The following is a 72,089-nucleotide window of genomic DNA, read 5'->3' on the forward strand; positions in this document are numbered from 1 at the left end:
GGTGGAGTTCATTACAGACTTGGTGCCCGTAATATCCCTCTTATCTTGACGTCCCTTACCATGGAGCTTAAGGCTATTCCTCCACTTTTAATGCAAAAAGCAAGCCCACAAAATGAAAAATTTAGTAGTGTTTTTTTTTAGGGATCAAGCCTTCATCAATTCTTGATTACACCCTAATTAATCATTCTGCATGCATTGATGATAAAAGATAATATTGGAAGAGTTATTCCTTTTATACAATAATACATACAAAAGGATTGTACCCTTTAAGAGCCTATTTGACAATGATTCTAAAATGCACATTTAGCCTAAAAAATGTCTTCAAAAAAATATCAAGTGTTTGAAAAATTTTAGGAAACGTTTTTAAAAATATGAAAAATCACTTGCAGTATTGAAAAATCACTTGCAGTATTGAAAAATCACTTAAGCTATTTTTGGTTCCTAGAAAATACTAAGAAAAGAAAAAAATGCTAAAGAAAATTATTTTCTCGTGTTTGGTTTCAACATGGAAAATAGGAAAGAAAATCAAATACAATTAAAATTAGATAGAAATTTATACATTTTTAAATTATTTAATCTTTACATATAAGAGGAAAAATAAGTGAAATGAATATGAAATGGGATATAAAATAATTTATTGATCTTAAATCTTTTTTTTTTCCCTTCGCTTTTTCTTTTCTACTACTTTTCCTCTATTTTTTTTTTTTCCCTCGCATATTCCCTTATATTTTCCGGGAACCAAACATAGCCTTATCATGTTTTCTAGATAAATACTTGATAGGTAATTCTCCTAAAAACACTTTCAAATAAAACATTTTCACTAAAAATACTTTTCAAATAGAAATACTACGCACTCTAAATATAAAAAGTTATGATAAATGTATTAATTCATAGCTCATTTTGAACAACTAGAAAATCCTTTCCCACTTATGTAATGGGACATTTAGATCTTTTGTCTTTGAACATGCATTTAATAGTATATATAATTATATAAAATGATCAATATTTTAGAAGTTATATCTTGTCTCTTTGATCTAGGAATTGATATTAGTGTATGCATATGAGTTTCATCTTGAACATTCAATTGTCTTTATTGAGCTTTTCCACAAGAGCGGTAACCGTATCTGTTGTCAATGGCTTCACATAGCAATCATCAAGGCCTGATGCCATGAACATCTGCTTCTCTACCTCAAGATCTCGCGCTGTAACTCCTACGATCATGCTTTGGACTCCCATAGCTCGTAGCTCTTTTGTTGCCTATCACAATGTAGTAATTCAAGAACCATTAAGGATTTGAAATGGAATGATGCAAGTAATAAAACCAGTCTGTCTTTTTGGTAAAAATGCAAAATTGGATTTACCTTTTAAATATATCACATATTTTTATGAAATAAACCTCTTAAATTTATAAAAATGCATAAAATTTTTCAAGCTATATACTTCAAATCCAAACTAAGGACCAAATATGAAACCATTAATGGGCAATTACAACAATAGAAAATTCTTTTGAAGTATTATTTTGTAGAGACGTGGAGTTTGTTTGGTTCCATTATTTGAGAATGTTTTCTATTTTTAGAGGAAAGGAAAAAAAAAAATTGTTTGCTGGATAGTTCTAGGAGAATAACTTACAAACAAGCATATTATAAAAAAAAGCAAAAAAGAAACAAAAACAATTCCATGAAAACATGGTTTAAAAAATAGTTATGTTTCGTTCCCAGAAAGTTTGAAGGAAAATGCAAGGGAAAGAAAATAGAGATAAAAAATAGAAAGAAAAAAAATATATTTAAATTCAATAAGTTATTTTTATACTATTTCAAACTTTTTTTCACTTATTTAATTCGCCTATATAAAAATTAAATAATTTACAAATGTATAAGTTTCTTAATAATTTTAATTATATTTAACTTTTTTGCATTTTTCATAGTAAACCTAAATATGAAAAAATCATTTTCTTTAATATGTTTTTTCTTTCCCTAATACTCTCTGGGAACCAAACAATGCCTAACTTATCTTAACAAGAAAGTTGAAGTGTATTGAAGGAGGTACCTTAGGTCCATCCATGATTGGCATTTCTAAATCCATGAGAATAAGATCAAAAGACGCCCCTGAGCGGTAAAGATCAACAGCCTCTTTACCATTTTCGACAGCCTGAGTTTCTAGTCCAACTTTAGTTAGAAGCACTTTGTGGATTCTTCGAGTTAGAGGGTCATCATCAACAATGAGAGTAGAAATTTTTGAGCTAGAGGAACCTTTTCCTCTCATTTTCTTTCCTAGTATTTCTTTCCTGCATGGACATAGAAAATCTCATTTTAGCTAATTAGTTCTAATAAAACTCATAATACGTTTTGCAAAAGATGAGAGAAACGTTAGCTCCAAAACATATGGATTAAGGTTGTATTAAGCCTTTCTTTCTCAATGATTAGAGGATGGATTTCGGGTACACATTATTTAATGCTTCATTTTAAGCTATGGTTTGGACAATGTAACTCCATGGATAAACAAACAAAAAATGACTTTGTTTTAGAAATCATGAATATGTTCCGAACTTGTTTTGTACAAAATATGGAAACAACCTAGGTGATAATATGCCCACTAATATATTTGTATTGAATCCTTTAATAATGTTTAAAAAAAAATAATAATAATAATAATAATATTAAATTAATCAATAACAGCCTCACAATTCATCTATTATGAAATAAAGAAATAAAATTTGAATTGGAGGGAGGGGTGGGGCGGGGGCATGTGCCCCTCCTGGACCTTATCTCGCTCCACCAATGATATAACAAAAAGTAAAAACACTAATAGTTACCTTGAAGTTATTAACTAAGGTAATACTAACAATCTTAAATAAATTACCCAATCTTAAATAAAGAGTGTGGATGGAAAGAGCTCCTTGACATGCAATCAAGAAAGCACCTCAATCATAAGATGCATGGTTTCCTACCTAGTCTTGAGATCGTGCACTTATAAGACAATGACAAGGAAAAGTAACAAAGGCCTATGAAATAAAATCCAATGATAGATGTTTTTCTCTTTTTAGTAAATACACTTAGATGTGAGGAAATCCCTAATATCTTGCTTTTGCAAAGATCTATAGTGATATTATCTCAAGATTTGGATATGAGATTACGATCTCAAGATATATATAATCCAATTATGTGGATTCAATCATATATCTTTAGAAAGGTCTTACCATTTACCCATACAAAGAGTGAAAACCAAGTGAAACTCAAGGTTTAATGTGGCTTAAGCAAGCTAGGTTCAAGTCAGGAAGGCATATCCTTTTCAATCATTTTAGGCTAAACTTAAGCTAACCTTGTTAGCCTAGCTTGATTTTAGACCATTAATAGCCATTTTTTCAACTATGTGCTTTGGTTAGGATATTATAAATAAATATAAACATAAATAAATAAATAAATAATAAAAAAATAAAAAAGAGAAAATAGTGAAGATAGAATGAATGCATGTACTAAAAGAGATATAAAAGAGATGGAAACCAAGTAAAGCCCAAGCCTAAGTGACTTAGGTAGCGTTGGCCACATCCTTAAAAGGGGTATGCTCACTAAGGCTTTAAATCTAGTTTGGTTAGCTAGGTATGTAAACAACCTAGGTTGGTTGAGCCAACCTAGGAGACATGAGCTATTTTATCTTGGGTTTAGGCTAGGCCCAGCCCAACTCATCCCCAAATTCGAGCCTTGAAAGATAGCACATGTTTGTTACTTCACAAGTGTTTAATCTCTTCTTCAAATAAATACTTACCTCATATAGTCTCTATCTCATCTCTATCTTATAGAATTCTCTTCTAAAAGCTTTCCTAAGATATTTCCTTAGTAAGGAAACCTATTTTTACAAAGAAATATTAATATGCAAATGCCACCATATTATTCTTTCATTTCTTTATGATAATTGCTCTTACCATGCTTATGTCTATTTTACATACGTCTCCACCGCTTAACACAACTTCTTTAATATGTCATTATTAAGTTAATCAATCAATAAACTCCACCTAAACACTTTTCTAAACTACATCAAACTTTAAGTCTTAATAAAGGAAATATAAAGTTCACCAAATGTTTCCAATCATAAATTTGTGGTACTCAACTATCCTAAGCTTTCACAGTTAATTTTACCTTTTAAGCTCTAGTAAATTTGATTTGCAATTAATTATGAACTCATCAAGTACATGCTCTATATATTACATGTTGAATAGAGAACAACTAACTCCACTTTTATTTTGACATTCCTTTTACAATCCTCTTATATATTATCTTTTGTACAATCTTTAAGTTCTAGTTACATAATCCAAATCTCATTATGGCTTTAGGATTGGATAAATTGATTAATCTCCCTCTATGTGAATAGGTTCATGGGTTCATTTTATAATTGGAACTATGTTTTTATTTATTTTTATTTCAAATTGGTCAAGGGCATATACAATAGTACTTGAATTCTCTATGTAGATGCCACATGGTTCTCATTCATCAACTTTCCGAAAAAGTCCTTTGTGTGCACCTTCCTTCAGGTTTGGTTCTCTCTCTCTCTCTCTCTCTTTCTCAAGAGATGTGTATGTATATACCAAAATTGGCCTTGCATTCATACTATGTCAACAAATTCTAGAGTATTTCAATGGGATTACCACCCATAATGAACATGTTAGAGCTAACCCAATACAACCAATCTTTTTAAAATTTTCTCAAATTTTCATTTTATTTGACAAGGCTTTCTCTCATTCGTAGATCCATCCCCTCCTCCCCCGACCCACCCACACACACACACACACTTGCACACTTTAAAGGTGTGCACAAATGTCCAACTCCATTTGATCAATTCCAAGTTTGAGTCCTGTTAGGAGGATAGGGATATCATTTGTCCCAAATAAATTTCTTTAAATTTCATATTTATTAAGAAGCAATCCTACCAATTTTCAAGATATATAGATGTCATTTTCTTAGTACAAAAAAAAAGGTCGAAGAAGATTCACAAAAAATGGGAAAATTGTTATAAGAGGTATTTAATACAAATCAACCGAGAATTTCCACCCACTTCCAAAGTAGATTTCCAACTACACCCTGAGAAGATTTGATGAGAGGATTTTTCTAAAGAAAAGAAGCTTCTTAATGCTACTCTACCCAATTCTATTCACTTAACTCCTAAGCAGATTTTTCTGAGGGCAACTTCACTCACCTAACCACCTTGGGCAGATTTCACCTTCTATTGAAACAAAAAATAAGTTAGAACAATCTTTCTCGATCAAATTGAAATCAGTGTCCAACAACACGATTCCAGATTTCTCCAAAGAGGTTATCATCCCAATATTGTCATGTTTAACTAACAAAGTTAGGGCAATATTTAGAGGGTGTAATGCCTCATTTTACAGCTAATTATGGGGCTTCTCTTGCCCTTTTAGAAGCTCTTTGTTCATTTCTTTTCTAGGGTTTAGATTATTTCATCTTTTCTCATATTTTAGTTTGGATAAGTGTAGATCTACATTTTCTTTTGATATAATTTTGTTTTGGATGTTTTTCCTTACCTTTGCTCTCCATTTGTCAGTATTCTTTTCTACATCTACCTTACACATTTTGATTGTTGACCTCCATTTATGAAGGCATTTATATGTTCAACGGAGTGAACTCTTTAAAAGGGTAAACTTCCATGGTAGCTTTGTACCAAACTCTTTAGGTTTAATGTATGAAAATTACGCTTTGGGTTTGCATATTTGTGGTTATATCTTCTTAGATATAAAATGCTTGTGAAACACTTCCAGTTCTTAGATTTTTTATGTTCTCACTTGTATTTGCCTCCAATTGATTCTTTTTAATCTAGGATTTAATATGGTATTTTATCTTCCTTATTGCCTAATTTTAGATTATGAAATGCTTGTAGACATTTAATGTCATGACTTGATTTCATATATTTAGAATTTGAGTTGGAGATTTAGAGTTTGTATATCCATTTGTTATCAAAAACAAGACATTATGTGTGTGTATGTGTATATATATATATATATATATATATATATATCATGTTTGTGAAAATGACTAATTAGTTTTAAATCTATATCTTGAACCCTTACTCTTACTATAGTGTTTGGGTTATGTAAATTATTTAGCATGAAAGATTATGGGATAAAATTTAAAGAAGATGCCTACTCCCTAGCATATTTTACATTGTTCTTATAAAAATTTTCAATCATCTCACTTTTCCCTTATTTTTAGCAAATCTTTCATACCTTCTACCTCACAAAAACCCACTTTGCCCCTTAATTCATCTCTTAATTAATGCTCTACATCCATCTTCACATTTTTCCATATCACCTCTCAACTAGCCCTAAGCTCCTTCATTTCTCTTTGGTATTCAATACTTGATACTTATTGGGATACTACAAATTTAAATTCTTTGCATTTGGTGCTCAACAAAGCACTATTAATAGAAAAAATGCAAGCATTGTGTTTGCCCCTTGCATTGAATTTGCTTCCTTGGTTCTTCGAGAATCTTGGTCATGACTTTAAATGCATTTCATAGTTTCTCAAAATTCTCTATCTTAGCTTTTGATACCAATTTCTTGAGGTAGCAAAAGTTTGGACATCAATTTGTTGTGCCATTAAAAAGTCTAAACTCATATGTTGTGCAAACTAATATGTAGTTCAAGATTAAAACAATCCATACGCCTAAAGATACATAAGTTTGTGTTATTTGGAAGTCATGCCTAAACCCATAAATAAAAAAGAACCAATCCACAATTTTAGATGATTAATAATATAGATACAAGACCTAAGTCCTAAAATATTTTCAAGTCTCCTATGCTCCTAGTATCCTTCAACTTAAACCTAAGCCTTAAAGCATTTTATGTTTCCTTACTCTTAGTATCTATATCTTTAACCTAAGTTTCCAAATAGCTCATGCTTCCCTTTCCGTTGGGGTCTCCTATCTCTTCCTTTTATCTTTAAGTATCTAATCAAACTTATCTCCATCTCATAAAACCTCCCTTTCAAAAACTAGCTATAATATTTATAAAAAAAATTCATATTCAATAACTTTATTTCCACAAAGAAATTCACATAAAATTTGTAGTCAAAATAAATTAGGAATTTGAGGTGCTTTCTCATTCTCTACAAGGTCATATTCATTTCATAAAGTTATCTCTCTCATAACCTAAAATATTTATAAGATATTCCTAAAAGTTTTCCTATTCAATAGATAAACTTTATTTCCATAAAGAAATATCAATCAATAAAATATTTCATATGTTATCCTCTATAAAAGTTCTCATGAAATTTGCAATCAAACCTAATTAGGAATTTAAGTCATTTCCAAATGAAGAATTAATTTGTCTTCAATAATTCTACCTTCTAGACACTTCATTTCTTGTTTAGGTAAATTTCACTCACCTCGTCTAAGGTTTGGGCTAAACACAATTAATCACCATGAATTTGAAATTTCCATGAGATATTTGACAAATTTTCAAATTAATGGTGGCCAAGCTAAACCTTAGAGGAGATGAATGAAATTAACCCTTTTTTATTGTCTAATATTAAGTTATAAGCATCCTTCCTTTCTATGGGTTTACATGTGTTTTTTTTTTTAAAAAAAAAGGTAATATAAAGTATTGTGAATACATTTACAAATATTTTAGGACATGATGGGGAAAAAGTTATGGTCGGGATGGAGATGAAATTGCGATGCCTATACCTAGCAGGTAGAGATGTGAAGGAAAAAATTGAAACACCTAAAATAATGAGGACTCGTTGTTCATGGTGTATATGCTAAGAGTAGGAAAACAAATGATTGTTTTAGGGCTTGAAATTGCCTCTATTTTATCATTCCTCTATTTTATATGTAGTGAATTAATTATTTCTTATATGGGAATGTAGCCATAGTTGGTTACACCATGCTAAAAACTCATGTACCTTTAAGTGTGTATTTATTTTGACTTGTTATTGCATTAATATGTAGATTGAAGCTTCCATTAGCACAAAAAAATAGTCTTAGAATTGTCACTTGCACAACAAAAGATATTAGAGAGACAATGAAAAAATCTTAAGAATCAAGGTGAAGATACTTTAGAGAAGTAAGGAAAATATTCAAGGTTGATCGAACATAAAAATGATATAGAAGATTTGGATTACACAAGTGGATTACAAAAGGAATTTTGGTTAAAAGTAGAGTCAATTGTCCTCTCATTGGAATGTGATACATAGAGCATGCATATATATATTTTTTTATCCAAGCTAAGTATAGTCTCTCCTTGACACTCATGAGATCTTGAAAGGTGGAAACAATGAAGTGGCTTAACAAATTTGAATCTATGGAGATATACTAGAAGGAAAATACGGAGGAACCAAGGTGCATGAGAAACCTAGGTGCATGAGTGGATGGAAATATATTAGGAAAAACCACGGTGCACAAGGGACCTATGATATGGAGTAAGTATTCAAAAGATCGAGTATTTTGAAACTAGGATTGGAAATCGTGGAGACTTATTTGGTATTTCTTTTCTTTCAATTTAAATTTCTAAAGAATATAGTTCATACAAGTTTCCAGGTGGAGTACATTAGGTAATTGCTTTGATAATAATATATTAGAGCTTTTTATGAAATTTAAGCTAGAAAATTATTAGAAAGTGTACCAATTTCCCTTTGGTATATACTTCTTTTGAAAAGCAACATTGTATAAAGGATTTTATACATTGCTACGCAAAGAGATTTGGATATGATGGGGAATAAGTTATAAGATGGAAATAGGAATGTAAAGTGAATACTAAGTAGATAGAGATGTAAGAAGGGTATAAGCACCTGGTGGTGTGACTAATCATGGTCTAAGGTGTAGACACTAAAAGCGAGGAAATATAATATTGTTTCAAAGCTTGAGAATTGTATCTATTTTATCATTCCTTTGTAATTTCTCTATGATATAATGGATTGATTATATCTCATCCATGGATATAAGTATGATTAGTTAGTCTACATTAGAACCTCATGTATGTAGATTATTTTTTATTTCATATTATTATACCAATATGTGACATTTAAGCTCCCACCAGCATTATAAGTGCTATTAGAGCTTCTACTTGTACAACACAAAGCTATAGATCTATCAAAGTAACAAGTTTTCCAAACCCTATTAAGGTGGTTCCTTTATTATATCAAAGTTATCACTCATCTAAAACAATAGAATTGCTTCACAAAGGCTAAAACGTTGTTAATTATAGATGTTAAATTATATAGGAGATACAATTTTTTTGCCCATTTATTGCAATTATTTCTTTAGAAAATGGTGATTCCTTCAAATCAACCTAAGTGGCTTTTAAAGCAATGAAGTCAGCAATGTGACTTTAAATGCCTTCAATTATGGCAATGACCAGCCTTATTTTGTGGTGTACTACAACTTCAACATCATCTCTAGAAATTTTGTTCAATTGACATGTCCACATATCTTTGGAAATAAGAAATGGGATCATTTTGCAAAAATAATAGCTCAATTCATATGCATTAATACTTGATTTATTAATGCAACAAAGTAATAATAGACCAACTATCTTTGATTCTTAAATAGATATCACCTTCTAAATTCTTGACTTTCCTCTTATGCAATCTCTAAAGTTGAAGAGTTTTGTTCAAATTAATGATATTCAATTTTATTATAACGTGAATAAAATTCCAATTTGATTTACTTAAGTTGGTTGTTCTAATTTGTTCTAGGACTCAAAATATATGTTAGAAATATTTGGAGTTACTACTTACATTCTTTAGACTCTAAGATGATTGTTAATCTTCTTCAATCTTTCTCAATTCTATAACATTATTTACGAAGAGAACAAGAAGGCAATTTTTCATATGTGATTGTTCTATAAAGATGCATTTGTTAGTAATGGTTTGAGAAAGAAAACAACTTTTTATATGTGATTGTTGTGTAAAGATGCATTTGTTAGTAATAGTTGAGTTCTCATGTGAGAGTGACATAGAGCAACATAATTCTCTAGCTAGAAAAGGTTCTTATTTCTCTCTATCCTAGCATGTCCATTTGCATTAAAATTTTATTATCTTTTTAATGGGAATGGTAGTTTTTTTTTTTTTTTCTTGTTTTAAACTACTATGAATGTCAAAGCGAATGCATACTTCTACATATAGTTTTAACCAACTTTGCTTATTATCATATCTAAATGACAATAGGAGTTAATCATGCAAGAAATAGGGTTAAAGAAATCATGAAACTTCACTAAAAAAAAAAAGACAAATCAAGTATCAATCATGTTCTAAATGAAAAAATTAGGGGTAATCAATGTTTAATAAAATTGATAATACAATCATCAATATATATCATGATATTTCCCAAATGTAACCTCGATCTATAGTAAATAATCAATAATAAGTCACCAATAATTTGGTGATTCTTTCCCAATTTTTGAAATTATTGGCAAGCTTCCTCTATTGCAAATCCTACCTCCATATTCCAACATTTTTTATCCAACTATTTTTAAACCTCAATGAATCCAATAGGTGGAACTAAGTCACAATGCATGGCAAATTGCCTCCAATGGCTATTGTCAAAAAAAAAAATTATGTAATTTTGTAAGTATCAATTAGAAATTATGTAATTTAGTTTGTGAAAAAATGATATATTTATGCTATATAATGTGTTAACTTATATTTATTCTATATTAATGTAAAGTTAAAAACTTGTGAAATTTTTATCTCATAATGTGTTTTAACTTATATTTATGTTATATGTAATTTAAAAAATGGCTAATAGAAGTCGAAGTCCTTTTACATAATCCGATATGGAAGTATTATTATCTACTTATGAAGGAAAACAAGGAAAAAGTGAGTTTTCACACACTCATATAAAAAATATTTATAAAATGGGAATACTCTAAAAAAAATTCAAGTTTCATGCGCTTACCAATCAAAGATAGTACCTAGAATCTTCAAAGATAATACCTATGATCGTCAAAGGTAATACATATATCATTAAAAAAGTAGTACATGAATGATTAAAGGTAGTACATTTGACTAAAAAATACATAAAATATTAATTATTTTCATATAAGTGTTTAAAATTTGTATTTTATAAACTTGAGTTCCTATTTTGTGATTATTTTCATGTGAGTGTATGCATGGAAACAGACTTTTCCCAAACAACAATAGTGCACAATGTTTTTCTATAACTAATCTATCTAAAGTGGGGACATTACATGATTCAAGTATCATATTTTTCATAACAATCCACACATGAATACAAAAAAAAATGTTCAAATGTCTCTTTGAGGCCAAGGAAGAGAAACAAGGTTTAATTTTCTTCAAAAGAAAAAGACCAAGTAAAAAAAAAAAAGAAAAAAAAAAGTTGCTAAGATGGAGAATATTACAGCTAAATTGTGAGGCAATTTGAAGGGAATCAAAGAAGTCCAATCTTGTAGAAATTGTTCACAAGTTATTAATGGGCTTTTTTGAATCATCTAAAAAAAGGAAAAGAAAAAATAAGTGGAACATGCAAATCTTAACAACTAATTCTAAGACTAGGTGACTCATATTGTAGCTACTTATGAGCCACTCCACTCAATACTTCAAATTGTAGATAAAGTTGTTCAAATAATTAAATCTAAGATAATACCAAACATTTTTCATTTCTCTTAATTCAACACTTAAAATTTAACACCAAGGTTTTTAGTACTTAATTTTCAATTTTATTAAACATCATCCTATTCTTTTTATTAAATTTTAATGTCATATCCTACTACTTAAATCCAAGATATCAATTAAAAGAGGGAATTGGTAACAATCCAAATCTAGTTCAAGTTATACATTATATCTTTTCAAAGTTGAACCATTACCTGAAAGAATAGGTTTATTTGACAATGAAGTAAATATTTTAATGGAATTTTAATTCACTACTATCAGTTATTAGTTCCTTGCAAATTTGCTAAATCTTTTGTAATATGTATTTAGTTCACTTCTTTAAGAATGAAAGGAAAGAATTTAGTGACCAAGCTACAATTTCAACTAGAATGGAAATGGTTTCAGGTAAGCTACTATTTATTAAAAATATAAAAAAAAATAAAGCTAAAATCAAAGGGCTTTTGATATCAATTTGCCATGCCTATATTCCCTTTTTGTAGCTAAATGGTGATGTATAGGAAAAAAAAAAAAAAAAAACCCTACCCTATGGAAGTTGACTATAAGAATCCTATCACAAACCACATCTTGGAAAATGAGAATTATAACATATTTGCTCTTGTTCACACAAAAAATGAAATTGTCTTGCTTATAGATATAATTATTTTTTTGTTATTACAATAAGAAGCTAAAACAATGAATGATGAAGGCTAAAAATGATAAATAGTTGAAACAAATAGTTTGCACATACTCATGAATAGTTTGCACATACTCATGACTTTAGAATTAATGTTGAGGAAATGATGTCTAAAGAAGTTCGACTAGTGACAATAAAAGTAGAGATGATTCACTTGAAGAAGCAAGGTGATCACCATTAACACAATCTATTCATGTTAGTTTTGACTCCATAAGTATTAAATAAACTAGGAGTACTAGTTATGATTCTTTTAAAGAGAGATGAAGAAGATGGTGATAAAGGTGATGGTAGGGGATGGAAAGGACATTGGATAGTATGGATGAAGTCAATAATCATTTAGGCCATTTACTTGCGAAGCTAACTTCATCCAATATTGCATACAAGACCGAAACTATACATGGTTCTAAAGGAGCAAGTCTATGGTAGGAGTTATTGGGAAGCCTAATACAAGCAGAAATGACAAACCTAATAAAGGATACTAATGTTTGACAAAAGTCATTTTTTACGAATTTTGAATTCATGAGCATAGGGACTCAACATGGTGATTCATCTAAGAAGATGAATGCTTTTGCTTCTTTTTAAGTATGGTTATGGATAAGGTCCATAATTTCATATTGAATTAACTTATGATGATTAGGAGACATTTAACTATCCTTCTCCACAAATGCCACACAGTTTTAAATCAAGTATATTAGAAAATTTAAACAAACACTTAGGTGAACTTCAAGTTTCCTATCTATAGAAAAGTTGTGTGGGGAGGAATCAAGATAACCATTTCAAGCATGTTTGCATCCATTATCAATAACATGCAAAATCTATGTTATAGTACTAATGTTGTTTAAATCAAAATGGTATAAATGTAACATGCATATAAGTACAAAATTCAATGAAAATAATGTTTTAATTTCAATATTAATTAGTAATCAGTATTCACTTTCAAAGATGTATTCATTATTAGATAATATTACATTATTAACAAATATCACTAAATTTATCATAGATACATTATTTTCTTTAAATAAATAAAAACAAAATTAATTTAACATGTGTATCATTTGTTATTTCATCATTTCTCTAAGTTTTATACAAAATTTTCATGTTTTTGGTCAATTTCTATTATTTTTCCAATTTTATAGAATTTCTACTAATATCTAAATTTCCGCTAATATTGCTATAAAATTATATCCCCCAAATCCATCAATTTTGATATTTTCGACATTGATGGAATGAGATTAATATATATAATGAAGAAAGTACCTAGCAAAGCTAGCTAGAGGCATATGGCACATCCAAACAAGAGATAGTCAATTGAACTTTTTTTGCTAAACAATGCCAACTTTGGGATATTAGACAAGTAGGGAACGTTAGGGTGAACCATAAAAGTTTGGGTAGAGTTAGAACAAAATGATAGATTCTTCAAGAAACCAAGGTCTTTTTGTCTATCTACGCAATTACATGCCCCTACTTTGGGATATTACCTTAGCTAGGTTGGCTCCTAGGCTAAATCAATGTACAATAGGAGATGTTATTAGCAGTGATGCCTTACAGTGTGAAATATTTTTTCCTCTTCCTCTGGGTCCGAACAGGAGGAACTAGATTGCAAAGCTTAATGGTATGATTTAAGACTACGCTTGGGATGCATCCAACTTGAGCTTAACTCCATCTTCATCCACAACGAGGACTTCACCCATATTTGCATGAGATTCTCTCCTTGGAAGTGAGTTGTCGTATATAGTAGAGTTCTTACACTTCAATCAATCAAAAACAAAAAGAACACCTAGCTCGGCCCAATTTTCATTGAGCACAGTCCATGGTGGAACCATAGATTCCATTCAAAAGGGGCAAACTTTAACGTTAATCATAGAATTAAAATAAAAGTAAACACAAAATATAACAATTTTTCTTATTGTCCTACCCATAATTTTATTTACTAATCCACAAATTGAACATATTTAGGCATGCATGAATAGATATTGAATAAAATAAGTAACTTGATTAAAAAATCTAAATCATCAAATTATGCTTATTATTATATAGAAATTCTAACAGTCAAAATATATAAAAATAAATAAATAAATAAATCTTAAATATTATAAAAAAAAATAAATAACAAAAATAAGCTTATTGATTTTAATTATTCTAAAAAACCAATACAAGAATTTTCAAAATGACTCACTAATCATTTTTATCAAAAAAAAAATTGATAATCTTAATAACTTTGTACCAAAAGATGTTAAAAGAATTCTAATAAATAATTAAATAATTCCTTTCTAAATTTAAATAATTAAATATTTTTTTTATTTTTTATTCTTTTTACTTATAGTTTTTTCATTTGTGAGGTTTACCTTTTTCATTTTAGGGGACAACTGTCTCTCTAACCCTATCCTGAGCATAATTAAATAAATAAATAAATTGCAGAATTTAGAATTTGGTATTTACCTTAAATTAAATGGCTTACCAATATGTAATAATAGCTTTCTCCAAAAGCAAAAATGTGAAAAATGGGACTAAGAGAAAAAGTATGGGAACATTGCTTATATGCTTATAAATCATGATATAACCATGATTTATATGTCATCATGCAATATCAACCCACCTCACCCCAAATAAATATTTTCATTAATTTTAGTAAATTTGTGTGTAAATTTGCTATGACAAACAATTATTTATATATCATCATGCAATATCAACCCACGTCACCTAAATAAAAACTTTAATTAATTTTAGTGAATTTGTATGTAAATTTCTATGATGAATAAGAATTAACGATGATTTATATACCATCAAGCAATATCAACGCACTTCGCCAAAATAAATATTTTAATTTTTTTTAATAAATTTTTACGTAATTTGTTATGACAATCAAGAATTAAGGCAAGGTAAATTAAAATAATTTAGACGATGAGTCTGATTAGAATGAATATAGATTAATAATTATTTATAGTTAATTGCCTAATATTTAATCAATAACTAATTTAAAAAAGAAGATACAAGAGAGTAAAAAAAAAAAACATTATGAATATTTAGGATATATTTGGCAATTATTTTTAAGAACAACAAAAAAAACCTTTTGGTAACTAAAAACTGTTTTATATTTTCTTGTTATGAAGAACATAAAATATAATGTTTTTAGAAAATATAAAAAATAAAGCATTGGATATAAAAATTATTTTTAAAATATATTCTAAAATATTAAAAACAAGTTAAAAGCATTCCAAGTTCTCAAATTGACTTTTATTCTACAAAATATCAGAAAATATTTTTCAAAAAATATTCTCAAAAATTATTTTTTAAAACTGTTTTCGAAATTAATTACCAAACCGGGTTATAATTTTTAAAAGGGGAAAGGAGATTGAAAGAAACATTTTGAATAAATAATTTAAAAAGATAGAAATTATTAATTACAATATTATTTTTCACATTTTCAAAAATACAAGCTAAAAAAAAAACTATCTACAATAATGTCATTGTTGTGTTCTTTTTTTTCAAATCAAAATCCTAATTAATATTTTGATTATTGGAGAGAAAAAAATCAAAGGAAATAATGTAGATAACAAGAGAGGTATAATTGTCACCCAATGAAAGAAAATCAATTCATTTCTACACTATTTTCATAAATTAAAAGTGCCCATTTGGATTATTTTTTTAATACATTTTGGTTTTAATATTTTCTACAAAAAAACATAAATTTTTAATTTTTATAAATGTAAAATGTGTTGGATAGTTCTTATCCTATTTCTTATTTTTAAAACCAAAAAAAATCATAATTTATTTAAAAATCATGAAAATTTAATGATTTTCTTAATAAAAAAAAAATGAAATCTAGGTGGATGGTAGATGTAAATATTTCATATGATTTTAAATACTTTCAAAAAATTTTATTTTAAAAAACCAAAAAAAATTAAAAAAGAAATGAAATCAAATTCATGCTTATTTTCTTATTTCCCTTTTTTTTTATATGTAATAGTGTACATTTATTTATTTATAACAGAATTTCATTTCTTTAAAAAAAAAAAAATTGGACTAATGCATAAGTTCATTTTCTTTTCCATCCAAGCAATACCTGGTCCACCTTCACAGTCAGCCCGACCCAACTATAGGCCCAACCCAAAATCTGTTATGGGCCTGGTTTTGGCCCAAATTTCAACCCACCCTCTGATCCAACCAAATTCCCCCGTTATCCTACTCCTTTATCAGAGACTCTCAACAGTGTCGAGTTCTCAGTGAGTCGACTCACTGACCAGCGGACACCATGAACCCTCCACCTCCATCTCTCAGGCACCATTCATTCACTTTCCTCCCCCAAAACCCTAATACTAACATGTTGAACACGGTAACTCCAAACCCTGATCTCACCAGCACCCTCTCTGCCCTCAAAGCCCTAATCCACCAATCCGAAGCCGCCGTAACCTCCCCCCACAACCTCCTCCACCATTGCTCAGCCGCTCTCAGCCCGTGCCCCTTCGACCCACGCCACCGCATGCCGCCGGAGTTCCTCTTCCGGCACCACCTCCGATGCCCTTCATCACATTTTCCTCCTCTCGACCCCTCCATTCTCCAATCCCTTCGCTACCCCAGAACCCTCCAATCCCAAAGCCCAAATTCCTTTCTGCAACCCCTTCGTGACTCCAATTCCGAACTCTGCTTCTCCCTGGACCAGTTCGGGGATTTCGGATCGAATTTCTTCTACCGGGATTGCCCTGGAGTGGTGGAGCTCGATCGCCTTCATAGGACTTTGACTCTTCCTGGATTATTATCAGTTGAATGTGCAAATTTTGTTGGTGTTGGCGATGATGGAAGAATTGGAGGGGCTTCTAGGGAGTGTGTTAGGCTTCTTCCATCAGAGCTGTGGGAATTTAGAAGGGAAATTGGGCTGTGGAATGATTTCCCGAGTTCGTATTCCTACGCTGTTCTTCGGGTGGTTTTGTGTGCGGAAATGGTCAAAGAGGGTGATTTCTTGAAGTGGGTGATCGCAAATTCGCCTTGGTATGGTGTTGTGATTGATGTGGCTATGAGGGACCATATATTTGTGCTGTTTAGGCTTGTTTTGAAAGCAATTGTAAGGGAAGCGATTTCTTGGGATGTGAAGGGGAAAGGTTTGGAGATGAATTCAAAAACTATGAGTTTAGAGTGTCCCAATTTGGTTCAAGCAATGATGTGGTTAGCTTCTCAAATCTCTGTTTTGTATGGTGAAGCGAATGGGAAGTTCTTTGCTATAAACATGCTTAAGCAATGCCTATTCAATGTGGCATCAGGGTTGGTGTTGTTTGCATTGGAGGAAAATGTGAGTGTATCCCCTGCTTCAAAACAAGTTTCTGGGAATGTCGATGCCGATGTCAATAATATCAGGAATGCTAAACTTGAGCCACCTCAAATGGGCACAGAGTATGATGAAAGGGCAATTTTCGTGTCCCAAGTAGCAGCGGCAGTTGCAGCATTGCATGAAAGGTCCTTACTGGAACAAAAGATCAAGAGTTTGCGACTTTCTCAGCCAATTCCAAGATATCAGCTGTATGTTTCTATTCTCATTTTCCTTCTTTATCATTATCCTTAAGCATATCTTGTGATCTTATCTGAATTTTATAGAAACTTGAAGGTATGGAGTATCTTGTGTACTTGCTATGTGTAATTTGTCGTAAATGCCGCTTTTCATGTGGCATTCCACAATTTTTTTGCACATGATTTGTTTCAAATGTTTCCATGAAGTGTTTTTTGTTGCCCTGTGTTTTGGGCAAGAGTGGGCAATCAGTTGTTCTTGTCAAATTTTGCTGAAGATCTGGCCTCAAGGCTGTAGATGGTGAATTTTCTTGCTCTTCTCTTGTCATTCAATAGGGAATTGGCAGGATTAAAGATGATTGGTATTCACAATGGGGCATGGGACTTAAAAATGGACCACTTTTTTGGAGGAGAGTATGATTTCATTAGAAACCAAGGCTCTCATTGTGAAGTGTTTTCCAAAACAATTCGAAAAAACAGTGTTTGAGAACCATTCTCTAATGTTTTGTAAAACAAAAGTCTACTTGGGAACCTAAAATGTTTTTAACATGTTTTCTATATTTTAAATATGTTTTAAAAATAACTTTTATATGTAATTCTTTATTTTTAATAATTCTTCATATTTGTATTATTATTTTTTAAAACAATCATTAGAAAATAAGTGAAACTAATTGAAAACAACTAAAAAATGTTCTTTGAAAACACTTTGTTTTTTGTTTTTAAGAATAGAAAACTATTTTCTGTTTTTAAGAATAGAAAAATTGTTTTCTATTTTCTAACATGTTTTCTTATTTTTTTGTTTTAGAGAACAAAAAACTATTTCAAAAAAAAATTACCAAATAGGGTCAAGGAGGTTATTTGGGAACATTTTTGAAAATAATTCTCAAAAAACAGTTCTTGAGAACCTCTGTTTTTTTTAAGAACAAAAGTCCGTTTGGGAAATGGCGATGTTCTCACTTGTTTTTTGTATTTCCAAATATTTCATAGTAATAATTTTTATTTTTGACTCTTTATTTTCAATCATTCTCCATATTTATACAATTATTTTTTAAAACAGCCCCTACAAAACAAGAGAAAATAACTTAAAATAATTAAAAAAATGTTCTTAGAAAACACCGAGAAGAAGTTCTAATTTTTTTTTTTTTTTTTATCAGATACAAATATATGTATTAATTAAAAAAAACATGAGAAGGATGGGAAGTCCTCCTCAAGATGTACAAACTTGATTAAAAGAATAGGTAAACCTTTGCTAAACAAGGAAGGCTATATAAAAATTACAAAAGGCCTATACAAGTATAACAACTTCGGACCATATAGACCCAACCCTATGTTGTACAAATTGAAAGCCAACTAAACTGAATAACACTTAAAGGATAGGGTTTAAAAATGTTTGGTTTTAAAAAATGTCTAATAAAAAAATTGTTTGCTATAAAAAAAACTGGTTTTAAATGCAGTTCCCAAACATCCTTCATGGTGTGTTATTGTGTTCTAATGGTCTCTCTAGCTATTGGAGGCAGAGGATTCCAGTAAATAGGGTTTTTTTTTTGCGATATGGTTAAGTGAGAGAACAGTTGAATTAATGAACCAATGTTTGTCAAACCAAAGAAGAGGATGTATTAGGAAGTGGCTTTGTCATTCTGAAATCAAATTGTAAAGCACATGGAGAGTACATAGAATAACAAGAAATTTGAGTAGTAATTAAGTATCCTCCTTGGAGTAGTTACATGTGGAGGGATGGCAAGGGTTTGTTTAATTAGTCTTCAGAAATGCAGAAGCTGCATTTTGAAAATTTGGAGAACATGCTCAAACTAACTGTTTTTTAGGCTTCTAAAGATAAATACTTTTGAAAAAAATTCTTGGGGCTGATTTTAGGGTGTGAGTTGCTGAATATGAACTCCTTTTTCTTTGCTTGATTTTCATTTTTTCTTTGTCAAAAACAAAAAAGTCTTTCCAAACCTTGAACTAAGCAGGCCCTAATTGGTCTTGATGACTTTAATTGTTCTCCTCTTTTAAGGGTTGGGACCTTCTTTCCAAAAATGAATCATGAAATATCTTTTCGAAGTTTGAGAAAACATTCCATTTTGTTGAGATACTTGTAGGAAACATCTTTTGAAAGTAGACATTCTGACATTGCTAAATAGTGAATGAACATTTTTGCAGTATTTTAATTTTTTTTATCAGAAACAATGATTTCATTGCATTGAAATAGAAAATAAAAAGAAGGATAAGAAATCCTTCCAATAAGTACAAAATCCGCAATACAACATCTGATAAAAAAGGTGGATACAAAATGACAAATTTAACTATGATTCACAAATTTAGCATTATTTTCATTTTTCCATCTTCTAAAGCAGAAAACTCTCTTCCAAGCTACAACAAACAGGCTCTAAATGTTCTTGATGATTTTAGATGTTTTGTTCTATCTGAAATTGTAACTTTTGCTGCATTGTTTTTTGTAAACAGAAGAAGAAAACTCTTTTTTTTTTCATTTTCAATGGGCTATTTTAAGAGATTCTTTCAGTAAACAGTTTCTGAGAGTACATTTATTTTTCGTTTTTCCATCTTAAAAGCAGGAAATCATTTCCAAAAGCCTACATTGGACTGTCTTCTACAGCAATTGCATTAAATGTCTGATGTAATATTCTGAATTTGCTTGAAAATTTGCTGAAGTATCTAATATATATATTCTCTCCTTGTAGGATGGCTGAGCATGCTTGTTTGACAGCAAGAGCTGATGAAGAACGTAAAAACAATCCCAACTATAAACCTATACTCGAACATGATGGGCTTCTTTGGCAGCGATCACGTAACCAGGTACTCTTAATTAGCATGACTAATTCACAAATTAGCAAAGTGGACATTAGAATTCTATTCTCAATTGTAGTAATAACTCAACCAAATGAGGATCATGAGATGTTTTCTGACATTTTCTAAACAAGGCTAATGATACGAAATATTGAACTCTATTGATGTTATTTACATTTGTTTTTGGCTCTTCTAAAAAACTGGGAAAATTAGTAGTTAAGATATGAATAGGTTTGCCATGTGTATTAGTATGCAAATGATATTGAATGAAAATTTGCTGAAGTAATAGGTTACCACTTTGTTCATTTTGGGTTGCGTTTTGAAAAGCATAACCTTATTGTCAATATTCGCTCTAGGCAAAGTGAGCTGGTACTCCCCCTTTCTTTCAATAGCAAGTTTTACTGTCAGTGGCATTTTAGAAAATTGTCTTTTGTATCATAAAATGACTTCAAGGCATCACCCTGTATCATGACCAGCACTTGACAATCCACAATTTTTGGGGCATGTCCATGAATCTTAAAACATCCTCAATCCGCCCGCTCTTCTCCATCCAAATTGGAGAACTTCAGTAGTGAGTTTTTACTGCATAAAGAGCTTGTACTGCTCAACAACTAAGCACAATTTCTTTACGTTTTAGTGTACTTTGCTATGCCCTTTTTTGGCTGCCCTTTTTAATATAGTTGCTTTTGTTGCTTATCAGAAAAAAAAAAAAAAAAAAAAAAAACCACACAAACATAAAAATTAAGTTTGTGATATCCGTATTGGTTGAATCCATATGTCCATATCATTTCAAACTCATTTTAATAGACGCCTACATGCACATGCATGTACAAACATAGAAAAAAAAGGGACAAAACAAAACTAAAACATACATGAACTCACCAAGTTTTTCTTCTTTTTTTTTTTTCCCTTTTTTTTGTCTTTACTAGGACTTGAACTTGGAGCCTCCTACATCCCCACTCCATACATAAATTTAAAACACACACTAACACAAAAATTTAAGTTTGTGATATTGAGTAGTGGCTGAAGTTCATTTATCCATACATTCCAAACTTATTTTAATTACACATTTATTTATGCTCATGCACAATCACACAAAAATTTAAAACAAAAATAAATAAATAAATGACTCACTAAGGTGTCGTTTGCATATTCATCTTGTTTTATGTTTTTCATAATAGAAATGATAGTATTTCTTATATAAAATGCAAAAACTCTTTGAAATTTACTTTAAAAAGATAGTGACTTTTAAAAACTGCTTAAAAAATTGAGGTTTTAAAAAAATTTTACTTCATCAAATTGTAAAAATCATTTTTAAGGATATAAGGTAAGTCTATATTTTTTATATAAGAGTTACTACATTTTATATGGAAGTTATTAGTATTTTCTATTTTTAAAAACAGAAAATAGGAAATATATCCAAACAACCATTGAGTTTTTTTTTTTCTTTTGTTGCCCCTTTTTTCCTTCTCCTTTCTTTCTTTCTGTGTTAGGTGTTTTCTTGTCCCTACTAGGACTTAAACCTAGAACATCCCATAACCTCACCCTAAACCCCTTGCCACTTGAACCAGACTTGAAGGACACTCATTGAGATTAATTTTCAAACCCTTGCATATGGATTAGGTACCATTTTTCATGTTAAGTTTTAAGAATGCCCGATTTTACATAGTCTTGTGTGCATTATACCATACATGTTAATGCAGATATTGTTGTTATGTGTGGAGAAGTTTATCAGAGATTGAGGTGTGAATGGAAAATGATTTTGCTACTTCTTTTGGGGCTTGTATGTGCTTCCACCTTAGATGCTTCTTGTTTCTCCCCTTTCAGCTTGCCTATATTTCAAAATAAAATATTGACAAGTAGCTTTAGCAGTAACTTTTTGGAAGCCTTCCTCTCTCTGCTGAATCCACTGCTAAGTCCATAACCATTCTCGTATCAAGATGATGCTAATCTGACTGCTCCCCTTAAAAGTGAATTGGAAACTTTCAATCAATAGTCATAATAATTCTTAGTCAGAAGTCATCATGCACTTGTTGATAAAAGAGTTTCATGTTTTATTGGCCAAATGCATTTAAATGATGACTGTAGAAATTTCTTTTTTCCTTATCAGCACTTATTTTCTTAAAGAAGTTGTTGGCTTCAGTATTTACCTCATAAATCTCAAACTTGTGTGTAAGGAATCGAGTAAGACTAGGACAAGAGAAGAGCTATTGGCTGAAGAAAGGGATTACAAACGCCGAAGAATGTCATATCGTGGCAAGAAGTTGAAGCAAACAACAACAGAGGTAGGAAGCAGTTTTGATAATGAAATTTCATTTGTCTTAAATAAATTTTTTTCTTGGTTAGAAATTATAAGTCCTACTGGATCATCTTAATATTGAAGGTTTAATATTAGTGCAAATTTTTCATTTGGAGGTCAATTTTTCTGAAAGGAAAGAACTCTTGGATGCCCGAAACAAGACTCTTTCAATGTGAAAGCCACATCAAACAATGATAAATATAGTGCATTTGACATCTCTCTGATGTTGTTAACATTGACAAGGGGGAATGAATGGACACAAAGAGATAGGTATAGAAACTTAATAAAACTTGCTTGAATGCAGTGATCTGTATCAAAATGGAGCTATGATACTAGTATTCCACATTGCAGAACAGTGGCATTGAAAAAAGAATTTTTTAAATGAGATATCTGTAATTTTAAATAAAGTTGTGGAATTTGCATGATCCTTTGGCAGTTGAACCTCCCTAGGTCAGTCATGGCCTAGATGCATGGACAGTGATTAAACAACAGAGGAACTTCATCTTCATAAAGCATGTTATACTTGGATAAATTATTACACATTTTATTTTAGAAAGGTAGGAACAAGAATGAGGTTTATTGAAGATGGGTATCACAATTCTTAATTTTTGAATTGAAGGAACTCCGTCACTTTATGTACCATTGAAATTAAACCTTGATTTAAGAAGATAAGAAAAGAATCCTGTCAAATAAAAAATGCAACATATATTAAACAAATGACATCAATTACCTTCAGTGGAGGTGTCTGATCAAATTCACCATCTTTCTCCTGAAAATGCTCATAATGAGTAGTGTATTTCCTAATACTGGAAGAATGCCATGTAGAAGGAAATCCCTGACACAATAAAGATAATAATGAAATCCCCGTAATCCTTTTTTATCAGAAAATTCCCTGTAATCTTAAAAGTGGTAAATACTTTACAAAGTTCTCTGGAAAAAGCATAGGTGAAGACCATTGAACCATCAAGTTGGCATACCCACTAAAATGGAATCCTTTTTTTTCCCCTTCTTTTTGTAAATGTATGCTATGATGTCATCTAAGTTTTTCACTTGCAAGTTTCATTTGGCATCTTTGTGGCCTTTGTTTTGTCAATCTTCTAAGGAGCACTTATATTTATTTCTATAATTTTCAAAGGTGATGAGGGATATAATAGAAGAATACATGGAGGAAATCAAGCAGGCTGGAGGGATTGGATGCTCTGTGAAAGGAGCTGAAGAGGGAAATGTACCTCCATCCAAACTACTTTCTTCTCATGATTCATCAACAGACACTTATGAGCTGGAAAAAATTATGCACACTTCATCTGAATCAAGAGGAGGCTCACAAGATCTCAGGAAAGAATTACCTTCTGATTATAAAGTCAGATCTACAAGATCTGATGATTCTTATTCTGATGATCATGAGCAGCATAGAAGAGTATCACATGGGTATGATGGGAATCTGGAATATCATAAAAAAAGCTTCAGTAGGGATAAACATGATAGGGAATACAATCCCAGAAGCTCAGAAAGGAACAGAAGTGATGGGCGGTCACATGAGCAGACTAGGCATAGGAGCAAGCGAGGTGATGCTGAAGTGACTAGGGTCAAGCAACATGAACTATCTTCCAGCATGCCCAAATATCGAGATAATAGAGCATTTTCATCTGTATCAAAACGTGTGAATGATTCCACCATGGAAAGAGATGATAGAAGATCAGAAGCTAAAGATAGATGGCAGAGGAAATCATATGGAAACAATTTATCAGAATCAATGGTCCAAAACTCATTTGATGATAGGTACGATCCTTCATCATTTGATGATATACTTGAGAATGATATTTCCTCTTGAAGCAAGTGCGTCAAGCCAGACGAATTATATAGATGAAATGGCATTGCGAATTTCAATTACTGGCTGAATGACTAACCAGCAAAAAGAACATTAAACCCTCAGTAGTTCTTTCACAATTTTGGGTAAGTTATTCTAGTACTCTTTCTTTAGATTTTAAATTAGATTATGCCTGGAAAGAAATAAGTTTTGATTTCAAATTATATCTTGACATGGATTACTCACACAACTTTGCAGTAAGAAGCATTCAGGCTTCAGCAGTTTTATCTACATCTGTATCCTTCTTTGTATCCTCAACTGTTTTACTTTGTTTGTTCATGCAAACTTTGTCATCTTGTTAATAGTTGTTTGTTCTTTTACTCCTTTCCACTCTTGGGAAATCATAACAATAGACTTCAATCAGCCTTTCTGAACATGAATATCTCTCCCTTTATTTTAACCAAGGATTTAAAAAGTTGCTTGCACTTGCCTTGAGGCTTCTAAAATTACATAATGGTTTTGTTATCATGAGGCAAGGCATAGTGAAAGGTGCACCTCTTATACCTTTTCTGGTGAACCTCATTAAGCACTTGATGTGACTCAATCGCCAACTTTTTTTTCTTTTTAACTTTTAAGGTGAGCTGCTACTTTTTCTTTCATTATTTGGCTGCATTTAATAATTTTGTGACCATGTTGTTTTATATTTTTGTTGTATCTAAGCATTTTCTGCTTGTTGGTATTGTCATACATATTTTTCAATGGAGACATGTTGATAGTTTTTCTTCATGTAAATATGCTATTAATTGCTAGGATCACAATGGTTAGTTTCATTATTTATTGCTGGAAATTTGTTAGAAAGTGTAGATAACACCTGCTGTAGCAACTGGACACCTGATCTGGTCCCTTTTTGTTGATGAGGCAAATGGGCCATGGCACATGACCCACAGAGCTAGCCAACTCATAAATAGAATGTGCCACATTGAGTCATGGATGCCATGTGGTAAAACCAATACCAGACTAGAGGCTGACAGAGTGCAGGATGACAGTGTGGGGTGATGCATAGGGGCTGAGGTACCACATAGGATGCAAGAGTAGGGGGGCACAACTGGTAAAGAATGGGTCCATTTGCAACTTTGTTCTGTTGTAAACATTTAAGTATTTGTCTCGAAGTTATTGAAGGTCCATGTACATTAAGTTAATCAATGTAAATAAGAAGAAAAAACACTTGATTTAATTTCAATAAAAATGCTTGGAAAAATAATGTCCGAGTAAATTAATTTCTCATTTCCAGTTTTAGCTAAAGAACAATTAATCGGATCAACCAACAAAAATTTACCTTCTAACAAGGATGGTTCAAGATCTTTTTGTCCATAAATCTTCATAAGGTTTACCATCATACAAACATTAGACGCTTACAAAGAATGCTTCATGTTTGAAGCACTTTCTACGAAGAAATCAAGGTTCTTAGTCTTTGCCACACTGGATTCATAGAAAGTTGACTAGGCATGTTCCTAGAGGTACTTTAGTTTTCATAGATGGAGTCAAATCTCTTGCCACCTGAGCCAGAAAATTGGGCATGTGTTTTATGAATCTTCATTCCTTTTTCACTCTCCTGTTTGAACTCATCATTTCTTGAATTCACTATATTGCCATTGGTAAAGCATGAGCTTGCATTGGCCCCATCATTTTTTTACATGCTTCTAGACACAGGATGCATGTGGTGCTCCATGGCTTTGGTTGCATGATTTTATCTCTTCGACCCAACTCAGTTGTAGTCATGGTTGCCAATTTGTACAAACTCATGCTTGCCTATGTCCCACACTCTTGTTGGATTATAACTGTTATTTGGAAGTTTATACAGCTTCCTACTCTCTGGGATGTGTCGTTTCTCATTCTTTTATCTATCTACCAAGCTCTGGTCATATTTCTTGGATGCTGTCTGCATTTATCAGTGCTGCCTGTTGAAAAGTGGTTATGTTTGTGTGTGCCCAGAGTCTTCCAAAAATGTTATATTCAATGGGTAGTTTTATATGGTCAAGGTTGCTTGTGCCTGAGAGCAAGTTGCCTCCTGGATCCTTTAGTCATACATCCACACTATGGCATTCTTGTGCTCCTAGGTTTCAGCACAGGCGTCAGCCTTTAGACCTGAACCATTTGCAGGTAGGGTTTCCTACCTTGAGGGAATCGAACTTTGGCTTGGCCCTAATTCCTATGTGCTATTATTGTTTGGTACTTGTATGAGGTCAAGGTTACCCCACTCCACTAAGCAGCACTTGTGGTGCCTACTCAGGCCTGTGGTAGGATTCAGGGAGCCTAGAGTACCTTAGGGATTGGGCCTAATATTCATAGGTGAGCAGCCATCATAAAGTCTACCTTAAGAAAATTTCTTGGATGGTTTCAGGATCCTTAATGGCAGCTGTAGTAAGCATGATGGTATTCCACACCTATAGCAGGAGTGAGCAAACTTCTACTTTGGTGGAATGATGAGTGAATTCTATTGTGATATATCATAATATCTATGGATCATAAATTGGCCAAATTTGGTGTCAACTCAAGTCAAACTACCAAATGTCCAAATTGAGTATGACATATTTTGCAACTTAGTAGTGTTGAGGGTTCTTTGTCTTTCCCTTTTTTTTTTCCTCCCCAATAAGAACAAGAACTTACTGTGGGAAGAGCAAAAACAATGACATTACTTAAAGCTCATAGTCAATAATCATCTTAATACCTTCCAATTTTAACATTACTAACAAGGCATCCCGTCCATGATCTCTAACAAGCAATCCCCTAAATGCAAAGTTGACTTGGGATTCCCAAAGCTCAACCATTAAAACTCTGCTTGAAGATATCATGAGGAGTAGACTAAGGGCAAATAGTATCCTTTTTCCTCTGGTTTGGCAAGTAGCTTTCCAATCCAAACAATAAGAGACTCAGTGCAATGCTGAGATATCTGTTGGTTGTCAACACCTAAAAGCATGTGAAAAGTGAATTTTGCCCATAACTCTTCAAGGACCCAATACTGTCCTAAAGAATTCTTGCATTTCAGTCCAACAATTGCACCCAAATAGCAAGGATCACATACACATGACACCTCTTTTCCCTCCTGCAAAAACCCTCAAATGAAATGATCAACATGCTACTGATAGCCTCAGGAGTTGCCCAAAGGAGTCCAGCGAAAGAGAAAACCTTATGCAACAGCTCATAATCAAGAAGGTAATGGAGAAAAAATGGTCAACTGATTGCCCACCAGCAATGCACTGAACGCATCCCTTAACTGATAGTTTGTTAGGCCTTAGAATTTTAAGCAAATTATTGGGATTAACTTTTTGTTGTTAGCCTTGCCAAGGGTTTGACTGTTGGAGGAGCCTTTGACTTCCAAATAAATTTTGCAGAAGGGAAAATGGTCATGTTATCACTCTTAGTGAGGAAGCTAAAGGAAGAGCTAGACGAGACAGTGTATCTGGATTCAAGAATACTCATTGTGATGCATGTCATTGGGATTGAACTTTTTGTGTCACACCAGACATGCCAAGAGTTTGACTCTTTTTTTTTCCCCTCAGGGGAAGGGAGATTTGAGAGGGAGGGGTAACTACTAGCCTGTCCATTGGCCTGTTCTTGAATTATATTGGATAGTCACAGGGTCTCCAAATAAACTTTGTAGAATGGAAATGGTTATCACTCTTGGAGCTTAGAGAAAGAGCTAGAAGAAAAGATGTCCATTCTATCTAGATTCCATGAATGCATGTTAAAGAGTGGAGAAATTGGCACTTCAGCTTTGTCATTAAACGGTACATACCGAGTGGGGAGCAAAAAAACTTCTCAATTGTCCTTAATTGAGATGAAGGAGAAGGACAGCTAGAAAGAAGCCCTAAGCTTTCATTCTATGATCATCTTGGATGTACAGGGTATTAAGCTTGCCTGGGGTTTTAGGCTGCCCTGGGTCCCTACACCATCAGTGGTACTGTGGATAGGTTTCAGGAGCCAATAATCACTAGAAAATGAAACTGTAATCCACTTTTGGGGATGGATCAGAATGAAGAATTACTCTTATTTGTGCAACCATTGCCAATATTCGTACTTTTATCTCCTAGGTTCAGAATCTCAGTGAAAGGTAGGTGTGGACTGTGTGGCCTTGGAAAGCCTTAGAGGATTTTCATTGGTGCATACATGACAGCAAGAAAGAACATTTGGTACTCACTACAAAGAACTAAGTAGAATTAGAGTTGCAACCTTGTAGCTAAGATGAAGGCAGGTGACAAAATGGTTATGGTGAGTTGTTTGGGAATTTCAATCCGAATGGCATTATATTGTAGTGTTGAAGTATGGAAAGAATCCTAGTGAATGGGACTGCGGCTTATAACTTTACTCATGGACCATTTTCAGCATAAGTGAACAACAATGCTTTTCATCTATGTCTACTAAGCTTGATCTACCTCATTTGATATGGAAAAAGAAAATACACAAAATATTGAAGTCTGACTATTTGAAATGCCAGTTTTGCTCCAAGGTAAGAAACCCAATGGAAGTACTCAAAACTCAAGAAGGATAGCAGTGATGGAGGTATGATGATCTGCTATACCTTGCTTGTAAGACCATAAATAATGTAACATTTGTCACGTCCCTAGCTATGTCTACATAATGACTGCATGCCTATGCTTTATTGACGATATATTGTCTACTAGTAATACTTATCAAAATAAAATTATATATATTGTCTACTATTAATAATGATTTTTAACTGTGCATGGCACGGATATAATAAAAAAGTAAATGCATTCTTGAACCGTTTGTGTTGGTTTTGGAAGCTGAAATCTTCCCCTTTTTGAATTTACATCCTCTGTAATCCTAAGACATTTATTGGTGTATGGTATAAGAGATTCTTTTTCTGATCTGAATTCTCTTATTCCTCATCTTGGTGCTCGTAGATTGCAACAACTTCTGCCACTTTTGCTCGAGAAACCAAGAAGCTGGTGGGTCTCCGGTCATGCCATGGCTTTGGTATCTTCATCTCTGCTCTCTGTCACAATACAGATGTAAGTAGGGCTTAAATGGGCAATATTTAGCTTCTTCTCACAAATTACACAAATGGAGGAAACAGGCTTTCTTATATTTTCCAGGTATGGGAACAATGTTTTAGTGGAATAAGTTGATTAGATTTTCTTAGTTAACAAAGAATAGGTTCGTATTTGTAGCATTTTTCTCTTTCTGATGAAGGTTGTTGGGGTAGGAAGAGAATGAAACCAACCAACCTTCAACAAGTTTGATCTTGCCTTTTTTTCATTACTAATCTCTACACACTAAACTCAGAAGAAATCATCTGATTTTGATGAATTTTTGGCACTCTCTTGAGAAGCAACTTTGCTTGGTAAACCTTTTTACATTGAGGGGATGTTTGGAACCTTGAAGATTGATTTTAGGAATGGACATAGGAATCAAAAGTTTATTGTTGTGGAATCCAAATTCCATTTTTACTTGGATTTTTATTTTTTATTCCTCTTTTCTTCATGGTATCATGCTTCCATTTTCATCCCATGTTCATTTATTGGAGGAAATCTATCAAAGGTGAATTTTTTATTCACATTAGGGTATGTTTAATAGTAGAAGAAATAGAACAAAAGGAGTTACTGTCATCAATAATTACATTGGATTTATTTTTTAGCAGCTATGTTATATAGTTTTTGACATTTTTAAAATTTTAATTAAATTAAAATTTTCCTTTTTCAAGAAGAAAATGTGGTAGTCAACTTTTAAGAATTAGAACTATGTTTGGTTTCGAAAAGTATTAGGGAAAGAAAAAAAAATGTTAAGAAAAATAATTTTCTCATATTTGATTTTATTATGAAAAATGCGAAAGAAAGTTAAATATTATTAAAATTATTAAAAAATTTGTATATTTTTCAATTATTAAATATTTATTTAGAAGAGTTAAATAAATGAAAAAAAAAATTGAAATGGTATATAAAAATAAGTTATTGATTTTAAATTTATTTTTCTTAGTTTTTACTTTTTCTCCCTATTTTCTTTTTTTCACATTTTCCTTCGAAAAGATAGCCTAAAAGTTGTTTTAAACCTTGAACTGTTACCTCTAGCACTTCAGTTTCAGAGCCCAGGAAAAAAAGAGAAACAAATATGTAGGGGTTTGAATTCTTGTATTCAATTGCAAAAATAAAGTATGACAAATTAATTAAAACCTTACATGTTATGGAATATATTGAGAAAAGATCCAGTTTCTCTAAATCAGATTTTAGGCCATGTTTGGTTCTAGGGAAATTTGAGGGAAAATGGAAGGAAAGAAAATATGAAAGAAAAAAAAATGGATTCAAAATTAATAAATTATTTTTATATACTTCCTCAAAGTTTAAACTCATTTTACTTATTTTTCTCCATTATATAAATATTAAATCATTTTAAAATGTATAAATTTTTAACTGATTTTAATTATATTTATTATATATATATATATATATTATTTTTATTTTTTTTATGGTGAAGTCAAACATGAGAAAACCAATCTCCTTATTATTTTTCTTCTTTTTTTTTTTTTTTTTTCTAGAACCAAACATAGTCTTAGGTGATATTTGTTTTTTGGCTGAATAAAAAAAATCAAAATATTTGATTTTTTCTATTCAGTTAAAAGTAATATGTTGACATAACTAAACTAAACCTAGTAATAACAAATTCACTTATGTTGATCAATATCAATAGGTTACATTTAGCTTAATAAAAAAAATCAATTATTTTGGTTTTTTCTATTCAGCCAAAAAACAAACGTCACCTTAATCTCCATTTGGATTGCAACGATCATGAAAATAGATCTCAAAATTAAGCTTATGAGAATATCTTCTAAAAATAGTTGAGTTCTTTTTAAGAACTTTTGTATTTGAAAATTAAAATATGAAATTAGTTTTTTTAGTGTCTATTTAATATATTTTCTATTTTTATTTTTAAAAATTAATAATTTTTATATTAGATACAAAAACTTTTAGAAATTTATATTAAAAAGGTTTTGGAAGTTGAAAAATTGTATTTTATTTTAAAAAGCAGATTCTTGTTTTTGGCAGCAGTTTTCTCCAAAGATGGTGGTATGATCTTTTACTTCATTTAGCATAGAATAATTGGAAAGAAAATAAAGAATAAAAATTATTTAACATTTTGCATACAACCTATTTAATTTGCAAAGTAATAGGAAAATTTTCAAGCATTTATAGTTTTCCAGAGTCTGATATAAATTCTAATATTAAAAGTATGTTTATCTTGTGGTATACATGATAAGAACAGAAATTGATAAATAATCCAATGCTATTTTTAACTTATAGATGTGTTTTCAATTTTTACTATTTCAAACATAGAAAAAATAAATGATTTTTTATTTCTAACAATAATTTCTAGATCTTAAGAATTCAAATTATCAAACATTATTTTTTAGATTGTTTTTAAATTTCTTGATTTGAAAAAAAAAATTGAAAAATTGAAAAAAAAAAAAAAAAAGTGAAATCAAGCATACATTAATTTTCCAATAATTTTTTAAAATAATGATGAAAAGCTTCAAATTTTATAAAATGAAATATAGTTTTGGAATATATAATTTCCCTCCATAAATTTCCGTGGTCATAAATGAAAATTTCTACCTTTGTTCCCAATACAAAATCAATGGCACATAAAACTTGTTCAAAAAGGTTTTTAAACAATAAATGGGGTATTGAAAGTTAAAAATAATTTTAAAACTTGTTTGAATAAACCTTTATATATAAAGGCTATGTTTAGTTCCCAAAAAATATTAAGGAAAGAAAAAAAATGTTAAGGAAAATGGTTTCTCATGTTTGGTTTAACCATGGAAAAAAATCAAATATAATTAAAATTTGTCAAAAATAGTTGAGAAAATCACAAATTTCCATTGATTATGAAAACCACTCGACACTTGAAGGTGGAGCAAAGCATCTATATATATAATCACCATAAAAACACCAATCTTAAATGGACACTTACACATCTAAAAATTCTAAGAAAAAGACTAGGAAGACAAGGAATAACAGAAAAATAGAGAATACTCTTGCTAATGTAGAATTTGTTGGTGAGGCTTGTGGACCATGTTAGAGTGCTAGGCCAGAGAGAAGAATGGCCTTAGCTTATATTCTAACACCCCACCTTGAAACTTAGTGGTGGTGTAACCACACCAAGTTTGTTTGTGAGAAAATGGAATTGTGTTAAAGTTATAGCTTTGGTTAATTTATCAACTATTTGATCACATGAAGGAACATAACGGATCTCCAAGGTTTTCTCCAAAATCTTATCTTTGACAAAATGAATGCCTAACTCAATGTGTTTTGTCCAAGCATGATAAAATGGGTTAATAGTTAAAGAGCATGCACTTTTGATTATCACATCAAATGATTAGGCAAGAAGGTAGAGCAACATTCAATTCTTGAAAAAGAGATTGTATCCAAGGTATTTCAACAGTAACCTGTGCAAAAGCTCTATACTTTGATTCAGTACTTGGTCTAACTACCACATGTTGCTTTTTAGAAGACTAAAACACTAAAGAATCACCAAAATAAACACAATGACCAACTACAAACCTCTTATCATTAATGCAGCAAGCCCAATCAACATCTTAATAACCAATTAATCTCAATCTTTCAATTGGTTTGATATGCAAACCTTGAGTAACTGAGCCTTCCAAGGTCGAAGCACTCATTTTATAGCTTGCTAGTGTGAAAAGGTTGGTTGTTGTAAGCATTGACTTAATTTGTTCACAATGTAGGCTATATCGAGTCCGGTCTTAATCAAGTGTTGCAAAACATCAACCACATTTCTATAAATAGTAGGATTAATCATTGTTTCCCCATTAGATGTTAAGAGAGACATTCCTATAGTGGTTGGTGTGGAACAAGGTTTCATATTTTCCAAGTCCAACCGTTTCAACAAATCAACAATATATTTACTTTAAGTGAGATACATTCCAGTTTCATCTTTGACCATTTTTATACCTAGAAAGAAATGTAGTTGACTAAGATCTTTTAAGGCATATAGCTTATGAAGGTCTTAAACAAAGGTAGTTATCAAAGTATGATTATTTCCTGTTACTAAGATATCATCAACATAAATCAACACCATAATAAGAGATCTTCCAAGCTGGTGAAAAAATAGAGATGAATCGGTCTTTGAATTTTTAAAACCCTAATCTAGTAGAGTCATTTTCAATTTTCCATACCAAACTCTTAGAGCTTGTTTTAACCTATAAAGAGCTCTTTTCAATTTGCAAACATGTGTTGGTTTGGAGAAATCAACATACCCTTCAAGTTGCTTCATATAAACAACTTCTTGAAGATGGCCATTTAAAAAGGCATTATTGATATCAACTTTGTGGGGCCCTTCACGTGTCATTCCATGTGTCACTTCCAGCCAAGCACTGTTCGGGGTAAGGGGTGTAGTGTCCGGATTCTTCCATCTGAACCATGACCAACTCATCTAGGCACGGACAGGAGGGCCCTTCCCCTACATAGATAGACAGCAAGCAAGACCGAACTCCCTGAGCGGACGAAACCATCCAGTCAACATTAAGCCCACTGATTTATGTAATCATTCACATCTGGCAGGGGAATGGTAGATGGGACCTCCCTCAACCCTCAAGTCCATGTCAATTAATTACCACACACAACCCTACACCTCCAGCAGGTTGAAGGGACAAGTAACTGCACGGTCAGGCATCATGACATATCTTCTGACGGCACCTGCTAGCTGCCTAAAGCCATAATGATTGTCCTACCACATGCAGGACAAACATCATTACAAAGAAGGTCAAAGTGTTTGGTCAGTACTACAGTGGCTTTCTCTTGAGCACTATAAAAAGCCTGCTTAAAGCATAAACTAGATACGCGCGCACAAGCAAGCCTATTCACTCTCTCTTTTGAAGAACCTAACCTATTTTTATCTTGCTTAAGCTTCGGAGGGGAATGCCCGGACCACCTGTCCAAACCTCCTTTGTGTAGGGAAAAAGCTCACTCAATTTCTCCCATTGTTGGGAAGAAGCTCTAAGAGGCATAACAAAAGAAGGAAGGTTGTCTAAACCTCGATAGTTTAGTCGGATCTGACTCCGATTGACCTTACATCAACATTGGCGTCGTCTGTGGGAACGTTTAAGGATGTCAACACCCTTAAGAAGTCGATCATCAGCCATGGGTAGCGAAGGCTACTTCGACTGGCATGAAAGCATGGAAAGACGCTAGCAAGAGAGTGAGCGCTAAGTACAATCCCTGCTCCACGATATAAGGAGACTTAAAGACGAGAACGACATGTTGAGTGCCTAAGTATTGTCGTCGGGCCCCTCTCACTGTCAACAACCTAAAAGCTAGCGAACAACCTCCAAACAGAACGATGAGGTGTCCTTTCCCATGAACGTGAAGTTCCCCCCTGGTAGTCAAGAGATACCGCTTGACGAGAATTTTTCACCAACTCACTAAGCGCTACTAGACAAAAGCTCTAACTCTACCCTCATGTCAACAAAAAGGAGGTGCGACAAGAGGTCGCAACTATCTGACACGATGCGAGCCCTACTGGGACCTCAGACACCTAGCGTAGAAGAAAAGCCATGCGTAGCAGCAACCTAGGAGGTCTGTCTGGTCCCTCGACTATAGTGGTTATACCGGAATGGCCCTCTCATCCCCTAGCATAGCAACAAGCAAGAGTTCTAGTAGATTGGAGCCCGTCCGGCTCTGTCAGCCAACGGCTAGATGACATATTCTCCACGCCTTTTAGCCCTCACATCATCAACTATGAGCCCTCAAGAGGGTTCATGGTCCCAAAATTCATGACATACGACGAAACAAGTGATCCGTTCGACCATATCATGCACTACAAGCAGCTCATGACCCTTGACATAGGGAATGATGCATTGTTATGCAAAGTATTTCCAGCCAGCCTACACAGCCAGACTCTCTCATGGTTCCACCACCTCCTAAAAAACTCTATGAATAATTTCCAAGATTTGTTGAAAGCATTTGTGGGACACTACCTATGTTCAGTTCACCACAAGTAGAACATAAACACCTTGTAGAAAATTAAAATACAGGAAAACAAATCTTTAAGAGAATTCATGAAACGATTCGAATAGGTCGTTCTCCAAGGAAAGTCTTGTAGCATGGATGCCATCCTACAAATCTTTAAGAGGAGCATTTGTCCGGGTATGTCATTCTTCGAATCTCTCGCCAAAAAGCTGCTAGCAACAATGGACGACTTGTTCAAACGAGCAAGCAAGTACTCCATGCTCGAAGACGACATCCGCACGGCTACCCAGTAGGTCCTGGTCACCAGTCAACCAACCAGAAATGACCATGTCAGAAGCTCTAAGCCCTCAAACCAACTAAGACAAACTAGCAAGGGGCGGGACAGCCAGTGTAGACCCTCAATTTTGTCCCTTGAGACTTGCATGTATCTTGGGGATGTCACCTGCAACCACCCTTTGTATGTCACGGCCATGGAGCCCTGTTGGGCTTAATCGATTTTCAAACTTCATAGGAGTTAACCTATGGCATGATTTAGTGCGAGCTTTTGGTCCATTATGAAATGCCGTCATGGCCAATTTCCTTAGTTCATATCATGCTACAGGATAGAGGTTAAAGTCTCCACAAAAACTTCAATTCAGTTGTAGCTTGTCGAAGCCCATCCAAATCGCGGGCACCCTGGCTTGTTTTAGTCGTTTCTCTCTCATCCGATATCAGAATTACGCACTGTTTTTTTGTTGGATTCCTTATTCTTCGAGGGATATTCTGTCAAATTTTAAGCATTTTTCTCAACCGATTCGATTGGTTTGTTTTTGGTGTTCTTGGCACCCTAGGCCCATTTAGATGCACCTGACCCATTAGGTACACTTCTAAGTCACTTAGCACGTTTTTTTTATCACTTGGACATCTCCTTGGTTTAGTTTCCACTTAATTCACCTTGGCACTTTCCACTTAGGTCACCTAGATCACTTAGATATTTTTTGTGAGCTTAATTCCCTCATATTAGTTTCTTGATTGATGGAGTTTTTAGACTAGGTGAGTATTTAGCTTGATATTTTTATTATTTTATTTGGATTGCTTGAGATGAATTTTCGATGTTTAATTGTATTAGTTTGATATTTTATTTTTTTATTTGTGTTTTAGTTTAATATTTAGACTATTGTTGCGTGCATGCGATATTTATTTATTTTTCCTACTTTATTTATTTATTCATCCACATTTTTATTTTTAGAAAATTGTAGATGGTCAGGGATTTTGTATTATTATCATTATTATTACTAGTATTATTAGTTATTATTATTATTAGTAGTAGTAGTAGTAGTAGTATTATTATTATTATTATTATTATTATTATTAGTATTATTAGTATTATTATTAGTGTTATTATTAATTATTAGTATCATCATTATTAGTATTACTATTAGTATTATTAATATCATTAGTAGTATGTACTCACTATGTGTTTGTTTTATTATTATTACATTCTTCTTATTTTAGTTTTCATTTTTTTTTATAGGTTTGTTTACCTTTAATTTTATTTTTATTCTTTTGTTTATTAAAAAGAGGAAAAATGGGGAACCAATGGATTACATGGGAGGAGAGAGAGAGAGAGAGAGAGAGGTTGGTTTTTTTTTCTGAAAATTACGAGGCTTGGATGGGGAAAAGAGAAGGGGTGGATTACAAGAAATGAAAAATGGGAGTCGGTTGAGAATCTTAGTAGGAAAGAAAAGGGAAATCAAAAGCAGAAAAAAATTTGAGAGGGAAGGGTTTCCGAGGAGCTGCATGGGAAAGAGGAGTATATTTTCGAGATGGAATGGAGGGGTTTTCAGCAAAGGATAAAAAGGGAGACTTAGGGGAGAATGAAGAGAGGTCTGAAAAAAAATGTTGGAAAGGTTTTGAGAAAAACGATTCAGAGAGGTGGAGAGAACAAAACAGAGAACAAATGTATGGGAGAGACTTTGAGGAAGGAAGGGTTAGATAGGTTGAGAGAGAAAAAGGAGCCTGAAAAGAAAAGAAAAACAGATAACAAAGAGAGGAGAAACTGTTTCAGAGAGTGAGTGATTTGGGAATGAAAAAAAAGAAAACAGAGAACAAAGAGAAAAGAGGTCGACAAATGAAGTTTTGGAAGAAGGGAGAGTTTTTGAGATTTGAAGTGGGTTGTACAAGGCAAGGGAAGAGAAAAGATAACAGGAAAGAGTGAAGGATTTCAGTTAGTCCTTTGACCTCGGGAAAGAGATAACTTACCGATCTTCAAAGAATGAAAAATGTATTCTCAAGTATGGTTGTTGTATCTCTTACATTCATTTCTGTATACGAATTCTATTGATTATGGACTATTGTCGACTTGGGAATTGTTTTCTTTTATATCATGTTCTTGGAATTTCATTTGAGAATTAATTTGAACATATTCCACTTTGACACTGAGAATGGTTCGTTGATTTGCTTGTTCTTGTGGTCATGCTCTGTTTTGGGATATTTGTTTGTTGTCTCTGTTGAGTACACGATCCCTTTGTGGTTTTACTGAGACCCTTCACTTCTAGAGCCTAGTAGACCATTTCATCCTTATAAGATCATAAACCTATAGCTCTATGCTGGTTTAGGGTCATTCTTTTTTTAAATAAAAAAAAATGGGTTCAGTCACTCTAACACCCAACAACCTGGTTCAGCCACATGCTGGTCGCTGCAGTTCACTCCTTTGTTGTCGGCCTGGACTGCTACTCCATTGGTGGCAGCCGTGACTCCTCCTTGCTTCCATAGCATAGGCGGCGCTCCTCCGTCCCAACCAAAGCCCCTTTCTTCCACGCAATCGAAGAAGGTGTTGAGGTGCTCGATCTTGGTGTGGAGAGTCAGATGAGGAGGGGGCTCTCATCTTCCAGCAGCCTGTTTCAATCGCGCATGGAGGTTGTTGTAGTTTTTTTTTTCTAGTGCCAATTGGAGTTGCAGCTCCACCGGCAGCCAGCTCTTTTTGCCGCCACGGCATGGGCGGCACCCCCTTTGGCCCTCCTCGCCGGAACCACCTTAGATTCGAGGTGGTTTGTCTTGTAAATGAAAGCCTCATCGACGATGACAAGGTGGCCATTTTCCATGTGCCACATGCACGTCCAGCCCACTTACTTACCCTGTTGAAATAAAGAAAAAAAAAGGTATGATTGTTTATTGGTTTTGTCAACTCTTTAAGATATAATAATATTGTAAGATAATAGTTAAAGGATGCTTGTTGTAGGTCTTTTAATGTTTTTTTTTTTAATCTTTTGTTCATTATTTATTTAATCTTTAAGATTTCCAACCACACGTGTTTTTCCTTAAATTTGCTAAAATCTAATTTTTAAAATGTCACCTTTGAATAGTCTTATAAAGTGTAGTTTCTTTTTTTATGATTTTCAGATTCATTTTTTAAAATTCTCGTAGGCCAAGTTTCCAAAATTTTGTAAAATTCCAGATTCATTTTTTAAAATTCTCGTATGCCAAGTTTCCAAAAATTCGTAAAATTCCGAATTCATTTTTTAAAATTCTCATACCCAAGTTTCCGAAAATTCACAAAAGTTCCAAATTCATTTTTCCTAAAATTCCCATACCCAAAATTCAAAAAATTCACAAAGTTCTGGATTCAACTTTTAAAATTCCTGTACACCAAGTTTCCAAAAATTCGTAAAATTCTAGATTCATTTTTTAAAATTCTCGTACCCAAGTTTCCGAAAATTTACAAAGTTCTGGATTTATTTTTTAAAATTCCCATACCCAAATTTCCAAAGATTCGTAAAGTTCTGTATTCATTTTTTAAAATTCCTATACACCAAATTTCAAAAAATTCGTAAAGTTCCGGATTCATTTTTTTTAAATTCCCGTATGCCAAATTGCCAAAAATTCATAAAGTTCCAAATTCATTTTTCAAATTCTCGTACGCGAAATTTCCAAAAATTCATAAAGTTCTGGATTCATTTTTTAAAATTCCCATACGTCAAATTTCCAAAAATTCGTAATGTTCCGAATTCATTTTTTAAATTCCCGTACGCCAAATTTTCAAAAATTCGTAAAGTTCCAAATTCATTTTTTAAAATTCTCGTACCCAAATTTCTAAAAAATTCATAAAGTTCTGGATTCATTTTTAAAAATTCTCGTACCCACAATTCCCAAAAATTCGTAAAGTCCCAGATTCCATTTTTAAATTCTCGTACCCAAAGTTTTCAAAAATTTGCAAAGTTCCAGATTCAATTTTTTAAAATTCCCAAACATTCATAAAGTTCCGGATTCTATTTTTAAAATTCTCATACCCAAAGTTTCCAAAAATTCGTAAAGTTTTGGATTCATTTTTTAAAATTCTCGTACCCAAAGTTTCCAAACATTCATAAAGTTCCGGATTCCATTTTTAAAATCCCTGTGCCCAAACAAAGTTTCCAAAAATTTGCAAAGTTCTAGATTCAATTTTTTAAAAATTCTCGTACACAAAGTTTCCAAAAATTCATAAAGTTCCAGATTCAATTTTTTAAAATTCTTGTACATAAAGTTTTCAAAAATTTGTAAAGTTCCAGATTCATTTTTTTAAATTCCCGTACACCAAATTTCCAAAAATTCGTAAAGTTCCAGATTCATTTTTTAAAATTTTTGTTCCCTAAAATTCCAAAGTTTCGAAATTTCCGAATAAATTTTTTTAAGTTTCCATTTCTAAAACTCCCAAATCCAGTTTTTTAAAAAATACTAATTTCAAATAAGTTTTCCAAATTTTCATTTTTTTTAAAAAAAACACCATTGTTAAATTTAATTTTCCAAAATTCCACAACTCTCAAAATTCCGCAATTTCATTTTTTTTAATACCATTCTTAAATTAATTTTTCAAATTCCCAAAAGTCAAAATCCCAAGGTATACTTTCCTCAAAGTTTATTTTTTTCAAAGTTCCACTGTTTCATTTTTAAATAATATCCTCAAATCTTTATTTTCAAAATTCTCAAGTTTCCAAAATTCAGAAATTATTCTTTAAGTTTCCATTACCAAAATTCCTGAATTCCCAAATTTAATTCTTTAAGTTTCCGCTACCAAATTTTCCAAAACTCTTAAAATTCAAGATTTCCAATTTCGAAAATTTCGGATTTAATTTTTTAAGTGTCCATTTCCAAAAAATTTCAAATTTTCAAAAATTCCAGATTTAATTTTTTAAGTGTTCATTTCCAAAAAATTTCAAATTTTCAAAAATTCCAGATTTAATTTTTTAAGTGTCCATTTCTTAAAAGTTTCCAAAATTTCGAAAATTCCGGATTTAATTTTTTAAGTGTCCACTTCCAAAATTTCAAAAATTCTAGATTTAATTTTTTAAGTTTCCATTTCCAAAAATTTCCAAAATTTCTCAAAATTCCAGATTGAATTATTTAAGTGTCCATTTCCTAAAGTTTCCAAAATTCCCGAATTCCCAAATTTAATTCTTTAAGTTTCCGTTACCAAAGTTTCCACAACTCCACAACTCTTAAAATTCCAAGGTTTCCGATTTCAAAAATTCTGGATTTAATTTTTTTTAAGTACCCATTTCCAAAAATTTCCAAGATTTCGAAAACTCCGGATTTATTTTTTTTAAGTTTCCGTTTCCAAAATTCTCAAAATTCCAAATTTAATTTTTTAAGTTTCCATTTTGATGGTCGTTTGGTGGAGAGTAGATTGGTCATGGCTGAAGATTTTAGTAAATTTGGAATTTGCATATATTGAATGCTTGTACTTATTGACTAACCTTTTCTCGCAGTGCATGGCTAGGGACCTCAGGTACGTATCATGGTCTTAATTGTCGATTTCCTAAGCATGTTGAATACCAACTAGAATTGCACGAGTCTTGTCATCCATGTAGCCTGGGGGGAATTGACTGATCTTTGACTCATATGCTCCAATGTACCCAATTCACTAGTAAAGACCGGATTTCGGGCTTAGAGGGGTGATACCTCGTATGAGGTACCTTCCTGATAGGTAACCTGATCCCCGAACTCAGAAATCTAGTTTCGTGGACCACTTTTTCCTAATGGGAGTCATTGAGAGGTTTTTGGTTCTTACTTAATTTTTCCCACTTCAAAAATAAAAATAAAAAGTAAGTGGCGACTCCAAACAAAAATCGTTCCTCATCGGGGACGGATTTTTCAAAACTCAAAAACCGTTTTTCCTCTGCTTACCGTTTCAATCGCGAGTCACGCCAGTCGGTGGATCGAGAGAGGGTCCACAGCCAGCAACAGCCAAGCCAAGCCAAGCTAGCCTAACCCTCCTCAACATTTCATACAACAAACTCCTCCCCATGATCTGTGACCTGTTCGATTTTAAATGGTCAAAGTCAATTAAGACAGATCCAACAAAACGGGATTGAAATCGAAAGTGTGTCTACCATAAAGATCATGGTCATACCACGGAACAATGCAGAAGTCTCTACTACTTAGTGGAAAGACTAATCAGGGTTGGACACCTAAAACAATACATCCGCACAACTGGAAGACCAAGAGAAACGGCCTAGGATTTGGTCGTCCAAGTCCCCTCAACTTCAGCAGCTCCTAGAGTTGTCATCAACTATATTCACGGAGGCCCCGTTGATGAAAAATACCATTCCAAGCAGAAAAGACAAAGAGTGCTCCACGCGGCCTCCGTAAAGAAACAGATCAGCTCCATCCAACATAACTTGCCGAAGGAAGGTGCACAACCAGTGGACGACACAATCACCTTCCTGCCAATAAATGTCAATCAGGTATTGCAGCCACACAAAGATGCCTTGATCCTGACACTAAGGATAAGTGGGTTCAATGTAAGAAAAGTTTTGATCGATCCGGGTAGCTTAGCTAACCTCTTGTAGATGTCGGTCTACAGGCAAATGGAGCTCCTACCGTATGCCCTAGAGAACCTAAGGTGGATACTACCTAGATTCAATGGAGCCACAACAACTTCTTTGGAAGACGTCGTATTACCCATCCAAGCTAGTCCGATCACCCAAAACATGCGATTCTCAATGGTAAAGGATTTATCCCCTTTCAATGCCATCATGGGACACACATGGCTTCACAATATGAAGGTCATTCCCTCTACATATCATCAGATGGTGAGCTACCTCACCAAAGACGAAACAAATCGACCTTTTTAGCAGTTAGTTGGTTGCGCGCCAATGCTATCAAGTGGCGCTTGAGTTCGAACTCCCAAGCAGTAGTGAGCCACTCCCGAAGCCGTCAAATACGAAGGAACAATAGCAATTATTGAACCCAGTGGAAAAAAATTCATCTGCGGTCAACCCACTCCAACCAATGCACCTCTCACACAATAGTGATCATGTTACTTATGCCAGCTCCCTCCTTGCACCAGATGAATTAAAAGTACCCGAAAGCGTGCTTCAGTAGAACAAAGACGTCTTCGCCTGGACTCACTCTGACATGCTCGGAATCCATCCATCTATAGCCTTGCATCAACTTAACGTCATGCCTTCCTCACGACCCATCCGCCAAAAGGTTCGACGCTTCCACCAGGACAAGCAAAGGGTCATCCAGTCCGAAGTGGACAAATTGCTAACAATTGAGTTTATCAAGGAAGTTGAATATCCAGATTGGTTGGCGAACGTGATGGTTGTTCCGAAGAAAAATGGAAAATGGAAAGTCTGTATCGATTACACCAATTTGAATGACGTTTGCCCAAATGATAGTTTTATGTTGCCCTAAATAGATCAAATAGTAGACGCCACTGCCGAGCATGGGATGCTCTCCTTTATAGATGCATTCTGCAAGTACCACTAGATCCTCATGTTCCAACTAGATGAGGAGAAGACAGCCTTTGTGACACCACACGGACTGTACTGCTACAAGGTCATGTCGTTTGGGCTCAAGAATGATAGCGCTACTTATCAAAAGCTAATGACAAAGATCTTCAAACCCCTGATCAGCCGAACCATGGAGGTTTATATCAACGATATTGTGGTAAAAAGCAAAACCCAAAGCAAACACGCCCAACATTTAAAGAAAACATTTCGCTTAATGAGGGTGTACAACATGAAGCTTAGCCCAGCTAAATACACCTTTGGCGTTAGTGTGGGTAAATTCCTAGGGTTTATGGTAACACAAAGGGGAATTGAAGTCAACCCGGATCAAATCAAAGTTGTCCTTGAGATGTTTGCTCTGAGTAGCAAAAAGGAGTTGCAATGCCTGACAGGTCACCTAACTACACTGGAACGTTTCATATCTTGTTTCACAGATAAGCCAAGGCCCTTCTTCCTCACACTCAAGGGGGCAAGCGCAATCGATTGGACGGATGAATATGGACGGGCATTCAACGAAGTCAAACACTATCTCACTCAGCCACCCATTCTAAGTAGCCCTCAATCTTGTGAACAGTTCTACATGTATTTAGTCATGTCTAACTGTGCGATCGGTGCTGTTATGTTTCGTCACATAAGAGACAAAGAACAAAGGCTCGTCTACTACGTGAGCAAAACGATGGTGGACGTAGAAACCCGGTACTCCAAAATAGAGCAAACGACTTTAGTCTTGAAAAGCGTCGTCCAGAAGCTCTGCCTGTACTTTCAAGCCCACCAAGTGACTGTGCTCACAAATCAACCACTCAAAAACATTTTTCATAAACTGAACCTATTTGGACAAATGCTAAAATGGGTCATTAAGTTGAGTGAGTACAGAATCAAATATCAGCCTAGACTGGCTACAAAAGGGCAAGTCATGGCTGACTTTATAGCTAAACTCCCTCAAAATTTGTCTCAACTACCCAACTTCCTTGGGGAAGGATGGTGGATACTTCATGTGGATGAAGCATCTAGGGCATCCGATGCCGGGATGGGCTTAATTTTACAATCACCAACTGGGAAGCTACTAAAGCAAGCTATTTGGCTCGATTCCTCTGTCTCTAACAATGAAGCTGAGTATGAGGCAATCTTGGTCGGACTGGACATTGCCCTTACCTTAGCAGTAGTCAAGTTGAAAATATACAGTGATTCTCAACTAGCCATTGGGCAAATCCAAAAAGAGTATGAAGCTAAGGACGAGCACATGGTCACTATCTCAGGCTGGTGGAAGAACGTTTAGCAAAACTAGGTGAATGGGCTGTCAAAAGAGTATCTCGGACAAAAAAAGTAAAGGTTGACGCATTGGCCAAAATAGTCGCCACTCTCTTTCTAAAAGAGGTCGTACTATTGTCCATCTACCTTCAGGCCACATCCTCAGTTGCACCAGCATCAAATGTGGTACTATTAAGTCAGACACCGACTAGATGCACGAAATTATGAAGTAGCTCCAGATAGGGGAACTACCTGGAAATGAAAAACATACACACAAGATCCAGGTGCAGGCCGCCCATTTCACTCTAATCGGTGACAGCCTTTACAAGCGATCTTTTGAGGGGTTGTACCTGCAATGTTTGAGCGATCCAGAAGCCCAATACGTTCTAACTAAGCTCCAAGATGGCGTGTGCGAAAATCATACAGGCGAACATACCTTAGTACATCGTGCTCACAAACAGGGGTACTATTGGCCCACCATGAGACAAGACACTGAAAACTATGTCAAAATGTGTGACCGGTGTCAGAAGTACGCTCACATTCCTCATATGCCATCTGAAGTCCTCAATTCGTTCACGAGCCCTTGGTCATTCACACTATAAGGGATGGATATAGTTGGACTCTTACCCGTTGCAGCCGCACAAAAAAAGTTTCTACTCGTGGCCACTGACTACTTCAACAAATGGGTAGAAGCAAAAGCCTATGCTAGCATCAAAGACAAAGATGTCTCCAAGTTCATCTGGAAAAACATCGTCTGTCAGTTGGGGATCCCGCAAGCAATTATAGTAGATAATGGGCCGTAATTTGACAACATTGCCTTTAGAACCTTCTATTTAGAGCTAAAAATCAAGAATCTACATTCCACGCCTTGCTATCCTTAGAGTAATGGACAAGTAGAGGCAACAAACAAAACCCTACTCACTACACTAAAGAAAATGTTGGAATGGACCAAAGAAAAATGGGTAAACGAGTTACCCGAAGTCCTGTGGGCATACCGGACAACCCTTGGACGGCCTATAGAGACCACTCCTTTCGCCCTCATCTATGGAATGGACGTCGTTATTCCAACTGAGATAGGTATGTCCACCGCCAAAACATTCGTTCAAGGTCAAAAGAATGAAAATCATGAGCTTGAAAGACACCTGGATTGGGTAGATGAAACAAGGAAGAACGCAACCATTTAGATGGCATCCTATCAACAAAGAGCTATTGCCCATTACAATAAAAAGGCCCGACCATGCATGTTCCGAACTAGAACCTTAGTCCTCAAAATAGTCTTTGAGAACACAATCGAAAGGGGAGCCAAAAAACTTCAAGCTAATTGGGAAGGACCCTATGTCATGACTAAGGTTAGGGACTCAGGGACATACCATCTGCAAACGCTAGACGGAGTGCCCCTGCTCTGCCCTTAGAATGTATCCAACTTGAAGCAATATTATCAGTAAGGTTAGCTTACGAAAAGTAAAATGTGTATAGAAAGGAGAATGGAAAAGAAAAGTGTGTATTGGAAATATAAGTGTTCATTACAAATTCCCACTGAGCCATCTCCGGCCAAGAAAAAATAAAGAAAAAAATATATAAATGAATCATGTTTGCCCACCAGAAGGGCCAGCTGAAGCAATATCTCCATTTCTTTGGGCAGGGCCGCCAATTGTTATATCTCCATCATCTGAAGGATAGTTAGGGGTATCTTGGGTGATGCCATGTTTCTTCATGCAGTATTGGTAGCCGAAGAAAAATATATCATCCACCTACTTTTGGCACTCGCCCTCCAGTTCCTCCTTTTGAGCAACAAACCCTGCCCAAAGCTTTTCTATCTCCTTCCTCAGTCGCTCATTTTCTTGCTCGACTTTCTTACACTTGGCCTCCGCCGTTTATTCTTCCCCTCTCAACCAGCGTGCCTCAGCATTAGTCGTCTCTCTCTCTCTTTTTCTACCTTCTTCAGCAACCCAGTTCCCTCGTCAGCAGCTTTTTTAGCAGCAGCAAGCTCGCTCTTTGCTAGTTTCAGCTTGGAACGGAGGTCTTCACTGTCCTCCATATGTTGGGCAATATACACTCTCATAGCCTTAGCAACCTCCAGTCGTTTGAAGAGCTTAACGCACTTCCGCATCAAATTGCGAACGTCAGCATCCACCTGAGACGACAATAAGGAAGATGTTAAGTGATCAAAGGCTAAGGTACCATGAACTAAAGAAGGGCAAGGCTTACCACTTCCGTCATCTCAACGATTGTGTAATCCTGCACAGGCGGGATATGAGAGGCCACGGATTTTGGAATGCCAAATGGGAGTCAAGCCATAAAAGAAACACTAGGGTCACCACCTAGGTCCGTCGAGAACCGTCGGGTGGCCGGGAAGAGGTCCCTATGTTATTCATAGGAGCCTCACTCTCTGTAAAGCATGGAACTTGTTTCAACAGTTTGGTCATTTCCTCCTAGTTGGAAGCACGAGACGCCTAAGGACGGGGAGGAATAAAAGCAACACACTCAACGGAGTCATCGTTGAGTTGGGTCAAACCAGTGGAGGGCCCACCTAGCTCTAGGCAGGCATCTTTTCCAACAGAAGACCTCCCGTCCGGCACATGACTAGTGCCTACTGGCGCCAAAGCGATGGCCAAGACAAGCACTAGGCAGAGAATCTCCATGCAGGGCTTCTTAGTAGGAGGAAAGACGACCATGATAGATTCAAAGAGGCGTTTGCACTGCCTCTTCTTGAAGTCGGCTCTCAAGTTTGCAACCATATCCTCATCTCCCCCTCCTCACAAACAATGTGAGATACAATCGGCTCAACCTCTACCTTCGGCTCGGTTCTTGCAGAACATGAGTTAGCCGATGAATCCGGTTCAGTGCTGGCCGCAAAGAAAAATGAAGTTGCGGAAGAATCAAAAGGAGAAGAGATGCAGATGGCAGGGCCGAAGTTGGGGCCTTCTGAGCAGGTTGAGCGGTAGGTTTCTTCTTCTTAGCCAGAGAACGGGCGATAGAGCTGGTGGCCAAACGGTTTGCACTCGGAGCTTGCCTTAACGTCCCGGCCTGATGCTTCTACTCCCTTTGTTCTAGCCGATTCTAACGTGTTTTTGCGTTCGTTGCATGTGCAACTTCGTATAAAGGAAGGTCTTTCAGCACGTGATGCTCATCGGGCACCAAGACCTTAGGAGTTAGGTGATTGAGAATGGGAATGATGAACGGCTTAGGCTCTCGGACCACAACCAGTAAATTCCTATTCGTCAAGAGGATCTGGTAGTTCCACTTGTTTGTAGATATCTCAAACAGCTTGTTGAGACAGTCAAATGAGGCCTTCTCCACCCACTCCACTAGCGGACCTCTCATGTTCTTGCCTACACCACACAAACAAAAACATCAATAATGAGTTTACAACCAATAAGCTACAAATACGCACAAAGGAAACTACAGCGCATCCTACTTGAAATCTGCAACGAGCAACGTGGGTGAAATTCTCATTCTGGACCCTCATATAGACCACCCCAAGAACTAGAAACAATTACATGCCCCCTCGCCCACCCTTGTTGGAATCTGGAAGCCCCGTCACCAATTGGAGAGAGAGAATATAAGCGGACATACTAAATATCTCTTTCCGGCTCATCTTGATCGTATAAACAAAAAGGACCTCTAATAGGGAGAGGTCCAGGAGGTAGAGCATGTCTAGGATGCTGGACCCTATCAACACCCTAACAACATTTGGGTAAAGTAATACCAGAGGGATCTTGGTGTAGTGAAGAAACTACTTGAAGAGATAATGCAGAGGAAAGCAGAGCCCGGTGTTGAACTGCTCCTTGCTGAAATAAGTGGCATTTTGAGACTGCTTCTCAATAGGTGTAGGCTTGTCGTCTACCAAAAGTATGGAGACGTTGTTTGGAATGCGAAAGCATTCCTAGAACTCTCATTTGGACAAAAGTAGGATGGAGCATTCCGTCCAAGGGCATCCAGCGCTTGCACCCATTTGGCCACCTTTTTGGCTTCTACCAATCGTGCTAGTGGAAGCAATACCCCTCTTGCTGACATACTGAAGCTCTGGGTTGCATGAGACCTGCACGGCACAACGTCAATCGTTAGAAAACAGTCACTTAGCCCTTCTGCCAATAGGTAGTGCCTCAATTGTACAACAAGCAAACTAAACGGATCTAATGCCCAAGTTTGAGCAAGACGTCTAACCTAGCTTGTAGGGCAAGCCCTAACCCCAAGAAATATCCTCCTCATCATGCCATCACAACAATTGCAAAACAAAATGCTTGAGTATACCCCTCAAGGCACTAATAGGAGAGAAGTAGAGAAGAAGAATACCAAAAACCTTGTAGTCTAGCAGGCGCTGCTAGCCTCCTCCCCTCTAAATGGCAATCACCTTCTTCAACAGCGCACCTAAGGGTCTACAATCTGGATTTCGCAGAGTTCATTTTGCGCCCAAAAAACTCACAAACCCCTAAATGGTCCCAACAGCAAGCAAAATAAATAGAAAAGTCGAAGTGCAAAAGAAAGTTCAAACTTACCAACGATAGGAAAAAGCGTCCTTTAGTAGAAGGAAAACTCACCTAAAGCAAGTTTGAGAGTATCAGTAGAACAATGGGGAGATAACAACGACCAGAGTTGCAGCGACAATGATGTAGAAATTGGGAGGAAAATAGCTCCAAAGTAAAAAATATTTAAAAAAAAATGTGAACTCGAAGGTCTGGGGATCCCCTATTTATAGGAGATCAAAACCCTATGGATCTCAAAAGACAAGTCGCTTAGAAGTACACCCCAAGGTGACACACCTCCTAACAAGTGACCTTGGTGAAAAAAGTGACCCACATTTAATTCCCTAAGCGACACGTGTCCCAAAAGCACTAGGGCGATCTGAAGAAACACATAGCCCATCTACCTCTACTGGACATAGGTAAATGGATTAAAATGGGGCATTGTGAGGCCCTTCACGTGTCATTCCACATGTCACTTCCAACCAAGCACTGTCTGGGGTAAGGGGTGTAATGTCTGGATTCTTTCATCCGAACCACAACCAACTCATTTGGGCACGGACAAGAGGGTTCTTCCCTTACATGGACAGACAGTAAGCAAGACCGGACTCCTTGAGCGTATGGAACCATCCAATCAACATTAAGCCCACTAATCTACGTAATCATTCACATCTAGTAGGGAAATGACAAATGGGACCTTCCTCAACCCTCAAGTCCATGTCAATTAATTACCGCACACAACCCCACACCTCTAGTAGGTTGAAGGGACGAGCAACTGCACGGTCAAGCATCATGGCATATCTTTTAACGGCACCTGCAAGCCGCCTAAAGCCGTAATGATTGTCCTGCCACCTGCAGGACAGTCATTATTACAAAGAAGGTCAAAGTGCTTGGTCAGCACTGTAGTGGCTTTCTCCTAATCTCTATAAAAAGCCACCTTAAGGCATAAACCAGGTACGCACACACAAGCAAGCCTATTCACTCTCTCTTTTGAAGAACCTAACCTATCTTTACCTGACTTAAGCTTTGGAGGGGCGTGTCTGGACCACCTATTCGGACATCCTTTGTGCAAGGAAGAAGCTCATCTAGTTCCTCCCCTTGCTGGGGCAGAAACTCTAAGAAGCACAACATAAGAAGGAAGGTTGTCTAAACCTTGATAGTTTAGTCGGATCTGACTCCAGTTGACTTTGTATCAACAAACTTGTCTAACATCCCAACCTTTTGAAATTATGATAGCAAGAACAATCCTAATTGTAGATGCCTTTACGATTGGACTGAAAATTTCAAAAAAATCTATTACAAGGTTTTGACGAAATCCTTGTGCTACCAATCTGGCCTTGTGTCTCTAAACTGTTCCATCTGCATTACACTTCAATTTGAACACTCATTAGTTGCCAATAACATTGTATTCATGAGAAAAATGAACTAATGTCCATGTACCATTTTTCATCAGGGCCAAATACTCATCATCCATACCTCTTTTCCAAGTTGGTATCTCTAATGCTTTTCTTACATCATTATATGGTTATGTTGACATGTCAAGTAATTTAGTTGAGTTTGTTGGATTGTGTTGAGTAAATCTTTAGCTTAAAAATCCCATCCTTGGATATGGTGATCATAAGGTGGCTAGGTTGCACGAGGACATGGTTTTCTGATATTAGAGATGAAATTTGAACAAAATGAGGAGATGTTTGATTTATTGAACTGGTGGAAGCAACAGAATGTGATGAAGATAAAAGCGTAGGCAAAGATTTCAATTGAGTTCTTGTTGCCTGAGAACTTATTAAGAGTTGTGTACCATTTAAAGAACCAAGTGGGGAAGAGGATTGACTTAATTGTAATGAAGAATTATCAATAGACCGAATGGGAGTAAAAAACCAAGAAACAATTACTTCTTGATTTACAAGATGGGATTGATTTATATGTAGGAAACTGGTTTTGAAAGGAAACTCAAATGTAACATGTCTTGACAAAAAAATCATCTCATTAGAATTTAAACATTTATAACTTTTTTGTGATTCACTATATCCTAAAAACTCACACTTTATTGAGTGAAAAATGAAATTTATGATTTTAACAAGGTCTCAAGCATGGAAAACAACTATAGCCAAAGGTTTTAAGAAAATGGTTATCAAGTTTCTTTTTATAGAGTTTTTACAATGGTGAAAGACCAAGAAGAACCAATGTAGGCAGCCTATTTATTAAGAAAATAGTAGTGTGAAAAGCTTCCCACCAATATTTCAAGGGCATTCTAGCTTAAGCTAACAAGGTTATACTAGTTTCAACAATGTGACAATGCTTTCTTTCAACTCTTCCATTTTGTTCATATGTGTGAGGAAACGGATGTTGAAAAAGGATGCCAAATTGATTTAGCAAAAGAACAAAAGATCTATATTCTCTTCCTAAATCACTTTGAAATGTTTTAATCTTTGTTTCAAATATGTCTTCTACAAGACTTTTGAATTGAATGAAAACATTTTTAGCTTCATATTTAAATTTAAGAGGATAGATCCATGTGATTCAAGTAAAATCATCAAGAAAGTGAATGTAATATTTACATCCTGAGTTGAAAATAATAGGGGCATGATCTCAAATATCAAAATAAATCAAATCTAGTAGTGCTTTGAAGTGTGTTTTAGCATGCTTGAAAGGAAGAGCATGAGCTTTACCAAATTGAAAAATATCATAAAAATATGGTTTTTCATTCAATGAAAATTTTTCATTACAATTTTTGAGAATTTGATTCAAGGCTTTGGTAGATGATGGCCTAATCTCTTGTGCCAAACTGAAACATTACTCAAGACACCACTACTCCATTGAAAACAAAAGCACATTGAAGTTGAACAAACACTAGGTAAACAAACTTTGTTAGTAAAATGAATTGGGCGTGATACTAAACTATTGAAAGCTCGGAGAGTACTACAATTCAAGAAATGAGTAACTCCAAACTATACAATCAATCTCTAAGCTTCCCTTGCAGCAAAATTCTCCTGGTTGTCTTGTCCTTAATATAACAAACATTAGAATGAAATTCAAGGCAAACATCATTATTTGTTGTCAGCTTCGACACACTTAATAGATTTTTCATAATTGTTAGAATATGAAGTATATTTTCTAAAGACAATGAGGGAATATTATGAGGAATGGAGTGTAAATGAGAGTGTCCTCTATGAGTTATATCTAGTTAATCACCATTATTAACAGTTAGAGTTTCCTTACCATGATACTCAGCCCTTTGATTTAGATTATTCAAGTCTCAAGTCACATGATTTGAAACTTCACTATTAGCATACCAATTTGGATTTACAATTATTTATGGGGAACAACAAAACTTTATGGTTGTTCAACAACAAAGGCTCATAGTTGTGCATTGCTTTTATTTAGAGTTGTTCCCATATAATTATAATTGAATCAATAATAACAAATTGCAACTAAGTGGTCATATTTGGCACAAAGTTGACAAGTTGGTTTTGAGTCATTGTTGTGTCCTCTTCTGCTTCTGAAATGACCTCTTCAATGAAGAATCCCTTGGTTTGGTGTATAATTTCCTCTTTATGTTGAATTTCAACCTTGAGGTCTATTGTTACTCCAATTTCTAGAGTTGTTAAAGGAGAAATTTATAGATGGTTGATTTAAACTGACATTATTTACCAAGGTATTAAGTTGCTCCAATCTACTATCATAACTCAACAAAATTTCCCATAACTCTTTCCATGAGATATGATGTTTTGCATTGATTTGAACCACAATAAGAGTGTATTCAAAATCAAGTTTGACTAGAACACAAGATATAAGATCTTTCTCAAGAAAAGGTTCTCCTACCATGACAAGACCATCAGAAAATGACTTCATTTTATTTAGATGTTCTTCTAAGGTCTATTTTCTTTTACGAGTGGTTTGAATGTTAGTATGATTTGTTTGGATTTTAGCCTTAGATTTTGAGCCAAATAATCTCTCAAGGCCTTTCCACACTTCAATTAAGGTTGTGAAACCCAAGAATTGAAAAGTTATTGATTCAATCATTGAGTTATAAAGTCAGCCTAAGATTAATTGGTCATTTGTTATCCACTGCTCATACTCTAGGTTAAGTTGAAGCCTAAAGCTAGGAGGGACAGTAGTTATTGTTGAGAAATGAATATATTCTGGCGGGTAAGGCTTTGTGCCCAATAGATAACCATAGAGTATGTGGCCTCAAATCATTGGTGTAATCATCATCTTCTAGAGGAGAAAATTGTGTTGATCCAACTTAATTGAAAGAGTGTGACTAAGAGTGCATTTGACAATGATTTTAGAAAGTGTTTTTAGTCTTTCTAACACTTGAAAATTTTTATCTTTTAAATGTTGAAAAAATTAGAAACACTTTCAAGAATCAATACCAAACACACTCATGTGTTTGGTAGTGATTTTAGGAAGTGTTTCTAATATTTCCAACACTTAAAATTTTTTATCTTTCAAGTATTAAAGATGCTAGAAACACTTCCTAGAATCATTATCAAACACTCTCTAAGAATAGTTCCAAATGGCATAAATGTGCTTCCAAAGCCACTGTTGCCTGCTTGCTGCAATGTTGGAGCTATCATCGATAATGAGGGAGTTAATGTAGCTAGAGTGCTAAGATTTTGCAGCTCCATCGATATTGAAAGAAAATAGGCATTTGCCTTTGAGTGCTCTAATACCAAGTTGAGAAAACCACAAATTTTTATTGATTATGAAAACCACCCAACACTGGAGGTGGAACAGAGCATATATATATATATATGAAAATCACCATAAAAACATCAATCTAAAATAGATACATGTCCACTTGAAAATTCTAAGAAAAAAAATGGAGACAAGAAATAATAGAAAATAGAGAATATTCTTGCTGCTACAAAATTTGTTAGTGAGGCTTGTGGACCACATGAGAATGTTAGGCTGGAGAGAAATTTATATATTTTTAAATTATTTAATCTTTATATAATATAGGAAAATAAGTAAAATTAGTTTATAGAATCATATAAAAATAATTTATTAAATTTAAGCCCATTTTTTTTTTCCTTCAACTTTTCCTCTCTATTTTCTTTCCTTGACATTTTCTCTCAAATTTTTCAAAAATCAAACACAAATAAAGTGTTTTTTCTTTAAATACTAAGCAACAAGAAGGTTTTATTAATTAAAATTTGTAAATAATTAAAATCATTCTTATATTTAGTAAAAATATTTTTAAATAAAATTAATTGTATCACAACATTAGCTGCTTTTGTGTGGCTTCTCATATTGTTAAAAACTATTTCAAATAAGTCTATAAAAGGCTAACTCACACTACATCCAGATATATCTCACGATGCTTAACCTAATCCAGGTAAGAAATTTCAAATGAGTAATTTAGGTAGTGTTTGTTTTTTTTACTTAATTATAAATAAAACTTAAAACTAAATAGTATTTAGTAGTATTAAATATTAAGTTGTTTTTTGTAATATTTTATTTTTATTAAACATTAAAAAGTAAATGAAAACCAATATATTACTTTTTTCAATTAGAGAAAACCAAATATTTTGACTTTTTATATTCAACTAAAAATTTATAATAAGTCATGAAAAAACAGAAAAACAAACAACCTAAAATTTAAAAGCAAATTACTTTCAACAAAAAACAAACACTCATAGTTTCCACAAGTTATCAAATAAAAGACCTAAATTAGAATTTTCTAATAAATAAAATATTTATTTTAAAGAAATAAAATATATCCATAATTACTAATAAAAGTTTAAAAGTCCAAACTGGAGCAACACAAATGATTATGATAAAAAAAATAAAAAATAAAAATAAATAACAGAAATGACAATCTCAAACTCAATTTTCAACATTTAAAATATTTAATAATTAAACAAAATGATAAACTTATCACACTAATACAATTTTTTTATATTTTTCATGTATTAAATAAAATAATAACTAATATAATTAATCAATAAATAAATAAATATTAATACACCTTCTATACATGATTCCTAATATTTTCGAATGAATATTTTTTTTAATGTAAGTCATATCTTAACTTGTTCAAATCTCACTCACATCAACCCAAACCTAGAGTTAGTCACTGTTATAAAATCTAATTACATATTTATTATAAAAATAAATCAATAATAAAACAAATTTTCAAGGTTATATTTGATTCTCATAAAATTATAGGAAAAGAAAAAAATAATAAGAAAAATTCTTTCTTATGTTTAATTTTACTATAAAAAAAAATACAAAATAAAGTCAAATATAATTAATATTATTAATAAATTTTTAAAATTTTAAATTATTTGATATTTATATAGAAGAGTTAAATAAGTGAAAAAAGTTTAAAGTAATATATATAAAAAATAATTTATTAATTTTAAATATATTTTTTATTTTTCCTCATTTTTATCTTTCCTTTTACATTTTTTCTCCTTTTTATTTTTTGTTTCATATTTTCCTTCAAACTTTGTGAGAGCCGAACATAGGCCAAATGTTGGCAATTTAAATCGGAATTCCTTTTAATCTTGATTTGTGATTGATGATGAATTTGGATGTGAAAAACCAAATTTCAATTAAAACTTCCTTTTCAAGCTTCCACAAAAGTTGCCACATTGGGAAAAGGAAGGAAAACTACCAGCCCAATTTTTTTGACTTTCACAGCACTAAAGCAAAAGATTTAGTTGATCTTTGCTTCCCAAACAAGTATTAAAGAATATTCATCTTTTCCATCTCCACAAGTGTGAAATCAAAAAAATAAAAATATTTATTTATGGCAAGGAAAAAGTATGCCTTTTATTTTACATTTTGTAGTATTTTTTGGATCTTCATTTATTGATTTTTGGATTCATATTTGTTTGTTTATTTTTCTCATAACCTTAATTTAAAGGTAGCTTTTAATGTTAGTCATAATAATAATAATAATAATAATAATAATTGCAATCATGTAGACTCATTTCCATGAAAATTTTAATATTATTATAGAAATGAAATATTTGACAAAGTTTTAAAAATCACTCCTAAAAATTTAGAAAATCATTCAAATATTTTTTCCATTAATATTTAATAATTATTCTTGGGAAATAATTATCAAGTAAAAGGTATTTTAGAAAATAATTATCTAACATTTGAAAAATTATATGTATTTTAAAATATTTTTAAATGAATGAAGATAGAAATGAAATATTTGACAAAGTTTTAAAAATCACTCCTAAAATTTTAGAAAATCATTCAAATATTTTTTTCCATTAATATTTAATAATTATTCTTGGGAAATAATTATCAAGTAAAAGGTATTTTAGAAAATAATTATCTAACATTTGAAAAATTATATGTATTTTAAAATATTTTTAAATGAATGAAGATAGAAATGAAATATTTGACAAAGTTTTAAAAATCACTCCTAAAAATTTAGAAAATCATTCAAATATTTTTTTCCATTAATATTTAATAATTATTCTTGGGAAATAATTATCAAGTAAAAGGTATTTTAGAAAATAATTATCTAACATTTGAAAAATTATATGTATTTTAAAATATTTTTAAATGAATGAAGATAAAACTATTTATAAAAGTTCGAGTTTTTTTTTCATATTTTTTCAAATTAGGGAGTCAAAACCTAGTTCTCCCAATTATTTATTTACCCATTGTAAGTGCCAAAATCAATTTGTCCTTTATTAATGACAACATTCACATGCTTCTAGTTTTCCTTTCAATTTTTTATTTTTTAATTTTTAATTTTGATTTCACATTGATAAGGTGATTTAAATGGATAAAAATAAGGGAAAGAATAATTGTTTTTGTGATCAAGTTTTCGGAGGAAAAAACATGTGTTTTAATACCCTCATATAAAAATAATTACAAAATAAAAACCCTCTAAAAATAATTCAAATTTTATATTCTCATAATTCAAAGGTAGTACTTAAAACGATTAAAGGTAATACATATATTATTAAAAGGTAATACTTGAATGGTCAAATGTAATATTTTTTATTAAAAAAAATGCATTAAATGTTAATTATTTTTAAATGAATTCATAAAATTTGAATTTTATAAACTTGAATTCCAATTTTATATTCATATAAGTGCATGGAAAAACATTTTTCTCAAAATAATTTCTTTGAATAAATTTAAAAATTATAATTGTATGTAAATTTTAAATATATAAATAAATCTATTAAATATAATGTTTTTCATGCTGTTCACAGGTTTGCCAAAGAAAAATATACAAATTAATCTTAAATTTTAATATTTAATTAAAGTTAATTTGGAAAACTTTAAATTTTCCAAAAATATAAATCAAAGATATATCAAGTGAGCTCAAGTATTATTATTGTTGTTGTTGTTGTTGTTATTAAAAGATTACATGCCAATTAAAATAAGTTCAAAATTAATCTAAATAATTAAGTTCCCATGTTATACATTTCTATTTTTACTGTTTCTAAAAATAGAAAATATAAATGATTTTTTTATTATATTTCCAATTTTATATATTGATTTCTTGATATGTAATTAACAAATATGGGAAATAAAAAATAAAATATTTAAATTTTTTATTTCTAAACAAAATAAAAAAAAAAATCATTTTCCAAAATGTTATCAATTGCTGGCATCTTTTTCCTTCTTTACCTAAGTACTAGAGATACCTTATCTCCCAATTAACATCCAAATATCACTAGACATGTGTTTATTATTTGTTTGAAAAATTAAAAATAAATAATAATGACTAAATGATGTTTAATAAAAAGACACAACTAAAAAAATATCTTTAATCTCTATTTTAAAAAATATATTAATAACTTAAGCATACCTAAACATGAGTTAAATTAAGAAATTGAAATAAAGATCATATATAGAAGCATTTTTAGTGTCTAAATGCTTTTTTGTTAGTAATGCTGAAAGATGGCAATGGGGTTGATTTTATCTGGTACTCATCTTCTCTCACCCATATTGAGACATATTTGAAATTTAAATTAACGGATTATATGGATGAGTTTGAGATTTTTTTTAAGAATTTGGGACAGATTTGGGGCGAATTTGAGTATTGTCTTGTCTTGTCCCGTCCCCATCTGATTATATATAAAATTATTTTTTTAAATTAATTTAATTTAATTTTTATTTTCCTATTTTTAATATAGTAATCATAATAATAATCATAAAAAAAATAACTTTCAATAAAATAAATTATAAAAAATATAATATTTTAATTATTTATAAAATACATTTATTTTAATATAATTAAAATAATTAAAAATATTAAAACTATTAAAAATATAATATATATATATATATATATATATATATATAAAATTTCAAAAAAAAAAGTTAAAAGGTGGGGTGGGACGAGTATGGGAAATTTTGCATACCCGCCTTGCCCTACCTTTCCCCCTTTGGTTTAATTTATTTTTAATAGAACAAGGATATGAATTATTTTAGGAAAAAGATTAGGATGGAAGGTAACTTGTCCGGACAAAATGTCTTCCCTAGTAGTGCTTTTCTTTTCTTGAAATAATGGGCTCAACACAAGTAAGGAATTATACTAAGAGAGAATATGAGAAATTTATTGTGCTCTCAATGGCTTTTACTCAAATATATAATCTCAAATATTCTAATTTACTTAGATTTTAGATACAAATATTTGATTTAATAAAAAAAATTATAAGTGGCATCACTGGCAATAATTTTGGTTAAAATACTTTTAAGAAGACTCATTTAATGTTTCAAAATTAAAAATAAAATAATAAAATAATAAAATAATAATAAATTACTTTGTTTTTAATAATGTTTTATATAACATAAAAAAATTATATATATATATATATATATATATATATATATATATATATATATATATATTATTTAGAGTACGTTTAATAGTGTTTTTTTTTAACAATGTAATTGATAGTGATTTTAGATAGTATTTGTACTCTTTTTAATATTTAAAAAAAAATATATCTTTCAAGTATCAAAAAGACTAGAAATTATTTTCAGTAAAAATGTTTTTTTGGGAAGTATTATAAGTAATTTCTTAACTTTTAAAAGGTGTTTTTAAAAATTTTATCGATAATCTCTTAAAAACAATTTTGGAAAAAATATTTTTCACTCAAAACACTTCAAATAAAAATACTTTGAAATACACTCTTATTTTTCTTCAAAAACACCTTTTAGGTTGGAAATGTTTTATAAAAACACTATCAAATAAACTTTTAATCCCACTTAAAATCATTTTACTCTAAGAGTCCTTTGGATAGCCCTAAAAGCTAAATCTGGAGTGATTTTAAAAAATGTTATCTAACATTTGGAAGTGGTTTCAATGAAATTAATATGCAACAACATTTTAAAAATACTATTAAAATACCATTAAACATTTTTTAGTTTTATGCAAACATTATAATATTTTACTTAAAAAGCATTTCTAAGGGAAGTGTTACAAATAAAATCCTCATAACCTCAACGTAATTTAGAGCATATTTAATAATGATTTTAGGAATAATTTTAAATTTTTTTAATATTTAAAAGATAAAAATTTTAAATTTTAAATTTTAAATTATTAAAAATATTAAAAACACTTCTTAAAATCACAATGAGAATTTTTAATCATAATCTCTCTAATAAAGTCCATAACTCACTTTAATGCTATGTTTGGTTCAATGAAAAGAAAAAAAAAATGTATACAAAAATTATTTAAATTCTTTCAAGAATTAGAAAGCGGTTGTACCTTGTAACCATCCAAGATACAAAAAAGGGAAGGACATATAAATATGGGGGAGGTGGAAGAAACTAGGAAGACCAAAACCCAAATTTGTGCCATCAATTTCCTCATCGACCTTGCAACCACCTCCACTACCACCACTTATATAAATCACATTCACACAACCCCACCTCCCCCAAAAGTTGTGTTAATAATGTTTGGGAGGTGACTGGTGAGGCTTTGGTTTTTGGGTGTTTCTATCCGATTTTTCCTTTTCCCATTTAATGCCCATTTTAATTTTTACTCTGAAAAAAAGGTGGGCAATATACATATATAAATTCCCATTTGGTTTGGCTCTCACAATTTTCATGTTTCATCTTCATGGCCAAGTTTGGGGTCTTGGAAACTGATCCATCCATGGCAGCCAAGGCCACAGAGGAGCTGAAGAAGGAGTTGCAGAGGCTGGTGAGCAGAATTGTTGATGAAGATGAGAGCTGTGCTGACACCACTGATAAGGCTCTCAAAATTTTGTTTGCTTTGAGAGATTTCAAGTTCAAGGGGTCCCTTGATTTTGGGGTTGAAACGGAGAATCCGGCTCTGCCTCAGGAGTTCAGGTGCCCTATTTCCAAACAGCTCATGAGAGACCCTGTTGTGGTGGCCACTGGCCAGGTTTGGTTTTGAATTTCTTTTTCTTTTTCTTGTTATTTTTCTTTCTTTCTTTCTTCTTTCCTTCTTTTTGGGTGGGGGTGGCCGGGTGGAGGGTTTGATTCTTGGTTCTTTGATGGGAATTGGCCTCTTTTCGTCGTTTTGGTTTGTGGGGTGTGTGTTTTCATGAACTGTTTTCTGGGTAAGCGTTTTCCCTGCTGCCAAACAGGACTTGGGTTTGTTTTTATGGAAACAACTTTCCCAAGTGAGAACAGAAAAAACATAAAAAAAGTTCCAAAAAAAAAAAAAAACTGTTAGGGTTGTGTTGTAACTACTATTTGGTTAAGTATTTTTCGTAGAACTGTTTCTTGAAAACGCATTTAGAGAATTGTTCTGTGTTCTTGTTTTCAAAAACTTATTTCTGACTACTGTTATCATCGATTAGGATCAAAGAGTCCTAAATATGTGATAGGATCTTCTGAATTGTGCCTGTCTTTTGAATATTTTCTGCATTTGTTGCGATAATTTGATTCAATTTGTTTAAGTTGGAGTTGATTGATTGTGTTGTTTGAATTTGTAGACATATGACAGGCCCTTCATTCAAAAATGGCTGAAAGACGGGCATAGGACTTGCCCCCGGACCCAACAAGTCCTCTCCCATACCATCCTCACCCCAAATAATTTGGTTCGAGAAATGATTTCAGAATGGTGCAAAGAACATGGGATTGAGCTTCCGAAGCCAGTTGAGGATGTCGATGAGGAAGTGATCACAGATGCAGACAGGGGGCACTTGAATTCGTTGCTTGAGAGGATGTCCTCTTCTGCTTCTGATCAGAAAGAGGCTGCAAGAGAGCTTAGGCTGCTCACAAAGAGGATGCCGTCATTTAGGGCCCTTTTCGGTGAATGCACTGATGCAGTTCCTCAGCTGCTCAGCCCGCTCTCACCAGATGCAGTGGATGTTGATCCTGAACTCCAAGAGGATTTGATCACCACAGTTTTAAATCTCTCGATACATGACAACAACAAGAAGCTAGTTGCAGAGGATCCAATGGCAATCCCCGTGCTCATTGAGTCCTTGAAGAGTGGAACCATTGAGACTAGGACCAACGCTGCTGCAGCCCTTTTCACATTATCAGCCCTTGATTCGAACAAGCTCATTATTGGGAAGTCAGGTGCTCTGAAACCTCTATTAGACTTATTGGAAGAAGGGCATCCATTAGCCATGAAAGATGTTGCCTCGGCCATATTTAATCTATGCATTGTCCTTGAGAACAAAGGGAGGGCTGTCCATGATGGGGCAGTCACAGTGATTCTGAAGAAGATCATGGATGGTATACTTGTTGACGAGCTATTGGCTATTCTCGCAATGTTGTCCAGTCATCAAAGGGCTGTTGAGGAGATGGGGGAGCTCGGAGCAGTTCCTTGCTTGCTTAGAATCATAAGGGAGAGCAAATGTGAGCGCAACAAGGAGAATTGTATTGCCATCCTGCACACGGTTTGTTTCAATGATCGAGCTAAATTGAGGGCAATCAGAGAAGAGGAAAATGACTATGGTACAATCTCGAGGCTGGCGCAGACTGGCACTTCGAGGGCTAAGAGGAAGGCCAACGGCATCCTTGAGAGGCTGAATAGAGTTGCTTTAATCACGCACACTGCATGATGAAATGAACGAACACCCCAATCCCTATTGTCAATACTCTCACTTCATCCATCACTTGTACAGACCAAACCCAAACTCTGTCACACCTGTAAAAAGAAAATGACCACATATTCATACACATTTTCGCTTATTCATCTTGAGCAAGCTCTGGTCCATCTTGGGCATATAGATTATCAAAGAAAACATGGGATTTTTACTTCTTTTCATCATCAATAAATACATTAGCATTACTGGTAAGTCTAGTTTTTTCTTGTGCTTATCTTCCTGCTTATGACTTGTCATATTCATTGATTTTTCGTATTTTTGGCTTATATGATGCAGGTGTCCTCTTCAACAGGTAATATTGGAAGGCTCAAATCTGCATTATGATTCCTGGCTTTGTTTTCCCATCAAAAGGGAGGAGGGGTTGGTCCAACCTGCAAAAGATGACAGAATTACAGATCAATGAACCAATGAATATGACGGTAGGGTCTACTACTTTGTTCCTATCACTATATTACTTTTAGAGTGTCGGTACCATCTTACATCATATTTGTTTTGTTTGTTTAATACACCGCTTTTGCGTGAACTTAGTGTCAATCAAACTGGTTTATGATAATATGATAAAGTTGGATTGTACTATACAACCATGGAAATAAAAAGGAAACCAGAAATAGAAGAAAGCAGACTGATGTTGAAATCCAGAAACCGCGTTTTCTATCTTTGCTATGCCTTTTTCTGTTATCTCATCATCTGGGTTTCATATGTTTATAGGAAATTTTTGGGGACAATTGTAGGAAAATTCTTCTTACATACAATTATAGTAAGCTGATACTTTCGCGTAAGATGTAGGTAGAGCTGAAGGATAAAATTGCAGTTTCTGGGTAGTTGACTGGCAAAATAGAATAGAACAAGAGGACTTTTGTGAGGCTTTTCTCTTCATGTGATACTATTTACAACTACTTTTTGAGAAGTCATCTTCCTCCTTATGTTGCATTTTAGGTGATTGTATACTATGTCTTCATCATTATCTTCAATATTTAGCACTATCGACAAATATAGTTAGTTCGATATCGATATCTTTCTAGATGTACTTTTGTGCCTTTATAGTTACTATTACCGGAATTTATTTGGCGTAGTAGGTTTAATCACCCTTTAATGTCATGGTCTTAAGCCTACTTGATTTAGATGTGAAATAGGTTTAGCTATTAGACTACAACAAATTTAGAACCATTGGATGCAAACCCTAGTTTAAGATAAAGCTGTATTAATTTTTCAGTTAAATTAAGAGTATTTATATATTATTAGAAAACCAACAGAAACTATGGCTAGAAATTCTAGGGGAAGGAAAAAATTGAGGGAATGATTGGATTCTTAGGTAGGATAAATAGGGTTTGGGAATAGACTAAATTGAATATTAACTCTTTCCCATGAGAAAAATCCAAACCTATGGTTCTCAAAAAGACAATCCAAACATGTCTCTTTGTGTGGGCCAAATATCCAATAGAAACTTTTGATGAAATCGGGGACATGTGTAGCTGACCCATTGGATAGCTGCTTGTTGCATAGTGAGGAATCTAAAATTTGATGTTATATGGTGTGTATTGAGATAGGGTTGGCTAAGAAGATTCCAATGGTGTCACACACCTGTAATTGATTTATTTTTTTGTTTGGCTTGTAGCAAAATGCTAGTCCTATGAACTGTCTAGAAAATGTCATGACCTCAATGGACTTATTTTTTAATTTTGATTTTTTTATTATTATTGCCCGGTTGGTAGATGGGCTTTAAGAAAAGGTGGAGAATACCCCATAAAAAGTAAAATGAAATTCCACAATATGAGAAATGGGGTTGGAGTATAACTTTATTCCATTGTTGAAAAGTAGTGATTTGAAAATGAAAGCCTTAATCGGTGGAAGCATGTCTTGAGGAATATGTCCCTGACTCCACTGCCTTCCATCTTCCTTTCATCAAGGCTTTATATCAGCGCCTCACATACCCTTTCTGTCTATATCTTTTTGGAAATTAATCATTTCTTCAACCTTGAAGTAGTTGCTAGATCAAGAATCAGGCCATTGGTTCATTTGTCGATCCAAAAAGGAAAAAATGTTTAATTTGCAAAATGTCATTTCCCTTAATTTAAAGGAAAATTGCTAATCTTTCCATGTTCATCTCCTTTTCTTTTTTTCTTTTTTTATATATAAAAAAAAAAAAAAACCAAACCATATTATTAATAGGCAATATCTCTTGATTTGTGTGGAATCACTAATTTCCTTTCTCTTTTTGGTAACCCCAACCTCTCTTGATTTACGAAAATGGGTTGGTCATGAAAATAATTCTAAGTCTCTAATGTGGAGTATGGGGTCACCGCCCAAATAGAGTATCTCCATTTCTACATCTTTATTCATCCCGTTAAGGAATTTTCAAACTTTGTGACCCTTTCAAAGCCAAAATTTCTAAATTGATTTTATAGAGAATTAGACCAAAAGGTCATGGGTAGGTGAGTACCATCTGACATATTACTTTTGCTTTCTTTCTAATAGTACATAATATGGACAAATTTGAACCAACCTACATTAATAATTAAAGGGAAGACGAGCATTGATGTTGATGTCTAGTGGCAAATTCCATCCACCATTCAAAAAGATCCTTCCATTAGTCCCACTTTAGGCTGAAAAGTTCTTGATGATATCTACAAATCAAATTAGGTTTTCTAAGGTTGTTGAATTGAAACCCTACCCAAAAAAAAAAAAAAAAAAAACACCCAAAAGAAATTCTTATCCGTCCTTGTCTTAAAAATTCGAAATTCAACCATTATTGATCTACAAATTTATTTTATAATTAGTTAAAAAGATTAAGGTGGGGTCAATTTTTTGGCTTCTGTTTTTTTATTCAACTAAAAAACAAACCTCACTTAAGTTTGACTATGTCTCCTATAAAGTTGAAAATGACTTCATCCATAGAAATTACCAACACAAACCATTCGTGGATTTTCTCATGAAAATTCTTACCCTAAAATTTTGTATGGGATTCTTAGTGTATGGACTTATAGAGAGAGTGGTGTATATCAACCTTTCGGCTCTAAGTGGTCCTTACAAAAGGAGAAGCTTTATTTGAATTCTTCTTTTTTTGTCTCAATCTTTTTGAGAGCGACAAGCAATAGTACTAGAAAATGTTTTAAGATATGGTTTAGGGTTTTATACCCTTCTAAAAGAGGGATGTCGATAATGAAAGCCTTAAATTGGCCGACATGCTTTAAACATCCATTCATTCGTATTATATGCTTCCTTCCAACCCCTAACCACTTCTTCTCTTTCTCGTTATGTTTTCTTCTTATCCCTTTACATCTACGTCTATACGCAATATACCATCAATTTTTTCTAAAGTTTTCCATTGAATGGTATACTAATATATGCATCCAATAAAATAAGAGTTAGGTGGTCATGGGGAGATTGTTGGATTAGTGGTGATGAGAGCGTATGTTTGGGTTTTTTTTTTAATTTAAGAAAAATGCAAACAAAAGAGATAATTTTAAAAAAAAAATAGAAGAAAAATAAAAGAAAATAAAAAATTCATTTAAAGTTAATAAATGAATTCATTTCATTTGTTTTTTTTTTATCTAAATTAAATAATTTGAAAATATAGAAATTTTTTTAACTAATTTTAAGTATATTTGAATTATCGGGAAAAGCATGTTTTAATACAATATATGAAAAAATTCACAAAATAGGAAATCGGATTTATAAAATACAAATTTCAAATAACTATATTTCATGTACTTTTTGATCAAATGTACTACTATCTTTGACAATTTAGGTAAAAAAAATAATAAAATAGGAATTCGGATTTATAAAATACAAATTTCAAATAATCATATTTCATGCACTTTTTTATCAAATATATTACTCTTGACAATTTAGGTATTATCTTTTAATGATATAAGTATTATTTCGGATCATCTTAGATATTATTTTTTATTAGTGAATATATGAAATTTGAATTATTTTTATAAAGTTCTTATTTTGTAATTATTTTTATATGAGCGTGAAAATAAACTTTTTTTATTTTCTTTGTTATTTTTTATGATAAACCAAATATGAGAAAATAATTTTTATTAGCAATTTTTTTTTCTTTTCTTTTTGCTTTCTTGAAACAAAAAGATAGCCTAGGTGAATTAAAAGAAAATTTCTTAATTGGATAATTTTCAATTCTTAATTGATATATATATACTTTGACCTGGTCAATTTTAATATTATGAAATTATTATTAAATACAAAACAACTTCTAGTAGAAGTCATAAAAAGACGTTCTTATTTCTTAATGAATCACGTTTTATTATATTTAAATATTTTGGATCCCTTCCTTCCTATTTTTGTTATTGTTTTTGTTTCTCTCAATAAAATTTAGGTTATGTCTGATACCAGAAAATACTAAAAAAAAAAAAAATGTTATGCTATGTTTGGTTCTCATAAAGTATTAAGGACAGAAAAAAATATTAAGGAAAATAATTTTCTTATATTTGGTTTTGTTATGGAAAATAACAAAGAAAGTTAAATATAATTAAAATTATTAAAAAAAATTCTATATTTTTAAATTATTTAATCTTTATATAGAAGAGTTAAATAAATAAATAAAAGTTTGAAATAATATATCAAAATAATTTATGGACTTTAAACTTATTTTTTGTTTTCCTTTTTTTTTTTTTATTTCTTTCTACTTTTCGTCTTTTTTTTTTTTTCTCTTACATTTTCCTTCAAACTTTCTAAAAACCAAACATAGCCTTAAGAAAAATGGTTTTCTCTTATTTGGTTTCACTCTAGAAAATATAAAATAAAATCAAATAAAATTAAAATTAATTTGAAATTTATATTTTTAAATTATTTAATCTTGTTATAACATAGAGAAATAAGTAAAATGAGTTTGTTGAAAGGTATAAAAAAAATTATTAAATTTAAACTCTTTTTTTTTTGTTTTCCTTCGTTTTTTATTCCTTTCTACTTTCCTCTCTATTTTCTTCCCCTAACATTTTCTCTCAAATTTTATGGAAACCAAACATAACCTATAGTTTTGCATGTTAACTTTTTCAAAAGTTTTTTCTTTTAGGTTGTAATTGGTTCCTAAAAGTACTAAGAAAAAAAAATACAAAGGAAAATGATATTTTCATGTTTTATTGTCCTATGAAAAATATAAAAGAAAATCAAATATAAATAAAATTAATTAAAATTTTATGTGTGTTTAAATTATTTAATCTTTATATCAATGAGTTAAAATAAATAAAATAAGTTTGAGGTAACAAATAAAAATAATTTATGGACTTTTAATCTATTTTTTTATTTTTCTTCACTTTTTCTTTCCTTCTACTTTTCTTTTATATTTTCTTTTCCTTGTATTTTCTCTTAGATTTTCCGGAACCAAACATTGCCTTAATATAAGTATTTTGCAAAGGCATAATCCATTAAGCAGTTTTGATTAGATTGATTGGGTCATGTTAAATTTGACACGAATAATCCATTAACTTACATGTTATCTTACTTGACATTTTTTATTACTTAATAATTATAATCCATTTAACATGTTTAATAATCGAGTCTCAAATTAATTGTAATTTTGTCTATTTTAAAATTAATTTATTAAAAAGTATAATACAATTAATGAAAATTATTAACAATAATTTAATTTTTAAATTTTTTTCAAATATATATAAATTAAAAATTTTGTATAGGAAAATCATAAGGTATAGAATAGGTGGGTATTAGATAAATCAACTTAATAACTTAAAGTGACTTAATAACTTAATTTAAGTCATTAAATAAATGAAGTATGTTTGGTAAAATAATTTAATGATTTAACTCAAAGTCAAAAATAATTTTAAAAATAAGTAAAAATAATTAACTTTTTTCTTAATTCTACTTCTTCATTTTATCTTTTTACATTCATTTGCAAATAATGAGATAACTTATCACTTTTCATTATCAATCAAACATAGGATAAGATGTGTTAATCTTTTATCCTATCTTATGTTATATCCGGATAATCTAAATTATAATTGTGCCAAAATGACACCATGGTAATAAATAAAATAAAATAAAATAAAATAATAATTAAAAAAAAAAAAAAAAAACAAACAAACAAACAAAACCTATGAGTGCAATTGTATTAATAATTTCCAAAATTTCATTTTAAATTTTTATGGGTTTTTTATTTGGAATAATTTTTAGTATCAATATTTATGAAACATTTGAATTGACATTCCCAACTATTAATTATTTTAATCATTTATAATTATTGATTACTTGTCGGAAGGCTTTTCATTCATATTGGACCGGGCCTTAAATGAGGATGTGACCACGATAACGGCCCGGGACCACAATTAAGGGCCTTAAATTTTTCTTCCTCTTAAATATTTCTAGATTCGATGTGGCACAAATATAATTTTTAAATAAATTAATTAAGTTTTCAATAAACTTTTATATCTTAATTGTTTTTCTTTATATTAGGCTTTGTTTTTAAAAAATAATAAAATTTTAAAATTATTTTCCTTTACCTGAAAATATGAAAATATTCTTAACATATTTTTCATATTTTTAAACACTTTTTAAAAATAATTTTTATTTATAATAATTTTATTTTCAAACATTCTTCATATTTAAAATAATCCTAAGATACTATATTTTATAATTTTAAAACAAAAATCTATTTTTCTTAAAAGATTATCAAACATGTTTTCTAATTTTTTTTTTATCCTTTCAAAAAATAGTTTTAAAAAATATCTATGTTTATGTTTGGTTATGAAAAGGAAAAAAAAATTATTAAGAAAAATGATTTTCTCATGTTTAATTTTACTATAAAAAAAATGTAAAAAAAAAATATTAAATATAATTAATTTTTAAAAAAAAAATTGTATATTTTTAAATTATTTAATCTTTATATAAAAAAGTTAAATAAATTAAATATAAAGAAAAAAAATAAAGGAAAATAAAAAATAAATTAAAAAATGTTATAATTGAAGTAATGAATGTCATCACATTAATGTTAATTAAGTATTATTTATGACTTTCATTAATACTTATTAATGGAAACAATTAATGTTATTTATGAGTTTCATTAATATTCATTAATGGGAATATTAATGGAAGTCATTTGGAAAGCCTATGAAAGGGCTTCCCGTCTCCTGTAATATACATCCCGAGAAAAAGAAAGAAATTATCTTCCTCTCATTCTCTCTCCCTCTTTCTTTCATTTTCTCAACTCTCTTATCTGATTTCTTCTTCCCTATTATATATCAAAGTAAGATATATTTCATTTCTACTACTTTGATTTGCATTGTATTTGTCCTTGTTTTACAACACGTTATCAGCACGAATTGCTTTGAAGGTAATTCTCGTATCTTAAACTTGAAGTTATTTATATAGAATAAAATTTTACATATTTGTATTATTGTTGATTTGTTTTGTTACATATTGTTAAAAGTTATAAACAAATTATTTGATTTTGTTTATAATCAAAGTTATACCAATGCTATCAAGTTATTATAATTGATTCTAATAATATTGTTTTTTTCATATATATGAAGTTATTTGACAATGTCGAATATCACAAAACTCGAATTTATGGCACTTGACATTTCGGGAAAGAACTATCTATCTTGGATCTTTAATGCTGAAATACATCTTGATGCAATGAACCTTGGAGCTACAATCAAAGAACGAAATCAAGCATCCCTGCAGAATCGTGCAAAAGCACTGATTTTCCTTTATCATCATCTCCATGAAGGTTTAAAAAAAAATGTTTTTGATGAGAAATCACCAATCTCGTCCAACTGGATCTGAACCATTCTCTGAAGTGAATGCAATATCATCCCAAACTCGTGGACATAGATGAGGACATGGTCGTGGTCGTGGAAGAAAACCCCGATACCATGGTTCTTATAGTAATAATTCTCAAAAAATGAAAGCCTCATTGCACCACCAGAAGTGGAACAATACTGAGACAAAACAAGAAAATGGGACGCGTTTACAAGATAAACCTCCTAAGAACCATGAGAATAATTGTTATAGATGTGGTATGAAGGGGCATTGGTCGCATACCTGCCGTACGCCCAAACATTTGGTCGACCTTTACCAATCATCAATAAAAGCAAAAGGAAAAGAGATAGAGATGAACTTTACTGATGGTGATGGATTGGACCTAACCTACTATGGCATTGATTTCTTTGGAGGTCCTAATGAAAAAACAGATCATTTGATAAATGATGAGAAAATTAACATTGATTGATGTTACTTTATATATGAAATAATATATTATTATGTCTTATATTTACATCTGATTTTCTTTATTATTTACATTATGCCTTGTTTTTTTGTTATATCTTAAATCCATGTGTTATTTGGTCTCAAGATGAATGAGGATGATGTATGTCTCGCAAATTGTGCGACCACACACACAATTCTTAGAGATAAAAGATATTTCCTCGAATTGACATTAATAAAAGCTAATGTAAGTACTATATCTGGTACTACAAACTTAGTTGAAGGCTCTGGAAGAGCAAACATAATATTGTCAAATGGAACTAGATTCCATATAAATGACGCTTTATATTCTAGCAAATCTAGAAGAAATTTGCTCAGTTTTAAAGATATCTGCAGAAATGGATATCATATTGAAACTATGAATGAAGATAATGTAGAATATCTTTACATTACTTCCATTAAATTTGGTCAGAAGCTTATAATGGAAAAACTCTCGGCTTTCTCTTCTATGTTGTATCATACAACTATAAAGCCTATTGAATCATATGTTGTCGTGAACCAGAAGTTCAACGACCCAAAAGTTTTTGTCCTTTGGCATGACAGGCTAGGTCACCCAGGGTCTTCAATGATGCGTCAAATAATCGAACACTCACATGGGCATCCACTAAAGAACCAGAAGATTCTTTCGCCCAATGAATACTCATGTGCTACTTGCTCACAAGGTAAATTGATAATCAGACCATCTTTTACTAAAGTCATATCCGAGTCACTAGACTTTTTATAAAGAATACATGGGGACATATGTGGGTCTATCCATCCACCATGTGGACCATTCCGTTATTTTATGATCTTAATAGATGCTTCTACTAGGTGGTCACATATTTGTCTCCTTTCTACACGTAACGTTGCCTTTGCTAGACTCCTTGCACAAATAATCAGATTACGAGCACAATTTCTAGATTATCCAATTAAGACAATACGTCTTGATAATGCTGGCGAATTTACTTCTCAAACATTCATTGACTATTGCATGTTAGTAAGGATAAATATTGAGCATCCTGTTGCTCATACTCATACCCAAAATGGTTTAGCAGAATCCTTCATCAAACGTCTCCAATTAATAACTCGACCATTACTAATGAAAACCAAATTACATACTTCCGCCTAGGGACATGCTATTATACATGTTGCAGCTTTAATCCGTATTCGACCTACAACTTACCATGAATACTCCCCTTCACAACTTATGCTTGGAAAACAACCAAATATCTCTCACTTACGAATCTTTGGTTGTGCAGTATATATACCAATTGCACCTACACAACGCATTAAAATGGGTCCCCAACGAAGACTTGGGATTTATGTAGGTTTTAATTCAATATCTATCATAAGATATCTTGAACCTTTGATAGACGATGTTTTTACAGTTCGCTTTGCGGATTGTCATTTTAATGAGAGTGTTTTCCCGTCATTAGGGGGAGAAAAGACGATTCCTGAAGAACGACGAGAAATTAGTTGGAAGACATCTACTATGACCCATCTTGATCCTTATACAAATCAATGTGAACTAGAAGTTCAAAGGATCATTCATTTGCAAAATCTTTCAAATCAATTACCAGATGCATTCATTGATACAAAGAAAGTGACAAAGTCACATATCCAGGCTGCAAATACTCCAGCACGAATTGATGTCCCTGTA

General features: G+C 32.5%; 3 protein-coding genes across 5 annotated transcripts; 2 read left to right on the forward strand and 1 right to left on the reverse strand.

Moving 5' to 3' along the window:
* Positions 1-900: 900 nt before the first annotated feature.
* LOC100241650 (two-component response regulator 24) lies at positions 901-14,798 on the reverse strand. The gene is made up of 4 exons (XM_002268702.2): positions 14,768-14,798; positions 10,903-10,940; positions 2,047-2,284; positions 901-1,257 (listed from the first exon to the last, which is right to left on the reverse strand). Exons 3-4 carry the CDS (start codon positions 2,260-2,262, stop codon positions 1,081-1,083), a joined length of 393 nt encoding a protein of 130 aa, XP_002268738.1. The 5' UTR covers positions 2,263-2,284; positions 10,903-10,940; positions 14,768-14,798; the 3' UTR covers positions 901-1,080.
* A 1,696-nt stretch (positions 14,799-16,494) lies between these two features.
* LOC100263926 (U11/U12 small nuclear ribonucleoprotein 48 kDa protein) lies at positions 16,495-30,221 on the forward strand. Of its 3 annotated transcripts, XM_019219498.2 has the most exons (6): positions 16,495-17,820; positions 20,505-20,619; positions 22,788-22,895; positions 24,045-24,862; positions 24,975-25,824; positions 29,642-30,221. In XM_019219498.2, exons 1-4 carry the CDS (start codon positions 16,562-16,564, stop codon positions 24,738-24,740), a joined length of 2,178 nt encoding a protein of 725 aa, XP_019075043.1. In that variant the 5' UTR covers positions 16,495-16,561; the 3' UTR covers positions 24,741-24,862; positions 24,975-25,824; positions 29,642-30,221. The 3 variants fall into 3 exon arrangements, with proteins under 3 accessions (XP_019075043.1, XP_019075042.1, XP_002268782.2); XM_019219497.2 differs by having other exon boundaries at positions 24,975-30,221; XM_002268746.5 differs by lacking the exon at positions 24,975-25,824.
* A 29,724-nt stretch (positions 30,222-59,945) lies between these two features.
* LOC100267223 (U-box domain-containing protein 9) lies at positions 59,946-62,851 on the forward strand. Its single transcript, XM_059736345.1, has 3 exons — positions 59,946-60,528; positions 61,085-62,397; positions 62,486-62,851. Exons 1-2 carry the CDS (start codon positions 60,241-60,243, stop codon positions 62,162-62,164), a joined length of 1,368 nt encoding a protein of 455 aa, XP_059592328.1. The 5' UTR covers positions 59,946-60,240; the 3' UTR covers positions 62,165-62,397; positions 62,486-62,851.
* Positions 62,852-72,089: the final 9,238 nt, after the last annotated feature.

The sequence above is a fragment of the Vitis vinifera genome, chromosome 4 (assembly GCF_030704535.1).
Source record: "Vitis vinifera cultivar Pinot Noir 40024 chromosome 4, ASM3070453v1".
NCBI classification, from domain to species: Eukaryota; Viridiplantae; Streptophyta; class Magnoliopsida; order Vitales; family Vitaceae; genus Vitis; species Vitis vinifera.

Excerpts from the sequence above, each read along its gene's own strand:
- LOC100241650 (XM_002268702.2), bottom strand. The coding sequence starts at position 2,262 with ATGAGAGGAAAAGGTTCCTCTAGCTCAAAAATTTCTACTCTCATTGTT. Across the intron at positions 1,258-2,046 it reads CAATCATGGATGGACCTAAG|GCAACAAAAGAGCTACGAGC; the intron begins GTACCTCCTTCA and ends ACATTGTGATAG.
- LOC100267223 (XM_059736345.1), top strand. The coding sequence starts at position 60,241 with ATGGCCAAGTTTGGGGTCTTGGAAACTGATCCATCCATGGCAGCCAAG. Across the intron at positions 60,529-61,084 it reads TTGTGGTGGCCACTGGCCAG|ACATATGACAGGCCCTTCAT; the intron begins GTTTGGTTTTGA and ends TTGAATTTGTAG.
- LOC100263926 (XM_019219497.2), top strand. The coding sequence starts at position 16,562 with ATGAACCCTCCACCTCCATCTCTCAGGCACCATTCATTCACTTTCCTC. Across the intron at positions 17,821-20,504 it reads CCAATTCCAAGATATCAGCT|GATGGCTGAGCATGCTTGTT; the intron begins GTATGTTTCTAT and ends CTCTCCTTGTAG. Across the intron at positions 22,896-24,044 it reads TGAAGCAAACAACAACAGAG|GTGATGAGGGATATAATAGA; the intron begins GTAGGAAGCAGT and ends TAATTTTCAAAG.